Raw genomic sequence first — 72,089 nt, forward strand, 5'->3', positions numbered from 1 at the left:
GTTGTTTCTCCAAATTTTAATATTTAGAGAAAAGAGGGGTAAAAATTTATTAAGACAGAAAGGAATACAACAAGGAGCTCGATCCTGAGCAACAAGATCATCAAATTCTTGCACCATCTCAAAGGACAGTTGCCTCCTATCCCTAATATTCCAACCCGGATCATGACTAGAAGCCCATTTGGCTAAACAATCAGTAGCTCTGTTCCATTCACGAGGAGTATACGTGAACCTAATGAACTAAAAAGAGGTAGAGAAGAGAATAATCTGCTTATCAATAGTGGCCAGTTGCCAACTAACATCCTCAAGCTCCTGCGAGGAAAGCATGTTCACCACCACCTAAGAATCAGACTCACAGATAATCTTACTCCATCCTCGCAAGCAACACTGTTCCACAGCATATAAAATAGCTTGAGCTTCCATGAGATTGTTAGTGGAATCACCCTTATGAACTAAGAAGAAAAATTTAACATCCCCAGAACTACAACGAGCCACTCCCCCAATACCAGCAGGGCCAAGATTCCCATGGGAAGAACCATCAGTGTTAATTTTCTAAACTCCACAAGGAGGAGGAGTCCAATGCCCATCCCTGTTAACTCGACCCTTCCTCTAATGGTGAAGCTGCCTGGACACAGAAGGAAACTTTTGAGTTGCAGCCCCATCCTGAAGATGAAAATTAATGCGATTACAGATAGCAAGATCAACCAGATCCATACCCCCATCAAGCTCACACTTCACATGAATAGTTTCATGAAGAGAATATGATATCTTCCACCAAAGATGCAAAACACCAAGCCAAAAATCTTGGAATATGCGACGATTCCTCTCCAAACAGATATGCCAAAGCATGAAAGATGGGCCCAGCAATCCAAGCAACATGGAGAGAAGAAGACTTGGAGGGAGCACTACCCAAGCGGGCCCAGAACTCAGGCAAAGAGGAAACATGCCTACAAGAGCAACCCCAAGTGCTCCACCAAAGGTGCCATATCTGAGTAGAATAGGAGCAATGGAAGAACAGATGGGAGACAGACTCCTCTCCATTACCACACAAAACACAATAAGAGGGGCCCTAAAATCCCCGTTTATAAAGATTATCCCAGGTAAGACAACAGTTTGAGCCACTAGCCACATGAAAAAATTACACTTGGACCAAGAAACTTTATTTGAAACTTGCTTCCACCAAGGGACCTCAGCATCCCCAAATAATTGTCTAGTTATCTCCTGATACCCAATAGAGACATGATATTTACTAGACAAGGTACTGCCCCAAGCCAAAACATTTGGACCAGGCAAAGAGGAACACTCTCTAGAGGCCAAAATTTGAGAAAGCTCCTAATGATCCATGTTTGAACCTCCAGGAGGCCAATCAGAAGAATGCTTCTATCTGTAACCAACAACAGGTCCCAATTGATAAGGAGTCTAGTAATGAGCCACTTTATCCCATCCAGCAGCAAGAAAAGAGTCACAAAGAGACTGAAGATGAGGGTACATGGATAAAATGGAAGGGAATCCATCCTAAGCATCAGACCAAAACAAAGCTTGAGAACCTCCTTTACATATCCAGAACAAACCCCTCTTCACCAACATCACACCTATCTTCAAAGTATGCCAAACCATTGAGTCACGACCTTCAAGAGGAAGTGCAAAAACAGAGCAAGGATCAGCACCATGAAAATATTTATGAGTGATAATACGAGCCCAAAGTTAATGTTGTCCAGAGCACCATCGCCAATAAAGTTTAGCAGCCAAAGCTTGACTACTCAAGAGAGCAGATCGAAGACCAAGACCACCCTCCTTTTTAGGCCTACAAATAGTTGCCCAATTAACCAAGCTCCATTTAGTACTACGCAAATTACCACTCCAAAGAAATTTTTGGGAAAGAGCATCAAACTCCTTGAGAAAGTAAATAGGAGCAGCATGAACCATGCTTCTATAAGTAGGAAGAGCTTGGATAACAGCTTGAAGAAGAGTAACTCGGGCAATAGTAGAAAGCCATCTATGAGTCCAATGATTTACCTTATCCTGAAGCTTGGTAATCAAATTTTTCCAAAAGAGACATGGCTATCTCGAAATAGCAATAGGAATGCCAAGATAAGTCAAAGGAAGTGACCCAATCTAAAACCGAAGGATACCAACAATCCTGTGCTGAATAGAATCAGGAGTGTTAAAAAAATAAATGGAAGATTTGTGCTCATTAACTTTCTGGCCTGAAGCTGCCAAATAAATGTCCAAAGCATGTTGAAAGGCTTCAGCTTCCTTGATCCTAGCAAGACGCACAAGAGCAGAATCATCAACAAATTGAAGATGGGAAAGAGAAGGTAAGCCATTACCCCACCACCAGCCTTGAATAGAATTTTGGGACACCTGATACTTAATGAATCTGCCCAAGCCTTTAGCCATGATGATGAATAGATATGGGGAGAGAGGGTCACCCTGGTGGAGGCCTCTAGAAGCACCAAATAGTTGAGAAGGTTGACCATTAATAAGAACATAAAACGAGGTAGAAGAAACACAACTCATAGTCCAACTCACCCAATCAAAGCTAAATCCAAAAGAAAGAAGAATACTCCTTAAGAAGCTCCATTCAACTCTATCGTAGGCCTTAGACATATCTAGCTTAACAAACATTGCTCTCTCCCTTGAAGTAGCCATAGAGCGAATAGCCTCAGTAGCAATAACCACCCCATCCAAAATTTGTCTGCCAGCAACAAAACCACCTTATTCTTCTGAGATAATAATGGGAAGCCACCTTTTCATTCTCTCAGCAATCAACTTAGTAATAACTTTGTAAACCACATTACATAAGGCAATTGGTCTAAAAAACTCCAATTGGTTAGCACCCTCTCTCTTAGGAATAAGAGTCAAGAATGTAGAGTTCAAAGCTCGAAGCATCTACTTGCTAGCATAGGATTCCTTAACCACCTCCAACAAATCATGATTAATGATGTCCCAAATTTCCTGAAAGAGTTCAACTGGAAAGCCATCAGGACTAGGAGCCTTCCCCTTAGGCATGCCAAAGAGATTGGATGCATGAGATAATCATTCATATCCTAAGTGATAAGGGAAGGAATATAGGACAAAATAATATTTTCTTCATTATTAGTAGGAGGAGAGTCCTCAGAGAAGAGGGTAGAGAAGTACCAAGTAGCCTCCTAGAAAAAATTTGGCAAGGAATTTAGTTGGATACCTTGAGAATTAACCAAAGAAGAGATAGTGCTCTGGTTCCGGAAAGATTGCACTATTTTATGGAAAAAGGCAGTGTTTCGATCACCTTCCTAGAGCCAATCAACTCTAGCCTTTTGCTTCCAAAAAATTTCTTCTCAGAGTTCCCATTCTTCTAGAGCTCTAGAAGCAAGGGATTCAACCTTGCCAAGATTCTCTGAGAAACCTCGATCACTAATCTCCCTTGTGATAACATCAAGATCTTCTTGAGCAAGCCTCTTCATAAAGTGAAGGTTCCCAAAGCATTGCCTATTCCATATTCTGAGCTGCCTTTTAACATATTGAAGCCTTTTAGAAAATGAGAAAATTGTAGTACCATATGCAGGAGCACCATCTTTCCACCAACAGAAAACAAAATCATGAAGAGAGGAGTCATGAAGCCACATCAACTGGAACTTAAAAGGAGGATGCTTCAGAACACAAGCCCCTATAGCAGAAAATTTGATTGGCCAATGATCTGAACCCCTCCAATCAAGGATATCCGAAGAGATAGTAAGGGTGCCACTAACCCAGAAGCAATAAACAAGAAATCTATCTAGACGTTCTGAGATAGCAACAACACCAGTCCTGCGATTATTCCAAGTATAGAGACCATTAGAAGGCTTAACATCAGAGAGATGCAAAAGAGATATGTGTTGCTGAAGAAGAGCAGAAGAAGGCCCCAATCTAGCCAAACCACCATGCTTCTCCTCCAGACTTAAAACTGAATTGAAGTCCCCCGCTAACACCCAAGGATGATAAGGATGACAATTTCTAACATATTGAATATGTTCCCAAAGTTCCTCCTTTCCTGTAAGATCAACAGGTGCATACACATTAGTAACCATGATTACCTCTCCTGAGTCTAGAGCATAAGCTATCATAGAGAGAGCTGAGCGAGAAGACACCTAGCCAAGGGGAGAAATTTTTTGAGGATCCCAAAATATAGCTAAACCACCAACATTGTATGTTGCCCCAACACACTGGCATTGGCCATGAGACCAAATACTAGAGGCATGTTGGACCATAGACTCCACAGAGAGCTTAGTCTCTTGGATACAAAAAAATCAGGACTATGATCAACCACCAAGTTATGAATAGCCTTTTGTCTAGGGATGCTATTCAACCCCCTAACATTCCATGAGAGAATAATCATCATTGGGTAGAATTGGGAAAATGAGAATCCAAAGGTTTTACTGAACTAGACTCAATCAATATATCTCCTGTGAGTTTAATCTTCTCTTGGTCTATTTTGCACCCACTCCTTAGAGGGTGAGTAAAAGAAATCCGCTTAAAGGGTTGAGGCATCAATCCCAAGCGGAGAGGAGATCCCTTGCCCTTACCTGATGGTAGCACATCCTTAACCAAGTCAGCCAGAACAACATCATTATCCTCCAACACCACAGGAGACACCAGAGCCTTTGTCACAGGAGCTACAGGGACCTCACAATTCTGATATACTACAACTTGGGATGCCCCACAAGCATCATTAGGAACAGATCCCTTATCTGGGAAAACTGGATCAGAAGAGATAGGAGGAGGAATACCCTCCTCTAGAACCATACTATCCAGCACCTCAAATTGGTTAAAACCTAAATCAGATAATCTTTCTTTCAAAGGCCTCTTTTGACGACATCCTTTAGCTCGAGGGCGAACAGGGGTAAATCCATCCTTATCCTGCATTTGAGCCTTACCCTTACCTGTAGCATCTTGCAGATTCATCCTCTTGGTAGTATTAGCCATCTGAGATTGTCCTTTCCCTGTAGTATCTGCCAAACCACCAACATTGCCAGCTGTAGAAACATCCACTCCTTTGAAAGTTGAGTTATGGGGGCAGTGACGCTATAAATTACCATACTCGTGACAAATCCAGTAGCAGAAAGGGAGGGATTCATAATCTAACTGCTGCACCCAAGAAGAAGTGCCAAGACAAATTTCCAAAGAATCTGGTAGTGGGTTATTCAAATTAATTTCAACACAAATTCTAGCATAAGAAATAACCTTTTTATCGAGGGATTGATGTGCGATCATAGCTGGCTTTCCCAACAAAGCATCAATTTGTCGAAGGATGTCTTCACGCCAAAATTCCAAGGGAAGGCGAGGCAAACGAACCCAAACTGGCACTATTGAAGGGAGATCCTCAGCAAAATTAAATCCTGAATGCTAGGGTTTAACAAATAACTCCACATGGTTGTAGAAATGAGGGCCTCCTTCAAAAACACGATCACGATCAGACATGCAAGAGAATACAACAAAAAAATAACTATTCCTTGCTAACATAATCTCCATATCGCCTTCCACCTACCATGAGCGACAAATCTATGCCTCAAGAGCGGATAGGGAAATTCAGATTTCAAGAAATTTTCATATTAAAGCATGCTTGGTCCAATATTCAATGTCCTCCATTACAGCCATTGGAGGAATAACTAGAATCGGGCGATCATGGCTATGCGAAAAACAACCATTAACTTTTTTCAACTTGGAGCTCTTCCCTGAATAAAACGATTTAGATCACATTGCATGCATAGTTGGAGAAGAACCATCTGTTCTCACCAATGCAGAAGAAATCTCAGGGCCTACCATGCAAACAATAAAAACCCCCAAAACATACTCCAAATTTTAATATTACTTTGACTATGCTTTTATTATTATTTTTCCCTCATTAACCAATGTTATTTTTTATATACAGATGTTTTCTAATAAAATATTTTAAAATTTTCTTTCATTTGAAATAAAATAGTATTATTTAGTTGGTAGACTTTAGCATCAAACAAATGTAGTTATTGACAATTAAAATATACTTAAATAAATACTAAAATTTGGAAGGCTTCAACATTTAGAGGATGGAGGTTCATAGAAAAATCAATCATTTTTATAAAACTTTTGATAAGCTAATGTTGTTTGTAGAAATATTATTATAAATTATTGTTGGTAAACAGATTTGTCATTGTTAAAATGGCCCAACGGAGTGTATGTGGCAAACTATTCACAACAATTGGATAGGCCCTTGAGGCCTTCCTTTGCATTTAGAGGGGCAGCGCCCTTGTATGATATAGTTTTGAGGTTTTTCAAATAAAAGATGAAATCAAACTTTTAAAAGATGAGAAAGCTCATGATGATGAATGCACCACATGACCTCAGATCTTTCTTGGACTACTAACTTAAAACCGCTAATAACAACAATCAAGATCTACACTTGAAAACTATTACTAGCACAATGCTGATCCAAAGATTCATAAAAATCTACACCATATCGTAAGAATGCTCACTACAAAGAGAATCAACATTTCTAACCATCTAGATTCAGAAGAAGAGAACTCAAATTGCACATTCATTTATTTTCTTGCACCAAGAACCCAAGAGGAATTTCTGATTACATAGACAAAATTTGTACCTACTTTCCAAATATCATCTTCTAATCAAAATTTTAGCATAGTGTTCTCTTTTTCTAAAGTCCAAAGAGTCCCTTTACAAAGCCCAAAAGAGCCCTTACATAGACACAGAGGTTAATAACTACCCCTCTATGATTAATAACTACCTCCCAAATACATGATTTGGATGAGATTAATTAACCTCAACAAAATTAACTCAAAAATAATCAAATCCTTAACCTTTGACCAAAATGACATTTTAAATCATTAATCACAAAAAGATAATTTAAAAGCTTGAAACTTCAAAAGACTTGTGACTTTGGTGGTGTCTACACAAGCTTTTGACATCCTTGAAATTTATGCCCAACAATTCTTTTAAGCCCGTTTCTAGCACTTTATTGTTCAATACTTAAGAGTAGTCAAACAAAGCATGAACTTCTGAATTTTGTGTGCACAGACTCCGGCCTATGTGATTTGACAGCGTTACCAGCAAGTAGTTTGCTCATCTTGCCTCCAGATCCATTATTTCATGTCTGATGTCCTTTTTTGTTTCCACCTTGATATCTTCCGCTAATTTATTTTCCTCCGCATCCCTTGCCACTACTGATTCTGTTGAACTCCACTTTTCCTTTACTGCCCTGAATTTTTCTTGTGTTTGCAGAGCTCTTATTAAATTCCTCTCTTTAAATTCTTCTGCCCATTTCTTGTAGTACTCGGATAAAACTTCTGGCAGCATTAAAAGAGCAGATGTTATTATATCTCCCAAGCATATCATTGCTCTATCCACCAACTCCCTCTCGTCGCTGTAAAATTCCTTGTAAATGGACTTGCAAACACATTCCATGCTGAATTGTTTTAGAAGATCTGAACCTTCCCCATGGTCTACTAATGAATCAAATATATATTCTTCGCCACTCCAGTAACGACAAAACTTGCTATTGACCTCGACATTCTCCTCATCATGGCAAGCTTAGCAATGATGGATATTGCTGCGACTGCTAACATCTTCCAAACCAACCAAAATTCTTGCCGACAACCATGAACTATAGCCCACGTGTCTCTATTAGTGAGGCAATATCATCTACAGGCATAGCAATTTGTTAAACAGCTTATATGCTCTGTATTCATCACCAAGTGTCTCAAGTTAGAAGGAGAAGGCATAGCTACAGCTACAAATATGAGTACAGCTCACGTTTTTGGATGATGACATTTTTCATTCAAAACTTAAAACCTTTATCACATACTGCAATCTTGGCAGTGAGGTAATAGAAATGTTTTCAACGCATTTGATCAAACACTTGTCGTGTTTTGATCCATGAAGTTTCGCATCTCCACAAAACTTGAGCTATCTCGCATCTTATCGGGTTCCTTCATTATGTTTATACCCACATTCCAACTGACTTTCTTCTCTTCAAAAATCCGAGCTCCCACAACCGATAATCATTATTTCTTGTTTGTTTGTTGCCTTTATTCGCAGCATGTATTTCAATCTGGTTTTCCGGCAAAGAGCATTCGATGGTTTGGAAAGCGACTACCACCACACCTTTAGCACACTGATTGGAAGAAAAAGAAGTTGTGTATTCCAGAGTTTCTTAAGAAAGAGGAGTCAAAAAAAGTGTCCTAGATGAATATAACCTAACCAAGGCCTTCTTGAAAGACAAAGCATTACTTGACGATCCCTAACAATAGTGGAAAAGATTTTTGGAGCTCCCAAACCCAAGAATCATGTACGGGTGTCTGAAAGTTGCCCAGTGACCATGTCCTCTTCAGTTGTTAGGCAAATGATTATTCCTTTTTCCTATTGAATCATTAGCAATTTCTTTCAAAAAGGGGATATCTTCATTTGCCTTGGCCGCCCATTTGCAGCTTCCTTGCTGTTTCAGACCACCTGTTAGTCTCTCCACATCTTAGGAAATGTGTTACTGGAAACATGAATTCTTATGATCATTGATTTCAATCCATTCACATATCCAATCTTTCATCAAGAAATTCAAGAGGTTAATAACCATCTCAAAAATGTGTATTTGGGACTCAAACATTAACCTCTCTTTAAGAGGTTAATGGTGATGGTGAGAGAGAGAATACATAATTTTGTAGAGGTTAATTAAGCTCTTTCAAAATATTTAATTTGGAACTTACTCTTAACCTTTTGAGAGGTTAATGGTTAATGATAAAATTAAAAATACATATTTTTGGGTCTCTCCATTAACCTGAGATAACTTTGGGCTCAAAAGCTGGATTTTGAAAATTCAAAATGCTGGGCAGAGCTAGAAGCAAGCTGGAGATATTGAAGGGAAAAAATTCTCATAAAACTCAAAGATGAAATAACCATTACAACAGTTAAAATGAGGCATATTTCAAAAATAACCATAGGATTAACAAGATCAAAAATTGAGACAATTTTGATATCTGGATAACAATAATCTATATAGATTCTAAGGATTCTAATAGTAGAAATAATTATATTAAACTGGATGTTTTGATTATTTTTCTAAATGATTGAATAAATGTTGAGAAAAAATGAAATGCATCTTAAATCTACAAGAAAGACATACTTATTCACAAAAATCCAAACCTTTAAATTTCTAAATTAAGTTGTCAATTCAACTCTATCTCTCTATTTCTATGAATGACTAAATCTTACTAGAAGAGAATTTCTATTCTTTTGATTTAAAATAAAATAATCACCATAATGAGTTAATAAATCTTGATTAAAAAATGAGATACACTCTTAAATCTACAAGATAGGTTGTACAATTATTCAAACATTTGAATTTCCAAATTAAATTATCAATTGAACCCCCTCTCTATTGTTCTATCTCATATTACATTAAATAGAATTAGATCAAATGAATGACAAAATCTTGTAAAAGAGAAAAAAATTTGGTACTTTTTAAAAATCTATGTCATTTTTATAGTCTATTTGTGTTCTTTATTTACATTTTTCTTCATTCTTTCCCTTTTTTAATAATTTTATTAAGATATGTCAATATCTCATTTTGTAGTTGTTTCTATTATATCTCTCTTATTATTTCTTTTCTCTCTTTTTCTTAATATCTATTTATATTGAAAGATTGTCAAATAATATCTTAGTTGGTTGGTTTTTATATATTTTAAGTAGTGTTCTTAAATTTTTCATAATTATTAAAGTAGTTACAAAGAAAAACATGTGATGATGGGATTGTAAAATCAACAAGCATAATGAGAACTACATAATAAACCAAATAAAAATAATATAATGTAATTACTAATTGCAGTATACCTAATAAAAAAATTTACTTTAATTTTTATTTTAATTTCTATTAGTTTTACCCTATGTATGACTCATATTTATAGAAATAATAACTACATTAATATTTTCACTTATTTTTCTACAACATTCATAGATTTTGATCTCACGTTATATTTTGAGGTAAAATATTTTATCAACCTATGTTTTCTTTTTTCTTTTGGTTTGCACATTATTTTTAAAAAATAGTAAAACAATATTATAAGTCTTATATTGGTATTTTGTTGTACATTTTATACATTAATTTAAATTTATATTGAATAAAGGTTTTGAACCAATGTGAAGCTCCATAATATTAACTAGAATTTAAAAAGTAAATAAATGATTATTATATTAATGTTCATTGTCAAATGGTCTTGAATATTAACAAGCATTTTGTTTTTGAAATAAAAGCAGCTGAAACAAGGGGGCTAGCCCATTACAAACAAGTTGGACGACTTTTAGAAGATAACCATTAGAACATAACTAACCCCAAATTCTTTTTAAAACAAAAATAGAAGTTTATACTATAATTATAAAAGTAACTATAGGCTTTAAACAAAATGCCTATTAACAAGCTAAAGTCACTTAACAAAAACAAAGGTGTGATAGCCTCAAAATTGAGAAAGCATGTAAACCAACAGATTAACAAAATGCAAAAAAAAAAAAGGGGGGGGAGCCCTTATGATTTCTTGACCTCTTTCTTCCCCAGAAGAACATTCACCTAGTCTTCCACTAGGAAGTCAAAAAGCAGCTTGGAGTCCTCCTTGGGCAGGTCCCCTTCGATATCCTTCAATAGGCACAAAATGGTAGGCACCACATGAGCGACTTTAACCATAAACTTGGTTAGCAGTCCCATTCTTTCCTCTAGTGCCTGGATTCTCTCCCATAGCTCATTACCAGCTTTATTCAAATTGCCTAGATGCCTATCCCTGCCCGCCTGAGTATCTTACACAACCAGGGGCTTAGTGGCCTTTCTGGAACTTACCTTAATAGGGGAGGAGATCGTAATGGGGGAAGGCATCTTGTCTACCATTTTGAGGAATTGATCTTTTATTAGGTCCACACACCTAGGCACAACTATCACCGAGACATATGACACCTCCTTATTCTCCTTGCCATTACCCGAGTTTAGCCTAGAGGAATAAAAAATCTCCTCTTCATCCTCCTTTGTACCTTCCACTCCAAAGTTAACAGTTTTCTCCTTCATTCTTCTTTTGTGGCAACCTAAATTGTTAGAAGCTGATTCCTCCTCTTGCAAGGCTCCCTCCCTTAACTTCCTCTTAGCCTGAGACTTATCCAACCTCATTGACCTCCTCCTTCCCCCTCTCTCCTCATCCTCTAACTCTATTTGCATGTTTTCCTTACCTTTTCCTTTTCTCCCCCTGGGGGATGGATTCACTAGGGACCCACTAGGAGAGGGCTAAGGGGTAGGGGTTCTAGGACTTGTAATCCTAAGGGGTACCTTTTGGGGCCTGGGGTTCGGGTGAACAGGAATATCAATTTCCACTATCCTAAGGGGACCAAGGAAAGGTGAAATTGATTTGAAATTGATACAACCTAAAAATTAAACCTCGGTGTAAAATAGTAAAATTAACCCCCCTTCTCATTTTATCTTTCACATCAACAATAGTATCCTCAAGATCATGCAACAAGAAGAAAAGAAGTGAAAGAAAATCTTGGTGTTGGAAATGATTAAGAAGAGGAAAATGGTAATAGTAGCAAACTCCATACCTTTCTTCCAAGGTAAGATATTTCATCAGAATTAGACAAACTTCGTTCCATGGGTCAGGTAGTTTCTCCCTCATGAAACTTTCTCTGTGCCGAATCGGTTCCTCACCCTCCACAAAGAAATGTTGCAGACTTGTTTCATCAGTCACCCATGTCACCTTCTTCCATTTTTTTCCCTTCATCGCCAAGCCCATTGCCATAGAAATCACCTCCTCTGAAATGTGAAATGAGATACCACTAATTGTCACTCTGCGATTCTCCCATGAGTTAACAAACTGCATAGAAAAATTATTGTCATGACCATTGAGAACGAGACAAAACCGCCCTCCTTTAGTAAGTCTAGACCAAGGGCTTCCTCACACTATCATCCATCATAGCCGGTTCAATGCACATCAAGTGACCTCCCATCTTTGTAATTTTTTCTCTCCTCTCTCTCTCTATTCAAAGTCCAGTCCCTAAAAAGACTTCACTCTTAGAAACATAAACCGATAAACGAAGATGATAATTAAAATTAATAGTAATAATGAATCCTACCAAATTGGTGAGAAAGATCACATGTCAGCTGCCATGATCTATCCCCCAATTGTTTCCATCATTCCCAACATGCCACAAATATTTTTAAAAAATTCTTTTTTCTGCACAACATACGATGATCCATAAAGGTAAACGAATAAAAAATCCCCCATTTTAAACTTCCAATTTTTGAGCCATGAGTTATAATTATTGCCCGTACCCAAGCCTTTTCTCCTTATCACATAAGCATCAAGTACATTTTGTCCCTGCTAGCTCAACAACACTATACAAAGTAATCAATTAGGATTCATCATTTTTTATTTCTTTATTCACTAACTCCCTTACCAAATATGGCAGAGTGTTCAAATTCCTCCAACCTCTTAGCCCTTCCAGCTTTAAGCCAATCACCGCCATACCATCAGCCACACTATTTCCCTCCCAAAAAATGTGATTCAAATCAAACCTATTGAGGGTGGCTAATAGGTACTTGATATCATTAATAACACTCTTGATAACCCATCCCTCCTGCATATTGCCTTTAACAATCTCAATAATGACTTTAGAATCACCTTCAACTTGTACATCCCACCATCCCACAGTTATGACTAACTTTATACCCTAGTATAGAGCCATCACTTCCACTACATTATTTGAAACTTTCCCTAATGGACCAGCATAACCCAATAGCATCATTCCCTTACAGTCCCTGACAATCCATCCTTCCGCCGATCCCTCCTTTTTGGTAGCACCATCAAAATTAAGTTTGACCCAGTTAGTAGGCAAGGGTTTCCATCAAGTTCTCTTTCCAACTATAAGATTAGAGTTTTCAACCTCCATAATCTCATCCATCAATGACCAGCACATCACAGTTCTAACCTCCAAGGTAGAAGGGGGAATGCTGGTTTTCTCTGATTGTTGCATCTAATGTTTTCAACCATCAATTTGAAGACCATATCAACCATGACCTTCACCTCCCTCTCCTCATTTCTAAACACCATATTTTTTCACTCCTTCAAAATACCCCAACACACCTAGGGGGGAATAATCTTCCACAAATTGATAAGAAAGGAGTGGGTGAAGGCCCTGCCAGTTCACCAAATGCCCCATATCCTCATTGAACACCCAATTCACCTCCAACTTCTGAAGAATTTTCCTGCACACCTTAGACTCAAAGTTGCAATGTAGGAATAGGTGGTTGATGCTCTCTTCCTCCCTCTTACACACACAACATCTATTAGGTATTTGGAACCCCCTCTTCCTCAAGTTGTCAATAGTGAGAATTTTCCCATGGATAGTGGTCCACCAGAAGATGCTAATTTTTGGGATTAAATGGTTAAACCAAACATTTCCCCAGTCATTAGGTTCAAGAGATTTATCGAACATTATCTTGTAGGAAAATTTACCTAAGAATTCCATAGCCAAGGTGGCCCTCCAAATGAACTCATCAATCCTATCTCTTACTTGAATCCTGTTTTCTTCTCGCAAAGAATTCAGCTCATCAGTTAGGTCCCTTCCTATCAAATCATTTTGTTGCAACCTCATCTTCTTCCATTTTCTTCTTGGGCCAATATAATTTGCAACCATACTACCCCCCATATCTTGGAGGTTATATCAAAGAGACCCAAACTTATTTTTTGACAAAGGTTTATCTATGAGCCATGGATCCTCCTAGAAATTGATCTGGTTGCCATTCCCCACAAGCCACCTTACTCCCTCCTTCAGAAGGGCTCTATTTCTCATGAACCCCTGATTTTAGAGCCCATAGGAAGATCATTTCTCTAGGTACAGTGAGAGAAATTAAGATTACCAAGGTACTTAGCTCTCATAATATTACACCAATTAGAATCTCATTTCATCAGATTCCACCCCATCTTTGTGAGAAGCACATTGTTCAAATCAGTCATCTTCCTAACTCCCAATCCTCCCCTATACTTAGGTTTACAAACTGTATCCCAACTGACCAAGTTTATTCTTATCTTCTTGCTTCCCCTAGACCAAAGGAAGTTACATTAAATTTTCTTCAATTTATTAGCCACACATCAAATAATTTTAAATAAGGATAGGAAGTACACAAGTAATCCTTAGAGAAAGGAGATCATAAGTTATAGTTTACCTGCACTACTTAGAGTTTTGCTTTTCCATCCAATTATCTTTTTCTCCATTCTTTCCAAAATGCTATTCCAGAAGTTATTACTAACCTCTTTCACAGTTAAAGGAAGATCCAAATAAGTATCTGATAACTCAACAACATTAAAAGCTAGAATATTAACAATTCTTTGTTGTAGGTCTAGAGGGGTATTAAAGAAGAACACTTTACTTTTGTCAAAATTGATCTTCTGTCCCGCATTCATAACATATATCTCCAACACTAACCTCCGAGCTCTTGCTTCACCCACCGAGGACTCCCCACTAAGGAAGGTGTCATCCACAAATTGCTGGATCACTTCAGAAGGTAAAGTGGATGCAGGTTTAATCCCTTTGATTATCCCCTCCTCCCACTTTCTCATGAACGCTCTCCCTAGAACTTCAACCACCATGATAAATAGGTAGGGAGAGATAGGGTCGACCTGCCTAAGATCTCTCCCCCCCAAAGTTTCCCCAAGATGACCCATTAACCATCACATAATAGTTAACAATTTGCACCATTGATTTTACCATTCTAATAACCTTTTGGCTTAGGCCAATCCTTTCCATAACTTTATACATGAAGGTCCAATTGATCCTATCATAAGCTCTAGAGATGTCCAATTTCAAGGCCATACCAAGGTTGCCACTTTTCTCCATGGAGTGCAAAACTTCATGCATTGTTATTGCTGCATCTAGGATTTTTCATCCTAGGACAAACCCATTCTAGATTTTCCCAATGAACTTATGTAGTAGCAGCTTCAACCTATTCACCAAAATTTTAGGTGGTGTTATGAAGGCTGATAGGTTTAAAGTCAGAAAGAACTTCTAGATCTTTTACCTTGGGAATTAAAGAAATGAAAGTTTTATTGAGCTATTTGAGAAGCTTCCTAGTCCTTAAGAAGTCATAGGCTACTCGAAGGAGATCTAACTTGATAATCTCCCAAAAGTGCTAAAAGAACACCGACGGGAAACCATCAGGACACGAGGATTTATAAGCTTTCATGGAAAACATAGCTCTATGGACTTCCTCCTTAGTCACCATTTGCAGAAGTTCTTCATTCTCTTCAACTGAGATCACCAAGGGCATAGTCTCAATCAACCACTTTCGGTCCTCCTCTCGAAAGTCCCTCTGTTCTTCCTTGAAAGAATTACTAAAGTAAGCCATCATCCAGTTCCCTATCTCTTTAGGTTTGTTCAGCTTCACATTATTTTCATCTTTAATGCTATCAATAGTGTTTCTCTATTTGTGGATTGAAGCATATCTATGAAAAAATGCAGTGTTCCTATCCCCCATTTTAAGCCATAACTCCCTTGATCTTTGTTTCTAGTAAATCTCCTCTCAACTCAAAGTTTTCTTCCAAACTTTCCTATACTTCCCCTCTTCTTGGATAATGGTATCTGTTGGTATGCCTTCCCCCATAGCTTTTTGGAGTTCAACTAACTTCCCTTCCACCTCCACCTTGGTCTTAAAAATGTCCCCAAAATACCTTTTTTTTCAGGGCACCACATTTCTCCTTACATTGTCTAGTTTAATAGAGAGTCTAGACATTGCTCTCCCTTCTATCCTTATCCCCCACCACTCAGCCACTCTAGAGCTAAAATTAGGATGGGATTGCCACATAATTTCATATCTAAAAGGTCTTGGCTAAAAGGTCTTGGCTCCCCCAAGGAATCTTCTTTACAATTGAAAAGGATTGGGGTGTGATCCAAAATTGCCCTGGGTAGTCCCATAAGAGAGGAGGAAGTTAATCCTTCCCACCTTGCCAGGACCAAAAGTCTATCCAATCTGACTTGGATCAGGTCAACACCTTTCTATTATTTGAACATGTAAACTTCACACCACACATCTCCATGTCAATTAAAAATATTTTGTTGTATGCCTTTCTCAATGCAAATAATATTTAATTATTTGAACTCTCATATCAATTAAAAATATTTTTTAGTAGATTACATGTCTAATTCTCTGAAAGCTCAATATTAGATCATGTATACTTAAACAAACAAATATATATTTTAGTTATATAAAAAATTATTAAATTTTATTTATTTATATTCAATAAAATCAATACAAATATAAAGATAAATACCACTATGTCACACTTGTTATCAAATTATTACAACTCTGGAGACACAGTAGCACCACCACTCCAAAACATTCCCAACACTACTTTACAATTACATCGCTAAAATCAATTTTAAGCAGCACTTGAGGCCAGAAGGCATCATGAGTTCAACACTAAGATTATTTCTTCTGACAAGGAGCAAAAGCACAGTATGTCTGTGCTGCGGTGAGGCCAATTACAAGAATCGCAGTCAGCAGCGCCACTGCCTTCCACGGTCTGGAAAGATGTTCCCCATGAAACTCAGCCCACATATTTCTGAGCTTACTCTTATAATAATTCTTGATTAGGGTTTCCCTAATTCCAGCTTTCACCTCCTGCGCATGCTCCAGAAACCCTGCGAAAAACATGGGCTTGGCCATGCCGTCCCACATCTTCGCGACGTACTCATCCGTGATCATCATGCTGTGCCTGTCGATGACATGGCTTTTTCGAAGCAGGGCAACGTCCTCTGGCGTGTCGATCAGGCAGTCCATCAGTTCAATGTACTGTGTCACATGTTTCGCCCGATTGGTGTCGTTGAATTCGAGCGCCAGCAGATTCCTCAGCATTACCTCTGTGTATGTGTGTGATATCACAATCTTTGGAAGAAAAAGAGTGTCTGAAAGCTTGTCAAACCTAATTTTTTCAGAGCCTGGTTTGAACTTGATTCCGGCTTTGGCGAGCTCTTTTGCATTGTATTTGTCCAGGAAATCTTCGTCGCCTCGTTTTGCTGGGTGACGAATGAAGAGAGCGAAGACGAAGGCAACCATGTCGTCTATAGTTGTCATGAAGCGCTCGTAGAAACTCGGATTCCTATCTTCTGTCTTGTGAATCTGCAAGAACGATAAGTATTTGTGCATGCAACCCAGTAGATGACTTTCTTCTTCGTAGGCACCACTCTCCACATCACGAGGTACTAGAAAGCAAGAGAGTTGAGATATTTGAGTCTTGAGAAACTCTCCAACTGTCGTGAAATTGAGATCACTATCTATTTCTCTGAGAAGAGAAAGAGGGATCTGATTTTCAAGCTTCATAATATCACATCTGATGCTTGTGAGCGTGGGGGTAAGAATTTCACCATACCTGCTGGTGTGTCTTAGAGTCGCTTCCCGTTGAAGAAGATGCAACCCATTTTTGAGAAACTGGTAGAGGAAGAGGGCGTCCACAGTCATCATCCACCCAAACTTTTCCCTGTCGTTGATCTTCCAGTCGTAGAACTGTTCAAATTCTGCCGATTTATTTTTTATTTTGGTGAAGAAGTCCACCACGGACTTGTTTTTTGTAGCATCTACTGTAGAGTTGAGCTTGTAAATATCCATCTGAGAAAGATGGTTGAGGGATGTGTGGTATGGCCCCATGGGTTCCTCTTGCAGAGAGCGGTGGTGGTAAGGGCCGAGAGAGAGCATCTGAGGAATGTATGCCTCTGTCTTTGCATTGATCAGAGCTCTGGACACCCTCATACTCGTTCTACTAACTCTACCGTCTTTCCTTTTGTCTTCGAGAAATTTTTGGACCTCCATTGTCCATTCCTCAGAAATCAGTTGTTTCTCTTCGTTTGCAGCTGCTGCCATTGAAAGCCACCAAAGCAAGAGATAGCTCTAGATAAGAAAACCACTGGAAGAAGGAAGAAGTTCAATCATTAATAAGATCAAAATTAGTATACAAGTTTTCTAATGCTTTTCGGGTGACCCAAGTAAAATCATGCCATTCTAGTAATTTACATTCTCTGAATTAGATTCTGACACCAATGCTAGGCGGGCTTTGGGCTTTCTTCCTGTCTGATAGAAATTTAATTGCGAGAGAATAAAGCTGTTTTTAAAAGTGTTTCATTCTTCTTCCACAAACATGCGAATAATTTTGTAAGCTAATGAGAAGAATTTTGTAACTTGATAAAACCAAATATTTGATTTGAGAGGAATGCTTTAAAGTGAGATGTTTTCATTTAGATTTATTCAAAAAAATGGCAAAGGATGCCGTTCGAAGACTGAGTATCAAGAAAAGAACACCATCATATAGTCATGATTAAATTATATTCTTTTCCTTTAAAGCCTTTCACCAACAACGGTTTTACACTATTCATATTATCTTTCATCTTTCCTCTAATCAAATATTGTGGATGATTGAAAACAAATGAAAAGTATTTTAGTAATACTTTAAAATACAAAGTAATAAATTATAAATAAATGCTCTTTTTACAATGATAAAAATAGCTGAGGGTTATTTGATATTTTTATATTTTTAGATCATATTTTTGTTTCCATCAAATCATTTTATGATATATAATTGAAAAGAAACTATAAATAATACTTTTAAAATTGAGAATAATGAATGATAAATCTGAAATATATAATTATATTTTTTAAATTGATATACATTCTAATCTATTCATAATCATAATAGGGCTATCATTAAGGTATAAAAAGCTATTTTTGGTCTTAGAACTCATTCAAAAGTTCATTTTTTCGCATTAATCTTACATCACCACTTTCTTTTGGGATGTTGAGACTCCTGTCTCACTTGATAAGAGTACTATTATCCTTAAAATGTACTATTCATGTATCTTCACTATCATGAGATAAGGATGCCTCTCCATCACTATTCTTAATAGGAGATTGGACAAAGTATTCTTGACTTTCCAAGCAATAAGGAAATTGATGCTTGTAATGATAGGAGGGTATGCCAACCTAGACCCACAAATAATCCTTGGAAGCTTCTTTGGAGGAGAAAAATATAAGGGAACTTCTATAGAGTTTTTAGTAATGCAAGCTTATGTTTAGGGTCAATTAGCTTGAGAAGTGGAGGCTTGAAAATAACCATGCTGAAATTGAACCATGTAGTTTCATTGCAAGATGTGTGTCAACATGTGAGCCTATAACCTAGAAAAAATTAAAATCTCACTTTTATTCATGTACAAAAAACCACAACCTACAAAAATATGAAATGTTTCTATTTAACCGATACCAAGAACTACAAGTTTTGAACTAGCAAACAATTCCAAAATGTTTATATTTCACCAATACCTTTTAACTATCATAAGAAGCTAAAAGGTCTATTAGGGTCCAAGAATATTTTAAAATATTTTTTATGGTTGAGTTTAAGGAGGGAGGTAGATCATAGGATTAAAATATAAGGATTCTCTCTAAACCTCTCTAGTTGCCCTACTATAATAGGGTTGAGTTCAAGTAAATGGAGATGTAAATACTCCATTGATGTTTTGGTTAAGTAAAGAAGTGATAAGAATTTTCATAGTTTGTTTATATCATATTTCGATGGAGATGAGAAGTTTTTCTTCCAGTCTTACTTCTATGTGAGGAAAATGGATTACATGTATTCTTTTAAAGATTTAAATTTTGTAATAGAATTCCTTAACATTGGTTGATGCCATTTGGGAACTTGGTTGTGCTTGGAAATAGAAGATTGAATTAATGATTTAAAATTAATTATGTCTCTAAGATATTGAATTCATTATGAAACAAAGATTGGATCATCAAGATCTTATGAGCTTGTATGGGTTTTTTGTTTCCCTTGCATCATGTCTACCTATAAAATTTTATCCAAAATGAAAAATTAAGTCAAAATTTATGATTATCAAAAGTCCATGCATCATTTTTTGGGACAAGTCTATTGTAAATAACTTCTTGAATATATCTTGGACCAGATTTGAGCATTAATTTCAGTGGTTTACCAAGTTTTCAATAATATGTCTAAATTTGGTATTATTGTCTATGTTATAAAAGTTAATTTTTAAACTCTTCCTAAGTCCACTACTAGCAAGGAAAAAACTCCTCTAAAATAATTTAACTTTTCAAGTTAATTGTGAGATATTCATAAGGTAGAATGTTGCATTTAGGTGCACATGAACAACTCATTTGAGATTTATTAATATATATCCTTTCTATTTCATTATCTTTTCTCACAATCTCTTTTTCAAAAAAAGGTATATTTCTTATGACGTGGGCCACAAAGATATTTTGGTTTGTAAGAATCATATTTGATTATAAACATAACTTTTATATGTGATTTGACACTTGTATTTTTAAATAATATTTACAAATGTTTCATTTATTTCTCCTTTCCATTGATCACATAAAAGCCACATCTTAATTGTTGGATATTATAAGATTTATTTTCTACAAATTTATCTCTTATGGAAAATGTTGTTTTCGATTAAGGGCTAAAACATGTTTTTCTATAGGGAACCCAAAACCTCAAAAGTTTTACAAGCATATTAAAGCTTTAAGGTTCCAACAAACAATAGTGCCTCAAAGACTTGCATGCCCATAGACAAAATAAGAAAGAACAAAACTACAACCAACGACTAGAGCATAAATAGAACAAAGAAAAAAACTAGAGGAATAAGGGAACCTAAACTAGAGCCTAAATAAGAGACATAACATTCTTCTTCAGCTCTTTTTGAATCTCTTTAATTCTATTTTCCACTTATTTGTTCTCATTCTCATGAGTGAGAAGGCTTTCCTTTTTCTTCTTGTACATACTAGTATGCATACATTTTCCTGGCCCAATAGATTTTCCTATTGAACATGTATCCTCAAGATCCAACACAAACATCAAACCATCAAAATTCCCTATTAGTCTATTCACAGTTTCTATGGTAGCTTATATGAAGATTTAGCAACTAGCAAGGACACATTTAATAACATTTTCCATTCTTTCAATTTCCCCCTACAACAACTCATTAAGATTGTCATTACTCTTCACTTCATCCTTTTCCTTCAAAAATCTATTAGCATCGCTTGTCTATAGCTCTTCAAGTTTAGCCTCAAGGGATTTGTATTTCTTGAATTGGGGATCTTGAAATAATTGAAGGATCCTTTTTCAAGCCTAAAATTGTACAAGGAGATAACTTTTGTAGTTTGAAGCACCACAAATGATGGATCAACACTAACATCCCTAAGGTCCTCATCTAAAATTTTGGAATTGATTTCCCCAAGATTAATAGCTTAAGCATATGAATGCATATTTTTTTAATTCTATTTGTCCTTAACCCCTTTCTCATTATACTTTTCAAACTAACTAATACTCTCCATCAATTTTTCAACCAAGGTAGTGGGAGACATCTAGATATCATAGTTAAGTGATTCATCATAATCCATAGCCACATTCTCTTCTCCAACAATGTCCTCTTGGATACTAGGTTTCTCTACTTCAATGTTAACAATAGACATATGAACATTATTCTATACAAAGAAAGATGAAGTAGGAGAGGATGGATTTTCCATGGAAAAAGTCTAAATATTATTTCTTGTTAGCTTTAAGATATATCTCTTCTTCTCTAGAGAAAGTGATATAAAATATAGGGTTTTTATTTCCTAGGAACCACTAGGAACATCAAGGTCTTTCTTTATATGTATTGAGAAATTGATAAAAATATTTGATCTCCTTTGTTTGAAAATAAATAATACAATTATTGTAATACTTGATAAAGTTAGGGTAAAATGAAACCCAATGGAAATCCGATATGAAATTGTGTCCTAGTTTCTAATAATATGTATCTATAATATTATAAAGGTGGAAATTTTGACTACGATATATTTTCAAAAATGGAACTTTTTTGTATTTATAAAAAATATGTATCTATCTATATCTATTGTATAAATAAATAAAATTCCCTACTTGGTGGTTATTTATTATTATGTTAGAAATGATTTTGGAAGGATCCTAAACCTTGTTATAGTGAAAAAGAAACAAAAAAAAACACTAGAAAAGACAAGAAGACAAAGTCACCAAATCCAAGCATAAAGAGTTTTTGAAAGGAACCTAGAAATTTTAGGGATTTTGAAAGGACCCTAAACCTTTTGCAAAAATACCTATACTCATAACTTCTTAAATAACCAACTACAATGAGATGATAATTTTCAAGGTTTGCAAAATCATCTAAATATGTTTCAAACTAGAATCAATGCCCTCTCTTCTACACTTGAAGTGAAACACCCACTAGTCATATACTTCCTCACTATCAAGACTCCACTCAACCTCAAAAGGAGAGAAATCCTCCTTGACTAGAACTATAGAGGAAAAGGAAAAAAAATTGGGGTAAATAAAGAATTCTTCCTACCATACCTTGAGGAACTAAATAAAGGAACACCAAGATTCTAGAAAGAGGTTCAATCTAATCTAAAACAAAATAAATCAAGATTGGGCCCACGAAAACTAACAACACAAAAACATTAACTTAACAAAAAAGAACTCTAAAATTTAGAGGATAAACACCCTAGTAAGCTAGCAAGTCTAGAATAGGGGTAAAAACCTTAAACTAGCCACCACAGAGTAAGTCAACAAAAACCTTTCTCAAAATATCCTAAAAAGTGGGCCATTTTTTTCCCCATATAGTTCTACAATTCCTTTAAAAATAAAGGGGGAAGAGAACTCCCTAAATATTCCTTAGAAGACCCAGAAGAAAAAAGAATCCCCATCACAATAGTATTAACCTTAGTGACAATGACTATCCAAGACAACAACCATAAGACTACATAATTATCTTGACTTGATCGACTTCCTCTAAGATTTGAATGACAATCATTCATATCTAAAGGCACCAGATCAGGAAAGGAAACAAAGATTCAATTATATCCACCACCATTAACAATAGAAATGAGAATCGCTTGGCCAATAAGGAGCCAAATTTTTCTATCCTAAAAATAACTATTTTAAGACTAGCATTCACCCCTTCAACAATAGTCACTAACCAAATATTGAAATTGGTGAGAGGAGTGTATGAAGTAGTGTGTCACCCTCCTATATCAAAGATGCAAGATAACTAGATGCTTCTAAACCCTTTTCAAGGATAAGAAGAGGAGCCAACCAACTATCACTATTCACTAAGACTGTATATCCATACAAATGATATAATTGAGGAACCTCTAGGGCCCTAGAGTCTCTATTCACACCACACATCCTCTTTATAAATCTTATCCAACTTAGTATCCTAAAAAAAATTGTGCTCCTTAAAAAAGTGATAGTGATCCTAGAAGAAATTAGTGAGGCTAAAGAAAAGGACATTAGAAAATATTTAACAATACCAAAGGAGGAGACGATGCATAACCACCCTCATCCCAGTCACTACAACACCATTGAATAGTACCCATAAACCCCAAAGGTTGGGAAGAAGAAAAAATCTCATTAAGATCTCTAAGAACATTTTTTAGACTGAAGCCATTAGACAAGAGCAACAATGACACCCAAACTATGAAGCAAAAATTTGTGTTGTTATAATTCCACTGTTGTTGTTGTTGGGGCCTTGTTTTGAGTTTTTATAGTCTATCAGGTATGGATTGGTATGCTACAACTATGACATCACAATATCAATAATAGAAGAGATCCTAGAGGATGTGACTATCTTAGTAATATAAACTATAATATGATGAATCCATTAAATATATAGACTCCACATGCTACAAAAACAAGTACAAGAACCTTCAATATTGGCATCTACATTTCTCCTTGCATCTCTTGATACCAAGGCTGGCACACCCTGATTAGATAATAATTTTCTACCCCTTGTTGATGGTCATCTATATTACTATGTGAGATGAAAAAAAAAGTTTAGTTTTTTTCTCCATTTTATCACATTTCTATATAGTTTTTGTATTCTAATTCTCTAGCTCTTTCTAAAGAATCTTCAACATCTTAAATTTTTCGTAGTTGTATAAGCTGTATACTTTATGATACTCTATAATTTATTGAAGATTTGGGCATGGGTTTCTTTATCTTATCACATGTTTGCTTTTAGAGTGGTTGGGATGTTCCTTCATATAACATTTTGATCATCATTTTAATTATAACTAGAATAAGCAATTTTGACCATCAGTTTAATTATGACTAGAATAATTAATACAGTAACCCTAATTATATGTGAAGAAGATAGGTATTGGTCCTATTTCGATTATTATCAACAAATTCCTCGCAACAACATTAAATTATACTCAACGACATCTACATACTATCTCATCTTTTGACTAAAAGAAAAGAAGGAAGCATTATAAACTCAATCAAAGTAATGTTCCTTTTTTCTAGTACATTGATCATTCATCAATAGGTATAAAAAAATTCCATTTGACTATACGTACACTAGTGTAGAATAATAATACAACTCCAATCTGCCCCGTTCTTCAATCCTAACTTAAAATCTGAACGGTTTACAGACATGCATGTCCCACCAATTTCTGATCTTCCTTTTGTAATAATTCTTGATCAACGTTTCACTGATTGCAGCTTTAACGACATTAGGCTCTTCCACAAACTCACAAAATAACAAAGTCTTGGCAATCCCCTCCCACATTTTCACCACATACTCATCCGTTGTGCTCAAGCTGTGCCGATCAATGATGTTGCATTTTCGGAGCAGAATAACATCCTCTGCTGTGTTAATGAGGCAGCTCATCAATTCCACGTACTGTGTCACATTCTTGGGCCGATTGGGGTCGTTGAATTCCAGTGCAAGCAAATTCCTCATCAATACTTCTGTATAGGTTTCTGCTATTACAATCTTGGGAAGAAAAAGAGTATTTGAAAGCTTATCAAATTTTAATTTACAAGACACCTTGGCCAATGATTTGAACTTTATTCCTACCTTGACGAGCTCTTTTACATTATATCTATCAACGAAATCTCCACGGCCTTCTTTAGCTGGGTGAGGAAAAATAAAACCAAAGGCGCCTGCAACCTTGTTGTCAAGAGCTCTTCCAAATCCAGTACAATCCCTTAGCTTATCTTCTTCTTCTTCTTTTGGATTATTGTTCTGCAAGAAGGATGAGACATATTTGTGCAGGCAAGCTAACAGATGGGGCTCATCTACATAATCAATGTTCAAGTCATTATACAATTGAAAGCATGAGAGATGAGGAATATCAGAGTTGAGACAAGACCCAAGTGTCTTGTTGTGTAGAGTACTATCTATTTCAAAGAGAAGGAAAAGGGGGATTTGATTTTCCAACTTCACAATATCACATTTGATACTTGAAACTTCTATAGGCTGAGTTTCATTGTTTCTTTCACTCACCTTGCTTTGATGAGGATCATGGTGCCCATTAATGATAACTTGGTAGAGAAAGAATCCATCCATCATCATGGTCCTAGCGAATTTTGTTTGGTCATCGATTTCAATCTTGTAGAACTGCTCAAAATCCGAGGCCATCTCCTTTACATGATCGAGGAAGTAGTCGAAGAGAGTGGGCTTGTCTTTCGTTGCATCTTTCGCAGAGTTGAGCTTGTAAGAATCCATGACATCTTCTTTTAGAGAGCTCTGGTGGTATGGTCCAAGAGAAACCATTTGAGGAACATATGCCTCTGACTTGGCTTTAAGCAGAGCCTTGTGCACTTTCAGGCTTGTTATAGTTACCGTTTCCTCTCTCTTTTCTACATGCTTATCATCTTCCACAGCCAACCCAGCTCCATAATCTATCTCGTCCTCGTCAGAGTCAGATGAATTTGTTGACGACATCGAGAAATGAATACTCAATTCTTAAATTATGGGTTTCGCATAAGATTGGCGTTGGTATACAAGTTATACGTGGGTGTATGCTTTTCTTGTGAGCCAAGTAAGTGCCACTTCCTTACTTTACTCGTTTATCCTACTCATGGGTATAACCTCATCTGTCCGGCAATCTCTTTTGAAGAAAGTAAATTTGATTTCTGATGAGATGTGAAATAGCAGGGATGGCTAGAAAATTAGGAATACATTTTCTATTTGGTTTGATTTCTAGACTAAAAGTGTTAAATAGTCAAAATTACCTCATATTTCCAATATTTTCCAATATTTTCCTTGATGTATGATACTTAAGAATGGCCTCCAACATCACCATCCAACCGAACTTTTGGTTGTTATTGATCTTCCAGTTGTAGAAAGATAGTTTTGGGATCTGTATCGACACCATTTGAGAAAGTTTTTGCCCCTGGCTTTGCATTAATGAGGAACCCACATACTTGCTCTACCAACGGTCACACACTAATCAGAGCGTATAGTATTTCTTGTTTGCTTCGACCAATTTATCGTCCTCCATTGTCCATTCTTCAGAAATTAGTTGTTTCTCTTCTTGCAGGTTCTGCCATCAAAAACGACGAAATGGGGGAATGCCTGTAAAGAAATAAACCACCTTAAGATTTAAATGGGTGTGTGCTTTCCGTGCCACCCAAGGAATGCCATTCTTGTGAAATTTCTTGTTATTGGATGAGATCCTACCACCAGAGCAATCATATCTTTCACGTATTTGGTAGTTATGCTTTACTTGCTGTATCGGCAAGAATTTAACTAGAAGGGAATAAAGCTCACTTCGAAAGTATTTCATTGGGCTAATAGAAAACAATTTGAGAGAATGTTCTAAAGTGCATTGATTTGTAATCGATCTATTTTATATACGATACATTGATGTTCTAATTAAGTGCCATTCCAAGACTAGATATCAAAAAGAGCACAATCATATCATTGCAAGCCTAAAAGGGCACATCATAGCATATGATGAAAAGACTAAAAGAGACAACCATATAATGGCAATGACTCATTGCGAATTTTTTTTCTCTAATAAAGCCTCTAGACCTAACCAATTTAAACTTTCATAACTATCATTTTTATCCCTCTTTTATTAAAGTTTCTTATGCTAAGTGAATAAAAAGAAAAGAAATTTATATAAGTTTAATTTAATTATTTGATATAAATAGATGTAGATATTTAAATATGAATTTTACATTGATAAAAAAATAATTCATATTTATCTAGATATCTTTTACATCTTACTTTAATTTTATAAAAGGATTTTTATATTATATATTTGAAAATAAACTAAAAATAACAAATTTAAATATTAAAATTTTATTATTATTTTTAAATGATAAAGATAAATTAAAACTATTAATGATCATAAAGAAATCATTTTATATTATCTTAGAAAAGAATGCTAACTTTAATATATGCTTTTTATATTATATATTTGAAAATAAACTAAAAAATAACAAATTTAAATATTAGAATTTTATTATTATTTTTAAATGATAAAGATAAATTAAAACTATTTATGATCATAAAGAAATCATTTTATATTATCTTAGAAAAGAATGCTAACTTTAATATATGCTTGCTAAATAACCTTGATCATATTATATTTTAACTAACCCACTAATAAAGCTAACCAAATCACTTGTCAATAAATATTGAAAACAATGAACAATCTTGCAATATGCCTATATATTACTACACATGAAACTTTGCAAATTCACCTCTTCTTTTTACAGTATCATGATACTTCCAATCATGGCATCTTGCTTTCACAGTTGTTCTTCATTATTATTTTTCTTTTCCCAATGACACTAGTGGAGAAATATATGCATATAAAATTGAAAAGGTGTTGAAGATGAGTAAAGTAGTCCAAAGAATTTGGGTCTTGAATAAGGTTAATATTAATGTACAAGTTTTATAAAACGAAGGAATGCTTTTCACACAAAGGCAATCAAGTATTTCCCATCATTGCTAGCTAGAGAATAAAATTAGCTTAAAAGATAATAGTTTTTGGTAAAGAGTACAACCATTGATATTCCTTTGTATTAGTCCACAAATTAAGGATGAATAAGTGAATATATTGATTTTCATGAGTTATTTTAAGTAAGATACATTTACATTTTTTAGAGAGTACATTTAAAAGTTTTATTTTATTGTTGATTTTTCATTGTGGTTTTATGTCAAAAAGAAGCAAAATTTAGTCTCGTATTTTTAATAGTATCATAAAGTTTGACTTCATTAAAAAAAATCAAGAAAATGAGGAATTAATTCATAATGATAAGTAGGAGACAATTTCCATAGCAAGTCAAATTGTGTTATTGCTATCAAGATTTAAATATGTGATTTTGAGTCAAACTTATTGACCCATGTTTCATGAGTAGAGATTCAACATGAATCCATCTCTCATGAGAATAAATGGAACACTTAATTCATAAATGGAACTTTAATGTGAACCCTAATTATGTCGAGAGGCATTCTATACAATGGCAACACAAATGCCCAGCATGGGAATATGCCAAAAAGGATTCTTCATCAATAAAATAGATCTGGGTGCGGTTACAAAATTTTAAATCATAAAATAAAAAGACATTCCCAAAATAATAGCTGGCTAAAATAATAGGAAGCCAAATGGAGGCCAAAATAATAGGCCCAAATAAATAGGACCTTGAAAATGTAGGACCGGAAAAAATAGGGCCCAAAAAATATGCCCCTAAAAAATAGGGCCTGAAAAAAAAGGGCCGAAATAATTTCAATATGATTTACTTTTTTGTTAAATATAATTTTTCACGCACATTCATGCTTATATTTTGTGGGGAGTGAGGGAATTTGAAACAAATTCATGGAATGTTAAGAGACATCCATTGGGGGATATGCGGAGCCTCTCACAAGTTATAAAACAAAGGCTCCTCATTTTATTTTCATTTTATGTTTTTGCAGGAAGGAAGAGGTGGAGATTATTGGAGGACTAGATTGGAGTTTTTGAACAAGAGTAGATTGAAGTTTTGGAGTGATTTTTTTGTAAGTGAGATTTCTATTTGTAATTTAGATTTTCATTTGGATTTAGATGTAGATGTAGATGTACATTCAAAATTAGTTATAATATTCTACTTTGATTTAGATTTAAATTTTAATTAGTTTCATTTAGATTTAGAATTCTATTCAAATTTGTTTAGGCTTGCATTTAATAGTTTAGTTTTGCATGTTTGATTGAGATTTAGATTTGCATTCAAAATCTATTTGATTTATATATTTTATAAAAAAATTCATTTCATATTTTAAAAGTGCATGTTTTAAATTAGTTTTAGATTTGCATGCTTCATATTAGTTTTAGATTTGCATATTTCAAAATAGTTTTGGTTTGCATGTTTTAAATTTGAATGTTTCATAATAGTTTTACATTTGCATGTTTCAAAGTATTTATATTTTCATGTTTCAAAGTATAATTTTATCATTAATGTGGATGACAATGCCACCATATCAATACAATTTGTATTTTATTAAAGCTAATGATTTATTTAGAGTAGATGAATAATATATTTAGTATATATTTTATCAATTATTAAATTGTAAAATAGAAAAATATTCTCAAAATAATAGCTAGCCAAAATAATATGAAGCCAAATGGATGCCGAAATAATAGGGCCTGAAAAAGGGGCCAAAAAATAGGACTTGAAAAAATAAAGCCGAAACAATAGAACCCAAAAAAATAGGACTAAAATAATTTCATTAAATTTTTAAATACAAAACATTTTCTTTTTGTTAAAAATATTTTTGCATGCACATTCATGCTTTTTTTTTTGTGGGGAGTGGGGGAATTTGAAACAAATTCATGGAATGACAAAAGACATCTATTGGGGGATATGAGGAGTCTCTCATAGGTTATAAAATAAATGCTTCTCATTTCATTTTCATTTTGTGATTTTACAGGGAGGAAGAGGTGGACATTATTGGACCAAACTAGAGTTTTTGAAGAAGAGTAGATCAAAGTTTTGAAGTAATTTTTTGCATGTGAGATTTCCATTTTAATTTTAATTTTTTAATTTAGTTTTGCATTTAGATTTAGATTTAGATATGTATTTAGATTTAAATGTAGATTTAGTTTCAAAATTAGTTATAATATTCTCCTTTGATTTAGATTTCAATTTCAATAAGTTTCATATAGTTTAGCCTTGCATGTTTGATTTAGATTTAGAATTCAAATTGATTCAAAATCTATTTGATTTAGATATTTGGTAATACATTTCATTTGCACATTTTTAGTGTCCATGTTTCAATTTAGTTTTACATTTGCATGTTTCATATTAGTTTTATATTTGCATATTTCAAAATATTTATATTATTCATGTTTATAATTAAAATTTATCATTAATGTAGATGGCAAGGTCACCTTATCGATAAAATTTGTATTTTTTTTAAGTTCATGATTAATTTAAAATAAACTAATCATATATTTAGTTTATATTTTGCCATTATTTAATTAGATTATGTATGTGTTTTATTTAAATATTTTTATAGTATATATAGATTTATATTAATATTTATGTTTGTAATATTTGAAAAGTGGAAGGCAATGCCACCATATTTCAAACATTACAATCTAACTATTTCATTTGAAATTGTTTTGATTTTGATTTATGTTATTTTGAACATTATTCATTTCAAATCATTTATGTTAATTATTAATACTTTTTAATTTTAATAATTTCTATATGTTGATGTTTGTTTATAAGTTTGCAGGTTACTATTTGAGTTATGGATGCCTCAAATAGAGAATCAAACATTACTTGATACTAGCCTGACTACTTCAATGACCTTAAATGATTTCTTTGAGACTAAGTTTGACAAATGCCTACAAATAATTAAAGAGATGTGTAAAACTATAATTAAAGTTGTGGAGAACGCAATATTTCCAATTGACTATGTTGAGGAAATGGAAGGAATGCATATGAAAGATGCATAAAAATTCCTACGTGATACATTTACAAAAGTGGATGGGTTTCCCTCAATGATGAAAGAATTCTTTCACAATAATTTTTCAAATAAAGGTCGCAAAATAATCCTAATAATTGAAGGATGTGACATGTATTTACACCATTACAAAGATTTTTTTTTGTATATACTTCATTCTTGTCTCCGGTTTCAAAATTTCACTTCTAATTAGTTGTATTGGCAGTTTTGTTTCCCCATTGTTCTATGTAACTTTCATGAAGAAGAGAACAAGAAAAAATAAATTTATTGTTGTACAAAAAATTTCTTCAATGGATGTGACTACTAAATATGTTAATTAAGAAAGAAAATCATAAGTCTAAATAGATGTCCTTAATGATAGGCATATTTATTATTTACAATTTTTAATCATTGCAATAAAAATTGCATTAGCATTATTAAAAATTCAACAAAATATATTGTTCTCACATCATCATGGAGAAATAATTTCCATAAAATTGACTCTTTTATATTCTTTCACACTTTTTACATCATCTAAAAAAGTTGTGTTGGGACTTATAATTTCCCTTTCATTAATTAAAATTTCTCCACTATTAGAGTCATTTGTATAACATATATCCCAAATTTGACCATAGTTGTACTTCAAATACTCCAACACTAACCTAAATCTCATATTTCCCTTAACCGTCTCCCTTATTTTAGTGCAACATTTAACCACTTATTAACCCTAACCATAACATTGAGTGTCATATAAATGAAATTGTAAACCTTGGATCCTAACTCTTACTCTTACTCTATATATGATTATACTAAGCATTTAGTAAATTATACACCTTAACCTAACCCTATATGTACTAGTAACTAGAAATAATTTTATATTTTTAATAAGTGGGAATGAATATATATATATATATATATATATATATATATATATATATATATATATATATATATATATATATATATATATAGAGAGAGAGAGAGAGAGAGAGAGAGAGAGAGAGATTACATTATTAAAAAGGTTAATAACTTGTATCACAATAACACTAATCATGGGCACTATAATAGAACTAACCCACATAAAAATTTAACCTGACAGTTATCCTAACACTAAGGTAAAAGTGTAATAATAACACTAACATCAACTATAATATGATTACTAACCCAAAACTAACCTTAACCACAAGAATAACACAAACCTAACTCTAACTCTAACTCTATGTCTAACTCTAACTCTAACTCTAACTCTAACTCTAACTCTAACCCTAATCTTAATTCTAATTCTAACCCTAACCCTAACCCTAACTCTGACTCTAATTCTACCCCTACCCCTAACCTTAACCCTTTATAACCCTAACTTTAATCCTAATTCTAACCCTAACCCTAATTCTAGCCCTAACCCTAAGCCTTACTATAACTCTAATCCTAACTCTAATTATAACTCTAACGCTAATTCTAATCCTAACACACCCTAATTTTAACCCATATTCTAACTCTAATGCTAACAACTCCAACTCTATCTCTATCCCTAACCTAACCCTAACCCTAATTCTAACCCTAACTCTAACTCTAGCTCTAACCATAACTATAACTATAACTCTAACTCTAATTGTAACCCTAACCCTAACTCTAACCCCAACCCTACCATTAATCCTAACCCTAGCACTATATAAATCTAACTCTAACCCTAACCCTAACCCTAATTCTAATCCTAAGCCAAACCCTAATTCTATCCCTAACTCTAACTCTAACCCTAAATCTAACCCTAACTCTAACCCTAAATCTAACCCTAACTCGAACACTAACCCTAAATCTAACCCTAACCCCAATTGTACCTCCAACTTTAACTATAACTCTAACATGGTCCCTAACTCTAACTCTAGTTCTAATCCTAACCCTACCCCTAACCCTAGCCTCAATTCTAGCTCCAATTCTAACCGTAGCTATAACCCTAACTATAACTCTAACACTAACACTAATGCTAATGCTAACACTAACACTCACACCAATCTAATTGTAAAGCTAACCCTAATACTAACCCTAAATCTAACTGTAACCCTTGTGCTAACCCTAACCCTAACCCTAATTCTAACCCTAACTCTAACTCTAACCCTTGTTCTCACTCTAATTCTAACTCTAACTCTTACTCTATCTCTATCTCTAACTCTAACTCTAACTCTAGCACAAACCCTAACTCTAAATCTAGCCCTAACCCTAACCCTAATTCTAATGCTAACTATATTTGTAACCTTGATTCTAGCCCTAGCCCTAATTCTTACCCTTACCCTAACTCTAACCCTAAATCAATCTCTAACCCTAATTATATTTGTAACCCTAATTCTAACCCTAACCCTAATCCTAACTCTAACTCTAACTCTAACTCTAACTCTAATTCTACCCCTAACCATAACCCTAACCTATATAACCCAAACTCTAATCCTAACCCTAACCCTAACCCTAACACTAACACTAATTATAATCCTAACTCTAACTCTAATGCTAATTCTAATCCTAACCCTAATTATAACCCTTACCCTAAATCTAACTCTAACTCTAACCCTAACTATAACTCTAGCTCTAACTTTATCTCTAATTCTAACCCTACCCCTAATTCTAACCCTAACACTAACTCTAACTCTAATTGTAACCTTAACCCTAACATTAATGCTAACCCTAACTCAAACTCTAAACCTACCCCTAATCCTAACCCTAATACAATATATAACTCTAACCCTATCCCTAACCCTAATTCTAATCCTAATCACAACCCTAACTCTAACCCTAACCTTAAATCTAACTCTAACCCTAATTCTATCTCTAACTTTAATTCTAACTCTAACTTGAACCCTAACTCTAACTCTAATTCTAACCCTAACCCTAACCCTAACCCTAACCCTCACCCTAACCCTAACCCCATCCCCAATTCTAATCCTAACCCTAACTCCAACTCTAACTCTAACTCTTATATTGACACTAACACTAACATTGCCTCTAATTTTAACTCTAACTCTAATTGTAACCCTAACCTATAATGGCCCCATCTTTTAGCCTCCACGTTCTCCAAAGTCTAAGTGGAGCATAAGAGGAAACTAAATTAATTTCTTATGAAGTCATTAAATAAATTAAATTGAAAGGTGACTTTATATTTAATTAATTAAATTAATTATTGTATTACAAGGGAGAAGCTTCTAGAGTGTGTATTAATTATTGGAAAGGCAAAAGCCTCTAGTAATTTAGTTTTCTAGAAGCACAATTAATTATTGTATTGCAAGGGAGGAGTTTCTAGAGAGTGCATTAATTATTGGAAGGGGGAAGCTTCTAGCACTCACAATTAATTAATGTTTTAGTTCCTTCTAGAAGGGTGAAGGAAAATAATAAATAGGGGTGAGAGTCTCATTGTTGAGGATCATATTTTTGTGAATGACATTTGATAAGAGCTTGAATGTGTGAATCACATATCTTTCTTGGCAATAGGGGATGTTCATCCTCTCTTGTAACATTCTAGACATCATTCGCTTGGTGTTTGGCCTTTGGAATATATTGCTTTGTACTTGATTTCATCATTTTGAGAATTAATATAATTTCAGTATTAGTTCAATTTCTAGTTTGCATAAAAAATCTATTTCAGCAATTGGTTCAATTTTTCAGCATTTCTAGGGTGCCCATTATAGTGGTATCAGAACCCAATACACTACATTGGTATCAGAGCTATAATTCCTACCATCCTATGGAGGCCTTATTGAGAATTTGGAATAGTTGGATAGAGAGAAAAATCTTTGACAAAATGAATATCAGTCCAAATCAGGAAAATGTAATGTTCGAGTTACTGGATACATTAGAGGAGAAAAATAAGCGAATGGATATGATGCAACAGGAGTAGAATAGGTGAATGGAAATGATGTTGTAGCTTATGGCTAGATAGATGGGCATCAATATTGAAGATTTATATGTTGCTCTAGTGTAGGAGGTAGTTGATTCTTCAGACGGGATCGAGACACCACCAGACTATGTTGTTGGTGTTAGTTAGGAGTCCACATATGAAGCTTTGTTAGAGGATGGTGATGCAAAAATAGTGGGATTAGGAGAATGCGAGGATACTGTCATATCAACAGCCACTTTTGTGTTAGTTGAACCATCCAACAAGGAGTTTAGCAGTATACATGTAGTTGTAGATGTGTGCTCTGATGATAGTACACTTGTTATTGCTAATGAGGTGAGTGATATAGTGATAGAGTCATATTATACTACTGATCAACAAAGTGTTGATGCTCACTTCTGGGATAGTACTATGTTCAACATGGATGCAACATTGTCTTATGACAATTTGATGTTTGAGGTTGATGTTGATCACTCACCTGAGTGGAGTTGGGCTCTATTTTCACCATCTACAAAAATTCAGTTTTGTTTTGTAGCAATTAGGAAGAAGAGATTTCATAGATCTTCTATAGAGTTTCCTTTTGGTGACATTTTGACTTCTACACCATCAACACAAGTATTGGGTGCTAGGTTGTACGACATGTGGTTGGTCCTGATGATGCTGATTTGCAGTTGGTTTAATGTCCACAGGGATGTTAGGTACTACTTCAATTGGGATCTAGGTGGGGGTTGGTGTTCATTGTGTTGCTGAATTGCTTGAGGACAAGCAATTTCAAGGAGGGCAGACTGTAATGACCCCATCTTTTAGCCTTTACGTTCTCCAAAGTCTAAGTGGAGCATAAGAGGAAATTAAATTAATTTCTTATAAATTCATTAAATAAATTAAGTTAAAAGGTGACTTTATATTTAATTAATTTAATTAATTATTGTATTACAAGGGATATTGGAAAGACAAAAGCCTCTAGTAATTTAATTTTCTAGAAGCACAATTAATTATTGTATTGCAAGGGAGGAGTTTCTAGAGAGTGCATTCATTATTGGAAGGAGGAATCTTCTAGCACTTGCAATTAATTAATGTTTTAGTTCCTTCTAGAAGGGTGAAGGAAAAGGATAAATAGCCCGATGAGAGTCTCATTATTGAGGATCAAATTTTTGTGAATGACATTTGATAATAGCTTGGATGTGTGAATCACATATCTTTCTTGGAAACAAGGGACATTCAACCTCTCTTGTAACATTCTAGATGTCATTCCCTTGGGGTTTGGCCTTTGGAATATATTGCTTTGTACTTGATTTCATCATTTTGAGAATTAATATAATTTTAGCATCGATTTCATGTTTAGTTTGCATTAAAAAATCTATTTCAGCAATTGGTTTAGTTTTTGGGCATTTCTAGGGTGCCCATTATAGTGGTATCAGAGCCTAATACACTACATAACCCTAATGCTAACCCTAACCCTAATTGTAACCCTAATACTAACCCTAACCCTAACTCTAACTCTAATTCTAACCCTAAATATAACCCTAACTCTAACTCTAACTCTAACCCTTATTCTAAATCTAACTCTAACTCTAACTCTAACTCTAACTCTAACTCTAACTCTAACTCAAACCCTAACTCTTATTCTAACCCTAACCCTAACCCTAATTGTATTTGTAACCCTAATTCTAACCCTCACCCTAATTCTTACCCTTACCCTAACCCTAACCCTAACTCTAATCCTAACTATATTTGTAACCCTAATTCTAACCCTAATCCTAATTCTAACTCCAACTCCAATTTTAACCCTAACCCTAACCCTAACTCTAATTCAAACCCTATCCCTCACCCTAATTTTAATCCTAATGCTAACCCTAACCCTAACCTTAACACTAAGGCTAACCCTAATTCTAACCTTAACCCTAACCTTAACTCTAACTCTAACCCTAACCCTAACCTTAACACTAACCTTAACCATAAACATAACTCTACCCCTAACTCTAACCCTAAATCTAACTCTACCATAATTAGACTCTAACTATAACCCTAACCCTAACTTTGATCCTGAATCAAACCCTAATCCTAACCATAACTCTAACCTTAACCCTAACTCAAACCCTAACCCTAACCCTAATCCTAGCCCTATTATAACCCTAACCCAAACCATAACCATAACTCTAACCCTAAATCTAACTCTACCATAATTGGACTCTAACCCTAACCCTAACCCTAATCCTAACTCTAACCTTAACCCCTACTCAAGCCCTAACCCGAGCCCTACAATAACCTTAACCCTAACCATAACTATAACCATAACTCTAACCCTAACCTTAACCATGAGCATAACTCTAACCCTAACCTTAACAATAAACATAACTCTACCCCTAACTCTAGCCCTAAATCTAACTCTACCATAATTGGACTCTAACCCTAACCCTAACCCTAACTTTAATCTTGACTCAAAACCTAACCCTAACTCTAACCTTAACCTTGACTCAAACCCTAACCCTAACCCTAACCCTAACCTTAACCATAAACATAACTCTAATTTGAACCTTAACAATAACTCTAACAATAACCATAACCATAACTCTAATTCTAACCTTAACCATAACTCAAACCCTAGCCCTAACTACAACCCTAACCCTAATGCTAACCCTAACCCTAATTCTATCCCTAAGGTTAACATTAATGGTAATGGTAACTTTGTCCCTAACCATATATCTATGCTTGACTATAACATTTTACATTAGAAATTCCCAAAAATAAAATATTTTTTTAAAATCTAAATTAAACTCCATATATTAAATTTAAAAAAAATGTTTTGAAGCATAATTTTATAGTAATTTTATACAACTATAATTAAAAATTAATTAACAATTTTATAATAACCTTATCAAAATATAAATAAAAAGTAAATGTTTTTCTTATTGCACCACGACTATGAATAGCTTATATATACCTATATATATTATATCGAGAGTAATCGTTCTCGAGGCGCCTATTTTCATAAATCCCAACTGCGATTAAAATAACCTTGGGATTAAATTAAAATAGGCGCCTTGACAACGATTACTCTCGGCGTAATATATATATATATATATATATATATATATATATATATATATATATATATATATATATATTAGTAAGACTTTGTAAAAAGTAAAAGACGAAATAGAAAAGATGATATGGATAATTAAAATTCGTGGGCCTAAATTTTTTATAGGAAGTAATTACAAGATTATGCTCTCTTCATAGATATGACTCTTCGAATGCTTTGCCATCCTATACCAAATCTAGATCAAATCAAATCAAAGAATAATCACAGATTACTACACTTTAGAGGACTAATCGAATGAAATACTTCAAAATTCAACTTTATTCCTACATGCAGTGATTAAAGCCTGGCTATTAGTGATGTGAAGAGTTTTATTTCATCGCTATTAAAATTTTACCCAGAAAAGGTAAATTACCAGCCTGACACTTCCTTAGGTCGCAGGTAATGGATACAACCTCTTATTACATAAGTTGTATGGGAATTTGTACCAAATTCAAGAGTTAAGCTCTTGAATAGCTTTATTGAACTCAAGAATCTTTTCATTTTGGTCATTCTTGATCGAAGGAGCTGCAAGTGAAGTGCAAGAGTTTATTCCCAATGAATGGATTGTGAAGGTCGAAGGTTTTCTGGTGAAGATAGAGAAACCTCTGAAAATTGACAACAAAAACATGTCGATGTTGTGGCCCATGATTAATGTAAGTATTAAGAAGCACATTCCTCAAATGCTGTCACTTGGCTAGGCATTTAAACATCATATACTAATGTTTATACTAATGTTTGATTCTTAGAAAAAAAGTGTTAAATAGTAAAAGTTGACTTATCTTTTCTAAGCTTAATATTTTTCTTAATTTGTGATTGAAGATTGGCCTCACTTGTGCCGCTACTATGACACTTTGCATGACTAAGCTTCATGCTCTGTTACCAATGCCTCAACCATTATTTCTAGATGGATTTTTAGAATCTAAAATCAAGCAGGAAAATTTCTAGACCTACTCTCATTGCTGCACACATCTATTTTGCTTTTGTCAAATGTCAAAAGAAATCTTAAGGGAAGATTTCTAGTAGTGACCTAAATTGAGGTCTAATAATGCTTCACTCATAGTGCTAGATCATTATATACTATAGTTGATCTTTTCTTGACTTTTTGTCTTATTTTGATTCATGATTGACTCATTGTGCACCCTTACTTGTGATTTATGAATTACTATTGAAAATTTATAAAGTACTACTAGATATTATGTAAGCTACTATTAATAATTGAATGAAGAATTATTGATACATCTTTATTAGAATGCTGAATACTTAACCTAAACAATTAAGTTCCATAAAAAAAATCTCAAAATTTTAACATCTTTTAATACATTAATTGACGCACCAAGTTACTATAGCCACTATTGAATGTCTTTCGTTAACCATACACAACCCCAAATATGTATACTATTAATTTCTGTATGCTTGTAGACGTACAATTTTCATAGTTAACAATATTATTGTTGTGATGTGAATATCAGGATTTAACTGTGTGATTTTGAGTCAAACTCGATGAATCATGTTTCATGAGTAGTGATTCAACATGAATCCATCTCTCATGAGAATAAATGGAACACTTAGCACTCATTGGATCTAGGTGATGCTCACAAGGGTGAAGCACCGGGACTTCCCGGGAGGTCACCCATCCCAGTACTACTCTAGCCTGAGCACGCTTAACTACGGAGTTTCCTCCACAGTTAAACCCAAAGCTTGCAACCCATTTGCAAAACCTTCACCAAGTGTTGTGCCTTATGAACCATTCATTAGAAAGCCCCTTAAGCTCATCAATTGATAAGTAGGAGATGATTTCCACAGCTAGTCAAATTGTGATGTGAATATCAGAATTTAACTGTGTGATTTTGAGTCAAACTCGATGACTCATGTTTCATTAGTAGTGATTCAACATGAATCCATCTCTCATGAGAATAAATGGAACACTTAGCACTCATTGGATCTAGGTGATGCTTACAAGGGTGAAGCACCGGGACTTCCCGGGAGGTCACCCATCCCAGTACTACTCCAGCCTGAGCACGCTTAACTACGGAGTTTCCTCCACAGTTAAACCCAAAGCTTGCAACCCCATTTGCAAAACCTTCACCAAGTGTTGTGCCTTATGAACCATTCATTAGAAAGCCCCTTAAGCTCATCAATTGATAAGTAGGAGATGATTTCCACAGCTAGTCAAATTGTGATGTGAATATTAGGATTTAACTGTGTGATTTTGAGTCAAACTCGATGACTCATGTTTCATGAGTAGTGATTCAACATGAATCCATCTCTCATGAGAATAAATGGAACACTTAGCACTCATTGGATCTAGGTGATGCTCACAAGGGTGAAGCACCGGGACTTCCTGGGAGGTCACCCATCCTAGTACTACTCCAGCCTGAGCGCGCTTAACTACGGAGTTTCCTCCACAGTTAAACCCAAAGCACAATTATTGTTGATTTTGATAGCACAATTATATTCCATGAACGTGTGTTTCTGTTTCATCAGTAGAAAATGGACGATTGTAATTTCACAAATTATTGATTGAAATTGTGGAGATGGGGTTTGAATCAGATTCGATGTTTGAGTTACTTTGATGAGAGACATTCTTATATACGATTGTTTTGTTAAGAGCAATTTTTTAATTTCAATGTACGATTGTTCAAATTATTTATACACAAATATATTAGCATCTATGCAATTCGACCCTTTTCATTAAAGGGACATTGAAATTAATGTTTATATTAAAAAACTATGTTTATTATAATATTTGATATTGTAAACATAATTTATATTATGTTAACTGATGTGCATTATAGTATGAAATTCTATTAGTCTTTTGAGTTGTTGAATTAAATAATAGATTTTTCAAATTGATTATGTTTATAGAATTTTCATATATATTTTTTCATTTTTTAGTACTATTGTTATAAATTAATTTATTAATTCAATGAATGATTCTTAAATTTATTGTTCTTTTCTACAATCAATTGGGTCAGATAGTCCAACAAATTAAATACAATTAATGTTCCTTCACAACCTTAAAATAACTAATCAGTTTCTTCATATGGTGTGTGCATTAAATAATACTTATTTTATCGTAAAATCAAGGTTCAAATCCTTGTTAGATCATAGCTAATTTGATTATAAATGTTCATATTCATGTGAAACTAGAAATCATTTTCCACATTAAAGATTGTATAATCAACCTCTTCTCATGACAATCAAAGTGTTTGGTTTCATTATTCAATATAATATTTAAATGTCAAATTTGGAAATTCAATTAAAAAAGGCTTATAGAAATAAATTGACATATATAAAACTTAAATGTTGTCAAATTTAATAACATCATACAAGAAAAGAGAGTCCACCATTTGATTGTTTTGCATTTGAAGCATACTTTATACATATAATTATTTCATTCAATTAAAACTTGATGTCCATATTGTTTTTTACATCTAATAGAAACCTCATGTCACATTAATATTTTCTTTTGGAGTCCCTTTGTAAAAATATTTATAGAGGTGACATTCTTGGATGTATTCTAGGTCTCATCATGCTTGTTGTTTGTGCATATATCATTTGTGAGCATATGATAGAACCATTTCTTTTCCCATGGTTTTTTTGCTTTGGCTTATCACTTCTATGCAATATTTGATAGGTTCTTCTTGTAGTAAGAGTCCTTTCTTTTATTCTTTCCATTATATTATGTCAATTTTGATATATTATTATTCACTTTCATTAAGATTGAGTTTTTTTAACATTAAAGATTTTTCTTACCTTCTATTTTGTTGGTTTTGGAGTAATTTTAAGAACATTTGTATTTTAATGTTTGTAAGTTTCTTTGGTGTACTGATGTATTGAGTGCCACATTTCTATTTTGCAATTTTTACTTTTAATTTTGGTACCCTCACATTTTCTATGAAACTTATACATTCCCTAGATATCCACGTCCTTTATATTCATTTGTGGAAGTTTTTCTAACTTTTTCTTATTCGCTTGTATTCATTTTTAATTTTTTTTTTTAAAGAATAAACTTCAAGTTTATAGGATTTTAAGATAATTATACGTAAATAATAATCTAAATTAATCTCCCACATTTATTGTAACACTTGTGGATCCTTTTATCTTTGCATATCTTATGTTACATGTACCTTTGTTAACTTGATTTTATTTATTCTTCTTTTATTTTATTTTTATTAAATATTGAGAAGATTTCTACAAATTTGTATCAGATGTTCAAAAAGATCCTAAGAAACTAAAACGCATTTCTATTGTTGAAAATCAACAGTTAGAGTTTAGATTAGTTGTCTTTCATGGGTTTTACATATGCAACTTCACATTACAAAATATGTTTCAAAAATATCCAAAAGGAAGCATGCAAGAGAAATTATTTAGATCTAAAATAATTACAAGCTCCAATAATACTATTATTGCATTCAAATTCATCAACATTGACTAGTTGATCAAATAGGGTTATCTCAACAATTACTCCCCAAAGGTGCATCAGGGGCTCGGTTCATTTAAATCTCCTTGTTCTTTTCACCCACATTAATGTTCTCCTTAGTGATGAAGTGTCTCAACATCATGCATTTTCTATCATCAAGTAGATAGGTGAGTTTAATAGAAATGCTAGTAAGCTCCCTCTTCAATTCCTCAAAAATATCTTCATTTTACTTCTTCCAGATGAACCATAAGGCTTCATTAGAAAAGACATACCAAAATTTATTAAGTTTGAGAACAAAGGAATTGATAAAAGAAGAAATAATATGAATCCATGAAAATTTTAAAGGTTTTTTTCCATTAGAAAAAAGAGGACCAAATCATTATTGCATACTTGGATTCAAATAAAATTTGCTCAAAGGTTTTAGGCACACAACACAAAGAATAAAACATGGGAGTAAGACCATATTGATAGAGTTTGTTAGCAACAAGTTTTTTTAATAATAAGATCCACCTAAACAATTTTTTAAAGATTTTGTGGCATGATGCCACACAAAGCATTTCCTTTTATCTTTTAAGGATAGAAGAACCCACTTTTACAGTTTTGTAAATCATTTTAGTGCTAGTCTTTGTAAATGTAAATCTTGACACATGTTTCCTTAGGGTCAACCTTAACATGAAAATCTTCATTGGCCATCATTACTTTAGCGCCACCACATGCTTCCTACCTACCTAATCCTATTAATTATTAAATATTACTTAATAGTACTTAATATATATAATAAAAATATATTAAATAATTAATATTAAATATTAGTATTTAATAATTTACTATATAATTACTATATTATATATTATAATACAATGTATACTATAATTTAAATCATATTATAATGATTAATCATACATTATAAAATATATTATAGTATATAATATATTAATAATTTAATATATATTATAATAGTGATACAATATGTATTATATAACTAACACACCTTTTCAAAATAGTTCATGTGAACAAGTTTTTTTGGGTAACTGATGTTTTTGTTATGTGATGCATTAGGTATGAAACCTAATATGATGTTGAATATATTGGGTATCTAATTAGCTATAATTAGGTATAACTACCAAGCCTAAATGGTTAACTATAAAAATGTGATTTGGCACCTTTTAGGTTACTTGAAACTTGGAGGAGGTATTTGATGAATTTTAACCTCTCTGAATTCGTTGAAATGAAAATGGTTCCTTGAGGATGTTCTAAACTTTGTAATGATATAATTGTTGTCAAAATAGTAGTTCAATAAGTATTTATTACATATTTTTAAATGAAGATACCTATAAGGTGTGTATTTACACACTAATTGCAAAATAATTATAAGTTTCAAATAAAAAAATACTTTGAAATATGAAGGATGTAGAATGTCACATTCAATGTTTTGCCTACTGCAATAAATAATAAAAAATAAATTAAATTTTGTAATATTTTTAAACAAATAAGGTAGTTAGACATGAGCCTTTGTTTTGAAAATATTATACTATAAAATTCATAATTTATCATTTTCTTGGAATAAAAGCAATAAAAAATATGTGTCACATCTAGGAATGAGTCTACTTCTTATAGTCTAGAATCCCATAAAAAATATTATTATTTGATTGTAATTAAGGTGGTCAAACACACATCTACTTCTTATTTTTGTTTTAGAATATTTGTACTACCAAATTAAATACAAATTTTTGACTAATTAGATTAAATTAATTTTAGATAAAATCTATTAGTTTGGAAATTACACTTAAATTCCTACATATTATATTCTTACCACTTTTTAATGTAAACTACATAACTAGTTTGAAAATTGCATTTCAGTTTGACATAAACTAGATTTGCTAATTTTATACTACCACTTAAGGGTATAGTTTGGCACACCATGATCCAACCCATATCTATTATACACGATAAGATTAACCCTTAATTATCTAATGAACATATATAGAATCCATCATAATACCTTTTGCAACCTTAGATAAAGGTCCACACCTTATCATAGTACCAAAGATGATATTAAAATACTTAGAATAATGATCTATGATAAGTCCACAATATAAAGCCAATCTCGCATAATCTAGAAAGGAAAAACAAGTGTTTTTTGAATCAAAATGTCAGATAGATAATAGGAAAACAAAAGACAATATAATATCTTTTGGAGGATGCGAGATTGCCATTAGCCCAAGGATGCTTCTACATTAGAAAGAAAGCATTTTGGTTTCTTAGTAAGTTAACCTTCCATTAAAAGATGGATTCATATGATTTTAGAGATACCTCTTAGGAAAATCTACTTTGTGATAGAGTGATTTTAGATTCCTCTACTTCAACACCAAATCTAGTTTCTTTAGCATCTAAGGAAAAAAGGGCCAAATATCAAGTTGGAGATTAATTATTTCTAACTTGAGGTGAGGATCTTGCCATCACCTATTCAAATTTTCCATCATTTGACCTAGGGAAGGCCCTAAAATTGTTTCCCCTATATTCTAGAACAAGCACTTTTTCTTGCATGGTATGGTTTTTAAGGAAAATAACATTAAATCTTCTTTAAATAATTCTACAAAAACTAATATAAATACATAACTTGGATCAACATACAATATTTATGCATTCATCAAAAAATCTTCTTGAATGTTAAAATTTTAAATCAATAGCAATAAAAAAAAGAGAAACATTTCTTAACCTTGTCCTCTCATTTCTAATAGTAGTCTCCATATCTTTGTTTGGAGAGAGATGAAGGGTTTTACAAATATCTAGAGGGGCCTTACCATCTCCTTCTTCAATTTTTTTAGGGTTGACTCTTCCACATCCTCTAGTACCATTGGAGGTTTCCCTCAAAATTCTTCTACTTTGCATTGGTTTCATTAACTTTCCATTGAACTTAATAGAAATGAGACAAATAGTCTTAGAATCCTCTGTAAGAACAATTTTGTATGAATTGTTTCTGCTATGACCATTTTATTTCAATCATGTTTACTAATTTCATCTCTACTATCATCATTTTTACTTTTATCTTTAATATTGCTTTCTACAATATTTTCCCATCACTCATACAATTAGGGACATCTAAGGCCATCATAACTTATCTATATTAAATAAAGCCAAATCCAACAACCAACTCCAATGAAAAGGCACAATAATGGCACAAGGGAAGGGAAACATGTAGAAGAAGGAAGGGGCATAGATGCACAGTGTGAAACAAACACACAAGTGAGAAAAAAAAAAGGAAGAAAACTAAAACTCACATAAAAAATAAAGGAAAAAAAAACTCTTCTTTTATTTTTTTTTATTAGAGTATTTTTTTTTCTGTTCTTCATTTAATAATATTTGCATTATAATTTATTTATCAAAGCATGTTGCAAATAAAGCTAAAGACGCCTTTATAATTTTATAGTATTTTATTTCTACTCTTTCATATGGCCTTTAGTGCATTGATTGTATTATTTTTATTTTAGTTTAACTAATTTTATAAATAAATATTAAAAACATTGGAATTACTATGAATGAGAGACAAGTATTGGCCTATATGTATAGCTTGTTTTTTTTTGACACATATTGTGCAAATTGAGGTAGAATGGTTTCACCTAAAACTAGTGAGACTAAATTTATTAATTTGGGAAATAACTAGTGATCTAATATGAATGGATATTACTTTCTCCTAATGTGGATTGTGTTTGTGTTAAATTTAATCAAAGATAGAGGGCTTTATACCCCTCATAATGAGAATGTGAATAAGCTACTTCTCATGAACTAAAAATTGTCAAAGGGGGTTGAGAATCTTTAAAATGATCATGAATAGATAAATGAGGCCTTAAAGAACGAAATTCTAATAATTAATGATAGATTGATAGTTGTAGTTATAGTTCATCTATTGAAACAAGTTGGGAAAGTCCAAAGAGGTTGAATGATAAGAAAAATATTTTACATTGATTGGACAAAGATTTAGTTTTATTATTAGTTGGGAGCTATAAGTCAAATTAACAAAGAACTAAATAAGATGCTGGTTCAAATTTATTTTCTATCTTTCCAAAACTAATAAGAAAGGAAAGAGTTACACAAATAGATCCTATGATTAACAAGGTGTCCAATATTAATGAGGATTTTTAAAAAATATTTTCTACTAACTAGACCATGCTTTCCCTATTTTTGGATTGATGCTTGTAATACTATCCCCTTTTTTAACTTTTTAATTGTTTAGGGTTTTTATCCTTTGATAACATAGTTTTTGTTAATAAAAAATATGAATAGTCACATGTAATCATAAATTGTATATATTTGTTGATGGAATACAATCGGAATAGTCATTGAATATTAGAATATGATTTTTATTGTGCATGGAATTGGAATGGGGAATAAGAATACATTTTTTCCATTTTAGCCTCAAAATGAACTTTTATCCATTTGTAAAAATACTTGTTATTAGAATAGACTACTCCTATTCCAAATTTTATAATGTTTTCAGACCCACATAAGATACATATATATAATTTTTCTTTTAATTTCTTTTGTACTTTTCGCCTCTCCGGTGAGAGCTCAACATGAACACCCAATGTGGTGTTTCAACAGAGATTCCAATCCCTTGCAGTAGCAACAGTGCATCTATGCACTTCATTCTATTGCATAGACCACTGCAGAGCTGTCGAAAGTGAGATTTCCCACAATTCCATTACAATAGTGTACAATGATGATACAATTCCATCCTGACCTGCTCTTCAATCGTCTAAAATCTTAGTCCCGAGAAATGCCTATCCAACCAATTTCTGATCTTGCTTTTGTAATAATTTCTGAAAATGGAGAAAGAGAATCTCGATAATAGTTAGTATGATGTGCAAGGAAAAGAAAATAATCAGGATAAAGGGCTTAAAAAATCTCAATGGAAATTAAGCCTTCTTCAGATTTGCATTTGCACCTTATCTAGAAAAACCAATAAGACTCAAGAAGAAGAATATTCATAAATGGGATAGATGCAATTTGGAACTAAATCTAAGAAAAAGGAGGTGGATGGGAAAGCGGATGTTACACAAGGGAAACCTCTCAAAGGAAATTTAGAAATAGGGATGTAACTAAGGGAGTGACAATTGTGAGATAGTAGACTATTGATGGTCCCTTTCATACTAAAAAGAAAAAGAAATGAAACAATAGGGAATGCCATGAGTGGAAAGTGCAATAATGATAATGTCTTCGAATTAGTTCAAGTTAAACACTTTAATAGAATGGGATGTTAATATTCTACCACTTAAAAGAATCTAAAATGAAAGAAGAAGTTTTAAAAATATTGTAAAAAAATATAGTCATATACTGACATTGTTTGTTAGTGACAGTAAATTTTAAAAAAACTAACATTACAGATTAAAATTTACATTATATACTTTATTTTCAGCTGGAATCGTCCCTTATAACTTTTTGACATTTATTCCTCAAAACTTATTTATTCCTTGCCTTTTTCACAAAACAAATCAAGCTCACCCCGAGCTCAAAAGATTAATCGCCTACGATGCATTCTAGCAAATATCTCATTAACTATTTTAGATTTTCTAATAAATATATAGAGAATCTATGACCCCCGCAATGCAATCAGTGAGTGAGAAGCGTTGGCTGAAGAAAAGATGGGATTTAGAAGAAGATAGTGTCGGTTCTTGGTATCGATGTGGCAGAAGATGTAACGATACAAGGATTAGATTCTGAAACGTAACCATCAACGTCTAATGACTCTTCTTCTCTCTCTTCTTATCTTGTCAGTTGGTCTTGGAATTCCCTTCAATTTCGTGCTAAAAACCAGTCTAATGGGAAGGAGTATTTCTGTTCACAGATTTCTTCCTTTATAAAAACCTATTCACATCACCATCAGAGGAATGCAATTCTCTTCGAATCGACATTACTTTCCTCAAGTTCAATCTGCCTTGCACAGGAGGTAATGCCCACTAGGATAATATTGCCTTGTTTCTCTATTCTCTGCAGAATCTGTTAACCTAGTGAAGTAAGGCAGTGTCACTTTCTTGCGACACAAGAAAAGCACAAACCCACTTATAACTTGCATACCAACCCTAATATTATTAAAAACCCATTTTCTTAAAATTCTTTATACAATTCTCTATGTTGGAACCAAATTTATCTGACCCTGAAGAGGAACAGCAAGCTTCTGCAAGTGTGGTTGTGGAGGTCCATGAGCATGAGGAAAGTGCTACTATAAGGAGCCTGAAAGTGCCCAAAGCTCTGGTTAAAGCCAATAGAGAGGCATATGTTCCTCAAATGGTGTCTCTTGGACCATACCACCACAGCTCTCTAAATGAAGAAGTCATGGATTTTTACAAGCTCAACTCTGCAAAAGATGCAACAAAAGATAGGCCCACTCTCCTCCAATACTTCTTCGACCATGTAAAAGAGATGGCCTCAGAATTTCAGGAGTTCTACAAGATTCAGAAGATCGACGACAGAGAAAAATTTGGTGCGAGCATGATGATGGATGGCTTTTTTCTCTACCAAGTTCTCAAAAATGGGCTCCATGATCTTCAAGGGGAGGTAAGTCAAAGAAACAATGAAATTCCTCAGCCTACACTTACAAGCATCAGATGTGATATTATGAAGTTGGAAAATCAGATGCCCCTTTCTCTTCTCTTTGAAATAGACAGTACTCTACACAACAAGACACTTGAGTCTTGTCTCAATTCTCATATTCCTCATCTCTCATGTTTTCAATTCTCTCATAGTCTGAAGTTAGGTTATGAAGATGAACCTCATCTGTTAGCCTGCGTGCACAAATATGTCTCATCCTTCTTGCATACCCATAAACCACAACAACAAGAGGGGGAATATAACCCTAAGAATCATACATGGTATGAGCGCACTTGGAAATCTTTTGATAACATGGTTGCTGCTGCCTTTGGTTTCATCTTTCCTCACCCGGCAAAACAAGGCCGTGGAGACTTCCTTGATAGATACAACACAAAAGAGCTTGTCAAGGTAGGGATAAAGTTCAAACCCTTGGCCAATGTGCCTGGTATAATAAGATTTGAAAAGGATTCTTACACTATTTTTCTTCCCAAGATTGTAATATCAGACCCCTACACTGATGTGGTGATGAGGAATTTGCTCGCTCTTGAATTCAATGATCCCACTCGCCCTAAAAATGTGACACACTACGTGGAGTTGATGAACATGCTGATCGAGACACCAGATGACGTATGTCTGCTGAGAGAATGCAACGTTATTGATCGGCAGAGCATGATGATAACGGATGAATATGTGGTTAAGATGTGGGACGGGCTTGCCAAGACACTCTTTTTTTCAGGGTTTGTGGAGAAGCCACAGGGTATTAAAGCTGCAGTCAGGGAAACGTTGATCAAGAATTATTACAAAAGGAAGATCAGAAATTGGTTGGAGAGGCATCTCTGGAGACCGTTCAGATTGTAGATTTCGATTGAAGAACGGACCGTTGTATTCTTATTGTACATTACTTATGTGAAAACAATGGATTGTTGTCATTCTTATTTATGTGGGGAAGTGTTATCTATTAGACAGAGAATTATTTGAATTGAGAACTGAACGGTAAAGGTCAATATTAGTATTTAGCTTTTTAATATCAATAGATTATGGTTAATCGAAATAGTTCTTTACATTATATGAATATTTCGTTTTTTATTGGAAATGAATTTTTGGTTTTTTATTGTATATTCCATCATGTGATATATTATGAAGATGAAAGAAAATGTCAAAAATAAATATAGAATTAGAAATGCATGAGCAGGCTTCTATGAATTGTTCAAATAGGATTAGTTTGATCATTTTTAGTTAGAATATTTGCTAGTTGATCTCATATCTTTAAAAAAAATTTAAAAAACTATTGAATTCTATCATTGTATTGATTTTATTTCACATTCATGTGTAGTAACATATAACTCAATTACTTCAAGAATAAAATTTCTTTAAGATAAAAAAATTAAATCAATTTATATAATAGAAAGTAAATTTTCACAATTTATAGATAATCTATGTATGTTTCTAAAAGTGATTGTTTATTTATTTTTTACATAGGTTTATATAACTATTTTTTAAAGATTAATATAAGAAAATATTTTAACATAGTTAATCTTTAAAGATTGATATTGATATTTTTCATTTAATATAAAGAGACTATGGTTAAACAAAATGATTCTTTCAAAGATTGACTAATCTCTGAAACAAAATAAAACTCACTTGATTTTTGACAATTTCTATAATTTCTTTCCTCATTGCTTAGAACAATGACCTATTTTGGGTTAATTCAAACTCTATTACTTGTCTATATTTATCTAACTTTAAGTGAATGAAGATATTTAGAGGTAAACTAGTATTAGTCAACATTGGCATAGATTCAAGCATAAGCCAACCTAGATCTTAGAGTAGTCATAGAATCAATAGATAGCTAACTCTCTAAATGAACTAGTTGTGCCTTTGAAAACATCCACATTCTAGTATTCTAGAGGAAGACTTTCAAAAGTATAACCCACACCTGGGATAATGAGAAAAATGATTCATTAAAATACATATCAAGGGACCACTTTTGTAAAGCCAAAGAGGTTTTTTCCAGCATCCATCACCCTCCACAGGGAGCATCAAATAGATCTTATTTATTAGAGACATCAAAAGAAAAGAAAGCTTTAGGCAATATCATTATTCCAAGTTGACCTTTGATCTATTTTCTTCTAATAAAGAATCTCACAACATCAATGTTAGGTCTAGGGTTACTAGAGATAGATCCATAGTTGATACCAAATGATCTATTAACATGTTAGGCACTAGACATAAATTGTTATCTTGAGATGTCTTAGACTTTTAATTAGATTTATCCTTTCACTTGACATGCCTCATATTCTCAATTAGATTTAAGTTGTTGAGTTGACATGTAACAATACTTTTATGAATTGAAACTTTGTCTTAATAAGTGTCCAAAACTTGCTTGACATGTTTGTTTTTATGTTGTGTGAACTTGTTTATAATTTTGTGGTGTTGAACTATTTTCTCTATTTTCACTAATAGCTATGTCAAAGTATTTGTGTTCTCAACTTGCTAGTTCCATTAGACTTTTTTTTATTGAATTTTTTTTTTTCTTATTTTATAAATAATTTGGTTGATGTATTATTCTACTTGTTTTATTAGTATAATTTTCATCATGGAAAATTGTATATATAATATTTCATTACATATTACTCTTTTAGTTCTATCTTCTTTTAAATTAATTAAGGTAAAAGGTGTTCTTATAGGATATTTAAGCACATCTATGAAAATAAAAAGGTAAATGTAGATAGAAGCACATGTAGCATATTAAATTATGATTGTTAAACTATTAAAATATTCATTATGTAACTAGTGATGATGCAACCATTCCAATATAACTAATAGTGGTGGAGTAGTTCAAACACAAGTAATTAATACAAGTCATTCTAATGTCTTGTATGATTATATAGATTGTTTGGATCTATTCCATTTCATTTTCAAGGGAATCTATTTTAATTACAACACATTCTCCTCTTTTTTACTTCACTAATTTATTTTCTAAATTGATTAATATTATGTCTTGATACATGTTCAAATTGATAAGAAGCAACTTGTTGTGCAAGATTATATTGAGTCTATAAAGCGGATTTAATTCCAAAAGTTAAAAATTTGTTTGAATCCTGCTTTCATTTTTAATCTTGAAAGTAAAAATTTCTTTAAATCTTATTTTCTTTTTTTATTGAAATCAAGAGATGTGTTTATTTATATGTTTAAATGTATTCTATGATCCCTTTCCACTTTTATTTAACCCTTATAAGATATCAAGTACAATATTTTTGTGCAAGTTTAGATAGAAAAATAGACAAGTTTAGATAGAAAAATAGACGAGTGGTTAAATTTTTCAAATTACTTTAATATGGTAAAAATATTTCATTTTATTCTTCTATAGATATCCATTTCCTCTTCTTGCCAACAATATCCACTTTAAGTATCTAAAATATTTAGATAGTTGATATTTTGAAGATCACGTCACATTAAGTTTGTTAATAAATTGAAGCTCAAACTATTTGTTTCAAAAATAATCTATTATCATTTCATGAAAATGATCATTTGTATATAAAATATTCTCAAAAATCATTAATTATGATTTTAATTATAATATTAACAAGTGTTATACAATGGCTTAGTACTTGTCTTTAGTTGATAAGTAGCTTGCAAATGGGGTTGCAAGCTTTGGGTTTAACCATGGAGGAAGCTCTATAGTTAAGTGAAATCAGGTTGGAGTAGTACTGGGATGGGTGACCTCTCGAGAAGTCCCAATGCTTCACCCTTGTGAGAAACACCTAGATCCAATGAGTGCTAAGTGTTCCATTTAATCTCATGAGAGATGGATTCATGTTGAATCACTACTCATGAAACATGGGTCAATGAGTTTGACTCAAAATCACACAATTAAATCCTAATAGCAATATCACAACTTGTCATTAGTGTTTATATAAATCTAATTTTAATTTAATAAATTTATTATAGTATGTTAAAAAAATTATTAATAAATATAATTATTGATATATAAAATAATACTTGTTAAAAAATTATATAATATAAATAATATTATCTTTTAAATATTTTTGAATGACAAAAATTATATTATAAGAAAATACAATATTAAAATAGAAAAATCTAAATCGACATACTTACATTCAATAAATTATTAAACAAATACAAAATACCAGTCTTAAAAAATATTAGTTTTAAAATCCATTTGGCCAATATAAGAGTTAAATGAGTTCACCCAATCAAATTGTACAAAAATATTTTCTAAAAATTGTGAAGTTAAAAATATTCCATCTATAATATGCAATGTAATAGCTTGGTAAAGAAATTTAAACAATAGTAACCAAAAATTTTAATCACTATAAAGTTCAAAAAGTATTAAAATAGTACTTAGCCTATTGACAAGTACTAATAAAATGATTCTCTTACACTTAAAAGTGGATCTAGTTTTTATACACATTGAACTACTATAAATCGTTGTGTCTCTATCCAAATTCAATTTTTTCTATTGAATTATTTATTTATCCATTACTTACATTTCATTTTGAATTCTCTTTGATTGGTAATATAGCTCAGGGGAAGCTAATTGGGAATAGTGGATAGTTTCAAAACAATAAAGGTTGTGATGGGAGAACAATTAGTAATGCATAATTTTATTTTTTGGAAAGTGCATATGGAATCATTGTTGATTAAAAAAAGATCCTTCTCTTCTATTGAAGGAAAAAATAAGACATCTCTAACGAAGGGTGAAGATTGAGAAATTTTGGACCAGAAGGAAATGGTGTTGTATGCACTTCATTATCCAATAATATCATTTTCCATTTAAGGTATGAGACAGAAAAAGGTAGTATTAAAAAAACTTACACCCATGTACATCCAATGACATCATCTACAAATGAATTTTTAATAATGAATAGATTATATAAACTCAAATAAAGTAAGGTGTGATTATGTCAAAATACCTCAACAAGATAAACACTCTTTCTAGCCAAGAAAATTCAATGAGCATGAAACAAGGGGATGAGAACAAAGTCATTCTCTTGTTATGTTCATTACAAAGAAGCTAGGATAGAGTTGTAATAGAGATCAATGCTTTATTTTTGAGAAAAATAAATTGATTTTTAATGATGTTTTAGCCACTCTTCTAAGTGAATATGTGAGAAGGAAAATTTAGGAGACTTTGTGTAGTAATTCTCTAACCAAGATTAATACAAAAAATAGGGAAAATAGTCACGATAGAAGAAACAACATAACTAGAGAATATCTAAGACTTCTAAGAGAACAAAGTCAAGAGTGAATAATGGAAAATGTACTTTTTTGTTAATCCTAAAAAAGAAAAGATAAATTATGAGTCTTACAGAAAGGAAAAAGAAAACATATAGAGGATCTAAGCCAATATCAATTATGATAAGGATGAGAGTCTCTTAACACTTTCACATTTGACACCAACTGAGATTCTTGGGTGTTAGATTTTCAAGTCTCTTTTCATGATGCTTCTTCTATGAAATATTTTAGAGAATAAAAAAAGGGAAAAAGCTGAAAAATATTTTTAGGAGACAATAAAACATGAAAGATATTTGGAAAAGGTGACATTTTCTTAAAACTAGGATGAAGTAAGTGGTTTAAAAAAATTATTCACCATTTTCCCTAATTGAAGTGAAATTTTATTTTTGTGAGTTATCTTTACACACAAGGCTATGATGCATTATTCTTTGTGGATTGTGGGAAGAAAAACAAGGTGTCATAATTATATCAAAGAGAAATAAAGATGGTAGTGAATATGTTTTAGAGAGCCTATTGAAGTGAGAGCTTATGTGAATTATATTGGATAAAGTTTGGCATATTGGCATCAAAGGATAACGCACATGAGTAAGAAAGGAATTTAAGTTATTCTCAAATGAGAAAAACTATCATGTCCACAATTTAAAAAAGTGGAGCTTTGTAACCATTGTATTATGTCAAACAAGGGTAAGTCTTCTTGTCAAAGGATGGACATGACAAGAAGACAAAACAACAAGAATTAGTACACTCAGATATATTTGGGCCTATGATAGTAACCTTTTAAGGAGAAAAAACTATTTTATTACTTTCATTGATGATTAGTGAGAAAGAATTTAGATTTATATTATTTCCTAAAAATATGAAGTGCTTTGGATGTATAATTATTTTGAAGAACTTCTTGATACCTATAGTAGATGCAATATCAAATACCACAGAATGGATAATGGAGCTGAATTATTTTCCCTGGAGTTTGATATTTTTAGTTAAGATAGTGGAATTCAAAGGGTTAGTTTTTTTACCTTCAATTGTAAAGAAAATTGTGTAGTAAAAAGGAATAATAGAATAATTCTTGAGAAATATAGATGTATTCTTTGTAATGCTAGTCTAGGAAAAATATTGTTTAGAAGGTGAAAATTGGATAGAAGAAATGAATAAAGAGATTGAGAAAATAGAAAAGAATAAAACCTAGTCTCTTGTTCCTAGACCAAAGGATTAAAATATAATGTATACAAAATGGATATTCAAAAATAAAATGATTGAAAAACATGAAGTAACAAGAAAAAAGGAAAGACTTGTGTGCAAAGGTTATGCTCAATAAGAAGGTATTTATTATGGGGAAATATTTTCCCCTATTGCAAGACTTGAAGAAGTAAGAACACTTCTAGCATATGCAACAAAAAATGGATTCAAATTATATCAGATGGATGTCAAATCAGCTTTCTTGAATGGGGTCTATGAGGAAGAAGTCTACTTTGATCATCCTGAAGGTTTCATAGATCCAAGCCAAAGAGACATGGTATGTAAACTTCATAAAGCCCAATATGGTTTAAAGAAAGCTCCTAGAGCATGGTATAAAAGACTTCATGGATACTTAGTAAAAATATGTTTTGAAAAGGCATATGATAATAGCAATTTGTATATCAAGGAAGGACCTCAGGACATGATATTGCTTGCAAAAATATTTTTATATGACATCTTATTCATAGGACATAATAATTTATGCAAATCATTCTCTAAAGAAATGAGGAAAGAATTTGAAATGTCTATGTTTGGTGAAATAAAATTCTTTATGGGTCTATACATTAATCAAATGAAGTATGAGATGTTTATCACTCAATCAAAGTACATCGAGGAAACATTGAAAGTATTTGGAATGGAAGATTCGAAACTAGTTGGTATACCTATGTCTACTAGACATAAGCTCTCAAAGGATGATGATTCAAAGGAGGTAAAAAAAACTTCTTATAGATCAATGATTGGGAAACTTGAGTATGTAGATCACACAAGACCTAATATTGCATTAGTAGTTGGTATAGTTGTAATATTATCTACTAATGCTAAATAAAATCACACAACGACAGTCAAAATAATCTTGAGATGTCTAAAAGGAACTGAGGACTATGGGTTATGGTACAAGAAATGACTAAATCCTTAATAAGAGCCTTCACTAATGCAGATTGGGTAGGAAGAATTGATGATAGAAAAAGTACTAGTGGAGGAACATTCTTTCTTAGGAAGAGGCTAGTGTCTTGGACAAGTAAGAAGTAGAATTGTATTTCTCAATCCACAATAGAAGCAGACTATGTTGCTATAGCAGTCAATTGTTTTAACATAATGTGAATCAAGAATTTGACGTTAGGAATGAAGGAATAAATTAAGGAATCAATAGTTATCTATTGTGATAACACAAGTGCAATGAATATATCTAAAAATCTAGTGAACACTCTTAGAAAAAACACATTGCAATCAAATATCATTTCCTAAGGTAATTAGTTGAAGACAAAGAGGTGAGACTCAAATATGTCAACACCAAGGAGCAGATAACTAACATATTTACCAAGATATTACCTAAGGATTGTAGTGCCTACCCTCATTTACATTTTTCTAGATACATTTTTGCTATTATTTCCGAACTCTGTTAGACTAGTTTTATGTTGATGGTTAGTAGCATTGTTTTGAGACTATTAGATGTTGTGCTATAGATTCAGTAGATATACGATGAGATTACTTAGACTCTACATTTCATGTATGCATGATGATTATTACATTGTTTTTAGTTATTGATGATGATTAGTTAGATGGCTTATTATCACATGTGTTTTCTTATGGTTACTTACCCCATACTTGCATGTGTATCGTGTGCATGTTTGTTTTCTTTATGTATGGCATTTCTATTGTGGTTAAGGAAGGGAGTCGTAGTCACCTGCTAGTTAGGATCTACATGATGCACCAATTCCTTCCATTGCCTAGTTAGCTTAGCATATATACATATTGTATGTACATGCATGGATTTTATGCAGGTTGCAAGTACCGGGTATCGACTTCTCTGAATCGCCAGGATGAGTGTACCCTATCGCACTAACTCAATGGTAAGAGAGGGGAGATAAATTCTCAAGTCCAAATCCTAAACCCCTAAACCATTTTTCCTAGAAAGGTAGGACATGTATCTGAGATGTTTTACCTTTCGAATGCATCGGATGATGTAATTCATGATTTTAACTCCTTAGACTAATTTTGTATGGATTGTTCTATGATGGGTTTTCATATTTTATTTTGAAGGTCTTTGGTGAATTTTCTATTAATTAAATCTAAAATTAAAAAGATTTAATTGATAATTTAATTATTTTGGGAAGATTAATATAATATCATGATATATTGATATTTTGATTTTAATTAATTAAGAGGGAAATTAATTGAGTAAAAGGATTAAATAAAAGAAATTAGAAATAATAATAATAAAAGTAATAATAAAATAATCAATTAATAATAATAATAATAATAAAATAATTAAAATAAAAGTCATAAGTCTACCTAGGAGTAAGCGCACTCTTGATTGCACATATGTCTACAACACGAGTTAGCACACAAATTTAAGCACATGGTGTCTACAACCTTGTGACTCATCTAGAAGGTTGGAAAAGACTCGTGCTTAGTTGTCAACACTTGTCTCTTCTTCTAGTTGTTTCTAGAGACATTCTAGGTGCTTCCTGAGAGTTCTTTATATTCAGGCACTCCTAGTAGCTCGGGGAGTATTTTTGGGTGGTTCGCAAGCGTTGGAGAAGGAAGGAGCTTGCTCTGCAAATTTTGAGAAGAAGTGATTTAGCATCAGTGTCCAAGTAGACACTCATGATTTTTGCATATGATATTTTGCTTCTTGCACTTCCTATCTTCTTCATGTCTTCTGAATGCTTTCTGAGGATTTCATGTGTTGAATATCTTAGTTGTATGCATTCTTGTCATGGATATCTAAATTTCTGTATGAGCAAACCCCACATGCATAGATCTGAGGAATATATGGGATTAGGGTTTAAATGATTATAGACAAACCTATTAGAATGATTAAATAGGTAAATCTGAAGAACGATCATTGGAAAAGCCTTTTTTGTTTAAAAATTATGTATATATTAATAATTGAAAAAAAAAGTTTTTAGAAAAAAAATATAAATATAAATATATATAGATAGATAGATAGATAGATAGATATAAACAAATCTGAAAATGTTTATATATAAAAAAATAATTTAAAAAAAATTTATATATATTAAAACATTGCATATAAAAACTTTAATTTGGAGCGCAATTGGGAAAATATTATTAAAAAATGTTTTTAGAAAAATTTAAAAAAATATATATAATATTAATGAGGGGCAGTACCCCACCCTTGGCAGCGATGTGCTGCAGATCTACAACATCGTAGAGTACCTGCGATCCACAGGCCGCACACACGTTAGTGCCGGTAGTGGTTATTATAATATTGCCGTTGGTTTATTAATAAAGTGTAATTTTATAAAACGCTCGTATTTAGATATATATATATATATGTTATTAAATATTATTTAAAATATTCATTAATTAATATTAATATTTGTTATTTCAAATGTTAATTAATATATTAACAATGTTAGATATGAATTTGTCAATTTAGTAATAATTTGTCAACTATTATTAAATTGAATAGAGATATTAAATTCGATAAAATAATGGAGAATTTTCTATCGTAGTTTTATAACTTGTTATTAGATATAAAATTATTATTAATTCAAATGTTGATGAATTAGAATATAGATGATTGTTAATTAATTAAATTAATTAATCAAATTTATAAGCAATGGGGTTTAATTGAATGATTATCGATTATACCGATGTTAGGGAAATTGCAAATTAATTATTTGAAGGTTGTTAAGTAATATTATAATGTTTTGAATAATGTGAATGATTCTATCTAAAAGTCAATGGGGACTAGTTCAATGATTTAAATAAGTAAATTATTATCTTCTGTTTATTTTAGATAATTGTTTAAAATAATGGAGGGATAATTCTATGTTTTATTTGGAAAGATAAATGGGTTGACTTTGAGATTAAATGGAGAATCTTATACACTTGATATCTAAAACTGAAACCCCACACTTAATTCAGCTATGTGACTTTAACGAACCAATCACGTGCTTGCATTTTGTGTTTTCTCTATGCTATCTATTTTGGATTTTTTTTGGGTCAACTAGTTTGTTGACTAGCTATAGGACATCTACTAGAGGCTCAGGGGTTATGATTTGTGATGTCATGATGATGTCTTTTGATTCTTTTAAACCCAACCATGGTTATGAAATGGCATGCTCTATGGTGTATGTGGTTTACTAATTGATGTTGCTTCCAGTATTCTTGTGTAAGCTATGATTTATGTAACCATTTATGAGTTATCGATCAGTTGTATTTGGGATTACTTTCCAGTCACCTTGATGGGACTGAAGTGTTTATCTGATCTTGATGATGTCATGATGTGACATGTTTTGACTCGACCATTTTGGATTCTTCGATCAGTATTATTTTCTTGATATGCCTTTTTGGTTGCTTGTTGAGAACCAATGGATATTGTGATTATCATTGATTTGCTAATAGAGAATTGGTGTGGTCATGATTATCAATGGATGCTTTTCAGTTGCTCATGGAGATTTGATGCTCTTATTGTGGATTATCTTTTGGTATTTTTCCAGTCGCTTGTATAGAACTGTGGTGATTTTGTGGTTTATGATTCCATGAGCCTAGGGTAGGTTATCTACTTGTAGTGTCAAGATGGGGCTGAGGCCTTAAGAGGCTACCAGGGTAACTCATTGTAAGTTGTTTAATAAGTGAAAACATTACACCTATTATTGATTTAAATAAACCTAATAAGATAATTGTTTATTCTTGCCCATGCCTCAAGTGCTAGTACAGACTAGGATGGGAGTAGAAAGAACGCTTGGTTGTGTCCTTGCATTCCATAGTATGCCTTGTCAGTATGAGAGGATACTAGTAGCTGCATAGGGATCACTAGGGGGCCAAGGTATATTGAGAGACTACCAAGGTAACTCTAACATGATTCATGTGATGACACTTTCCCGCTTACATAGTAGGTTTCCTACATGTCTTTGTGTGCCTCTAGGATTAGATGTCAATTTATGTTAGAACCTTTGAGTTAGCATACTTTTAGGATTTCTGGACTTAGAGAGTATTTGTGTTGTGATTTGATAGCCTATTTGGGACTTGAGATTATCTCCTTAGAGCAATGGGAGTGGGCCATTTAGGTTCCACGTGGTCGAGTGGTAGTGCTTTTTCACTCTTACCTTTGGAGATCTGTCTGAGACACTGTGGCTAAAGCATTCTTTGTTGGCATCTATCTTCATTCTATTCTTGGTTTATGATGGAGGACACGTATCCTTATATTGATGATTAGCATATGAGAGATGATGTAATTTTCTTATCTTATGCTTTATTTTGCATGATTAGATTTCTTATGCATATGTTGTAGCATGTTAGATTTCTTTCTACATATGATGTAGTATGTTTAAGAGTGACATTCCTACTATGATAATACTGATGATCTCTTCGGTGATTTGGGATGTTACGCACGGAGGGATGGCTAGGGCCCACAATGGTCTAATGATTCTATTTACGGTTGGGAGGAACCGTGCACTTAGATAATTATGTGTTGTGATTTTTGGTTATTTGTTATGATGGATGTTTATATCTTCTATGATGATGTATCATGTATGACATGTGGTTTCATTTACTTTACTGCACTTGCATCATGGATTAGAATAGGATGATGTACTTTATTTTCCTACATGTATATTCTTTTATGTCTTTCATACCCTGTGGCATGTACAGTGGATGATTGAGCATTCTAAAATGTAATTTACCAAGGGACATTTGGAACCAAAGTATATTGTTTAAGAACATTAGACTTTTCATTATTATTTCATGTGGATGTGGTATTAGATGGAATTATTATTAGTTGATATAATTGTGATTCAATGTTAAGGGATCCTTAAGGAATGTAACTTGTTATGTATGTTTATGTATACTTTCAGTGGAATGTTGTGATTGCTTCTACTACTATGAGTATGTTGTGAATAGTTTAACTTTCATGTTTCAAAAAAATAAAAAATAAAAATAAAAATAAAATGCTACCAAACTTAGTGAAATTTTAGGTTAATTCTTCTAGATTCCTTGGTGGGGCATTACAAGATACATTTTTGTATCTCAACAGTAAGCTTGGGAAGTTATAGATTAGTGATGCATCAATCAACATGTATTCAAGAATTATCAATTTGATGTAAGATTTTTAGAGCACATTGCATATGAAATAGTAAATCAAGCACATTACAGATTCATTGAATAAAGTCTTTGTCATTTTATGTCAAAGAGGGAAAGATTGATGACATGTCATGTCTTGTCAAAGAAAAAAAACCAAAGAAAGAGATTTGTATAAGATGTTAGAGGGAGAATATTAGAGGGAGTTCTCATGGATGATGAATTAGAATGAATCTAAGGATATTATAAAATCTTGCAAATCATTTTGAGTACTCTAAGTTTTCTTTGCATAATGACATGTTGTGTTGTCAACAATGCCAAAGAGGGAGAAAGTTGAAAATAATTATTCAATTGTATATTTTTATTGATGTTACACAAATGTCACACTCTAACAGAGCACAACTAGTGTTAACTAAGCTCAGTCGGCAACTATGTTTGGAAGTTTCTAGTATCAACTAGGATGATTACATTGTAAATTGTATTAGATCGGTCAGTGTAGAAAGTTAGTGTAAACCAAGTCATGTTAGTCAATGAAGGAAGCTAGTATTAACCGAGTTTGGTTAGTTATCAAAGAAATTTTTATATAAAAAATTGTTCAGTCTAGTATTAGCCAACTAACAACATATTACTTTTGTTAATTATTTGGTTAATACAAGTTTACTAAATGGATGTTTATTGATGTATTGAAAGGGTTTACAAACCAAATTTTCCTAGCTTGTGATATATAAGAAATTTCAAGCTCTGGGGATTAAATAGAGTATGAAGTTGAATAGAAGAGATGGATATGTGAGAGAAGACAAGGTAGAGTAGAAAGTGTGAAGGTTAAGCTAGAAGGAAATATCTAATCAAGAAGGATCCATAGGTTAAGATAGAATAGTGATCTAAATTTGCAAATTCTATTGCTTCATCAATTAGATCAAACTACTATTTCTTTCTAACCATTATAGGAGTAAAGAAATCCCTTAATAGAGTTGACTTAATAGTCATTTTGTAAATCCTCTAACAAGGTCACATCTAATAATGTGATTGAAATCGTCTAATAGGGTTACACTTAACCATGTGTTTTTTAACCTTTAATAGGGTCAACTCCTAATAGGGCTCATTTCAGAAGAGTGAAAAATATTAATTAGTTTCATTAGTGGTTTTTCCCAAATTAGGTTTCCATGTTAAATCCTAGTGTCTCATATGTCCATGTTATTTTCTTAATGCTTTATGTTTATGAAACTAAGTTACTAAAAGATAATACACATTCATATCTTAAGATTGCTTTGTTAACCAAGATATAGTGAATATCCAACTCTAACCGAGTAGAGAAAGTATTTTTTTTAAGAAGTGAGAGTTTGTGTTGACATATAAGGGACTTGGATTTATTTTTGTGGTAACTAATTTATCCCTCCCCTCTTAGTATCCCCTATTACATTTCTAATTTTTGTCCATACCACTCTATTGGATGAAGAAGATCCATGATCCAGAAAATACTAGATAATTTAGTGTAGATCACTATTGCAACACCTTGTTTCCTCTTCTCTTGAAAATAAGAGAAGTCATTGGATTGGTTCCAAATAAATTTCTTCACTATGAATAAGTGATAGTCAAACATATTTTTTTAACATGTTGTAACTTATTTTACCAATCCCTAACTACATTTTTATGTCCATGCATTTCTAATCCCCTAAAGTTCCAACTTTCAAACTTGATCATCAAGATCAATTTAAGGGTCTCTACAAGCACAACAATTTCCTAATTATTTTATGGGCTGGTTTGTTTACCAAAATTATCTAGTTCTTTCATTGTATCATCTCCTTTCTTCGTGCTCAAACTTATGGTTACATTATATTTTGTAGATGCAATAGATGGTTTATTATTATCCTTATCAAATTTTTGTGCTTTGATATTTACAGAATCAAGGGATAAATACTGAGAATTTTTTATATCATGAGGCTCATTATTATGTTTAGCATTAGAGTCCTAATAATGAAGAGCCAATTTATGTGGTCTTTTAGATGTTTCATTGTTGGGAATGGCAGTGTGTTCTTCTTCAAACAAGGGGTTACAAAGGGACACACAAGAATTAATAGTAGTAATATCATATTCAATAGGATGATTATGAGTGCTATGAGATTGATCCATACTCACACTATTTGAGTGCAAGATGTCCCAATGGGTGAACTCAATGGGCTATTCTAGGATCTGTCTTTTTCATGTTATAGGGTTCTTTCTATTAGAGGAATCAAGTATTAGAAATAGGGAATACTGAGAGGGGGGTGAATTAGTATTCTACAAATTTTTTTGACAACTAGATATTATTTATTACTTTTAACCATGCATAAGAAAGTAAAGAAGTAAGGTTGAACAATAATAATAACCATGCATAAGGAGAACTTATAACACCATATTTTGTTAACTAGGGAAACCATGGCCAAGGGAAAACCTCAGTGCAATGATACCCACTAGATGATGTACTAATATAAATGTTCCTTGTTAGAGGATAGACCCTAGTAAGAGTCTATAAAAGCATTCAGTACATATGAGTCCCTATAAGGAGACTTTGAATCCCTTTTAAGAGATTCCAACCCTGTTAGGAGTTGTAGTACAATGGATGCAAGAAGAGAGCACTATCCAAACATGCACTTCCAATTACAAGAAGAGCTCATTGCCCAACAAGTAATTAATCCTCAAGTATATAGATGCTGTCCCTTCTTTCCAGCTAATCTCTAACCTCAACTCAATCTTGGATCACAAGATCACTTGAACTACATATGATACAAAACTTTGCATTCAAATATAACATTACTTTGCATTCAATCACATATTTTTTGTATATCTTTTCCAAATAACTTCACAAGAAGTCTTTGCATAAATATTGTGCCTTTTCACAAATTGCTACTGGGTCATCTAGGATCACAATATGCTTTTTCAACTTAGAGTAAAATCTAGGATATTAGACCTAATTGGTCAAGTAATTATTTTGTATACAAAATAATTCCTTTACCTTTAATGCTATTGTTCTATTCACTGATAAATTGTGAATATCTCTTTTCTGTACTATCTGCACTGATGTCCAAGGTTATACACATTATCATCAATATGTATACTATTTCCATCTGACCTCTCTCTCACAGATAATTTCATATAAACAAGTTATACATCAAAACAATACACTGATGTAAATCGTTTTCATACTTAGACAATTTCTAAGTACCAAAAGCTAAGTATCTTTATTTCTGACGTTTTCTACAACATGTACATCATGTGTTGCCATTAATGAAAATAATTACATCACTACATATAGCCAATTGTCAACATCAGCAATCAAGTTGATAGGCTTGGCAAGAGGGATTTCTATAATATAACTCTTTGAACATCAGGTCTTGATCTATTGATAGTCAGATTGATACTAGGGAAGTTTTATTTGCTATGGCCATTTAGCTTGCAATGCAAGCAATCATTTTGGTTTCCTAATAAGTTAATCTCCCATTCAAAGAGTGATACATCCTTGTTCTCTCATTTCTTAATACTAGTCTTCGTATCATTGTTGGGAGAGAGATGAAGGGTCTTACATAAATATTGAAGGTCCTTACAATCTCCTCCTTCTTTGGTGTTTGCATGATTGACTCTACCACATCCTCTAGTTCCATTGGAGGTTTCCTCCAAACCTCTTATGGTTTTCATTACTACCACCATGAACTATCCATTGAACTTAGTAGAAAGGGGAAAAACAATCTTATAATCCTCTATAAAAACTACATTGTATGAAGGATTTTTTGTTGTGATAATTTATTTGGATCATGTTTACCAATTTGAACTCTATATTATAATCATTTTTATTTCTAGCTTCATTACTACCATCCTCTAATGTCATCCCAACACTCATACAAGTAGGAAATAAAGCTAGACCCAACAACCAACTCTAAGTGTAAGGCGCATGAATGACATGGGAGAGAGGAAACAAATAGGGGAAGAAAGGGGTATAGATAGATAGTGGAAAAAAAACATTTGAGTGAGGGAAAGGAGGAAAACCAAAAATCACATCAAAACTAAAGAAAAAATAGAAAAAGGTGTATTATTCTTTATTTAGATACCTTGTTTTATTGATTTTTTTTAAAATAACAATATTGGCATTATAATTTAGTTATCAAAGTATATTAAAAATAAAGCTAAAGATGTCTTCATAATTTTACAGTATTATTTTCCATTCTTTTATATGGCCTTTAGTGCATTGATTGTGTTTCTTATATTTTAGTTTAACTAGTTTTATAAATAAATCTTAAAAGTATTAGAAGTATTATCAATGAGAGACTAGTATTGGCCTATATGAATAGTTTATTTATATTTTGGCACATATTCTAGAAATTTAGATAGAGTGGTTGCACTTATAACTAAAGATTTTAACTCGAGCAATTTGGAAAATAGCTATTCATCTAATATGAATGGTTATCACTCTCTCGTAATGCATATTGTGTCTATGTTAAATTTAACCAAAGATAGAGGGGTTTCTACCCCTCATAATGAGAATATGAATAAGCTATCTTTCATGACCCAAAATTTGTCAAAGGAGATTGGGGATCTTTAAAATGGTCATGAATAGAGAAGTTGAGGCCTAAAAAGTTGACATTTGATAATTTATTATAGATTGATAGGTGTTGTTATAGTTCATCTATTGAAACAAATTTGTACAGTCCAAAGAGGTTGGATGATCACATGCATATTTTATATTGATTGGCCAAAGATTTTGTTTTATTGTTAGTTGAGAGATATAAGTCAAATAAACAAGGAACTAATTAAGGCGTTGGCTCAAATTTGTTTCCCATACTAAAAAACTCATAAGAAAGGAAAAGGGAGCTATGTCAATGGATACTATAGTTAACAAGGTGCATAATATTAATGAAGAAATGATAATGAAAAATGAAAATTTGATAAGAAGAATGAAAATGGTGAAAGATTCTTTGAAATTATTTCCATACTTTTGCATTTATATTATGTAAGTGCACTCTCTAATTTTTTAATATTTTCTATTAACAAGGGTGTTTCCCTTTTTTATAGATGTTTGTCATTTTATTTTATTTTAAAAATATTTTATAATTTAGAATTTTAGGTCCTTTTAGAACTTATTTTCTGTAAATAAAAAATATGACTAATATTATCTAATTATAAACTATATACATTTGTCTAGAATGGATCTTCTACGTAAGAAATTTAGACACTAATAGTTAACTAAGGTATTGACAAAATAGGAAGAATAAATCCAACAATGATTTGAACATATTACGCCCACACTGCAATCAGTGAGTGAGAAGCGTTGGTTGAAGAATAGATAGGATTAAGAAGAAGATAGTATCGGTTCAGTGTGTGAGAAGCGTTGGTTGAAGAATAGATAGGATTAAGAAGAAGATATTATCGGTTCATGGTATAGATGTGTAAGAAAACGTAACGATAAAAGGATTAGATTCTGAAACGTAGCCATCAATGTCATCTTTCCACTCTTCTTTTCTTGTCAGTTGGTCTTGGAATTCCCTTCGATTTCAGATTAAAAACCAATCTAATGGGAATCAGTATTTCTATTTTACAGATTTCTTCTTTGGGTAAAACCTATTCACATCTCCATCAGAGGAATAGAATTCTCTACTAATCGACTTAACATTCCTGAAGTTCAATCTGCCTTCCAGAGGAAGTAATACCCAGTAGGATCATATTGCCTTGTTGCTCTATTCTCTGCAGAATCTATTAACCTAGTGAAGTAAGACAGTAACATTTTCTTGGGCCACAAGAAAAGAACACACCCGCCTATAACTTGCATGCCTACCCCAATCTTATCCAAAACCCATAATTGTGGAATCCTCTATACATTTCTCTATGTCGGCACCAAATTTATCTGCAAGTGTGGTTGTCGAGATCAATAAACATCTGGAAGCGAGAGAGGAAAGTGATACTATAACGAGCCTGAGGGTCCCCAAGGCCCTGATTAAAGCCAAGCGAGAGGCGTATGTTCCTCAAGTGGTGTCTCTCGGACCATACCATCACAACTCTCGAAGTACAGAAGTCATGGATTCTTACAGGAACAATTCTGCAAATGTTGCGACAAAAGATAAGCCCACTCTCCTCGGCTACAATATGCTCTTGGAATTGAAGAAGTTCTACAAGATTCATAATATCGAGGATCCAGAAAAATTCGGTGCGAGCATGCTGATGGATGGCGTTTTTCTCTACCAAGTTCTCAGAAATGGGCTCCATGATCTTCAAGGGGAGGTAAGTCAAAGAAACAACGAAATTCTTCTGCCCACCCTTACAAGCATCAGATGTGATATTATCAAGTTGGAAAATCAGATACCTCTTTATCTTCTCTTTGAAATAGACAGTACTCTACACAATAAGACCCTTGAGGCTTGTCTCAATTATCATATTCCTCCTCTCTCATGCTTTCAATTGTCTCATAGTCCGAAGTTAGGTTATGAAGATGAACCTCATCTGTTAGCCTGCGTGCACAAACATATCTCATCCTTCTCGCATACCCATAACCCACAACAACAAGAAGGGGAATATAACCCTAAGAATCATACATGGTGTGAACGAGTTAGAACATCTTTTGATAACATGGTTGCTGCTGCCTTTGGTTTCATCTTTCCTCACCCGGCAAAACAAGGCCGTGGAGACTTCCTTGATAGATACAACACAAAGGAGCTTGTCAAGGTAGGGATAAAGTTCAAACCCATGGCCAATGTGCCTGGTGAAATAAGATTTGAAAAGGATTCTTACACTATTTTTCTTCCCAAGATTGTAATTTCAGACCCCTACACTGATGTGGTGATGAGGAATTTGCTCGCTCTTGAATTCAATGATCCCACTCGCCCTAAAAATGTGACACACTACGTGGAGTTGATGAACATGCTGATCGAGACACCAGAGGACGTACGTCTGCTGAGAGAATGTAACGTTATTGATCGGCAGAGCATGGTGATAATGGATGAATATGTGGTTAAGATGTGGGACGGGCTTGCCAAGACATTGTTTTTCTCAGGGTGTGTGGAGAAGCCACAAGGTATTAAAGCTGCAGTCAGAGAAACTTTGATCAAGAATCATTACAAAAGCAAGATCAGAAATTGGTTGGAGAGGCATCTCTGGAGTCCGTTCAGATTCTAGATTTGGATTGAAGAAGGGGCCACCATGAAATTGTATTATTATTGATGTACATTACTGTATGTTAATACAATGGAAAGCTGTCATTCTTATTTATGTGGCGGAGTGTCTTTGAATAAAATAGCAGCAAGATCTATCAATAAAGTAAACGGTTCACATAGGCTAACATTTGTATTTACTTTTTAATGTCATTAGGTTAATAAAAATACTTGTTCCAATTATAGAAAAACATTTTTCTGTTTTATTTCAAAACTTTTGGTTTTGATTGTGTATCTATTTTTATTATCAATATGTCTATTATATTATGTGATTTATCATCAAGAGATAAGAAAATGCTAAAAATACATACAAAAATTAGAATGCATTGCACAGTATTCACGGTATTCTATAGTTTGTAGAAATTTGATTAATTCAATCTCTCTACCTACCATTTTGTATTGATACGATCAATAAACATATTCTATTTATATGATTCGATTAAATTTGTTTGTCTATAAATATCTTAAATTATTCACCAAACTTAAGTTGTGGAGTTAACATGTTTCAATTTTTGTATGCATTGCACATTTGGCTTAATAGGCCTCAAATCTTTACTTAGTATGTTTGGTTTTATGTCATTGAATTTATTTGTACATTTTGTGTTGTTGAACTATATTTCTCTCTTTTCATGAGTAATTACGTCAAACTATTTTTGTGGCCTTTTGCTAATTTCATTAGACAAGAAAAGGCCGTTGAATTTATTTTTCTTATTTTGTAAATACTTTGGCTGAACTACTAGTCTGCTTTTCTTATAAATAGAAGGTCTATCATGGATAATTGTATACACAACCTTTCCTCAAATATGAATATTCTAATTCTATCATCTTTTAATATAATTAAGCTGATAGGTGTTCCTATACAATACCAACAGACCTATGTAAATAAAAAAGAAAATGTAGTTAGAATCACATCTAGAATATTAAATTATGATTGATACATTATTGAAATGATCATAATGTAACTAGTAATGGTACATCCATTCTTTTTTTGAATGTATTAAAAAGTAGCCAAAAGGGTAGCTGACCCCAAAGTACAACGGGCTGGAGGGTAGTTGCCGATCAAACCACAATGATTCAACCTATTCCTTTTCTAGATATCAAAAACATCTTATTGACCCAAAAAAGAGCCAATTCCTTCGTACTAATAGTATTATTAGAAACAAACATACTCTCATTAAATCTAAACCAAAATTCATTGTAGTAGCATAATCTACAGGTGCTGCTATAAAACCACCAGTGTTTTAGCTTAATCAAAATTTCCTTGTAGGACACGAAGTTCAAAAAATATCAAAACTTAATATTTTTAAAGAAAAACAACATAGGGGCTAGCTCCCCTCTTTATTACCTTGGTTCTCTTTAACAAGTTTCTCGTTCTCCTCCTTGACAGATTTGTCCAGTAGGATCTTGAACTAGTTGTCCATTAGAAAGTTATAGAGGGAGTGAGTAGTTTTGCTTTCTTTTCCTACATCCTTGTCCTCATTGTTAACCTATAGAATGATGACCCCACATCTTTTCGCCACCCCTTTTAGCCTCCTTCATGGGGTAGGTGATATCTTCACCCAAGCTCTTGTTCAGGGATGTGTTACTTTGCATGGTATTAGAAACATGGGATGGGCTAGGGATATCTTTATTCCCGGAGCCAGTGGCAATAAAATTTATCTTCCTCTTCCTAGTAGGTTCAATTTAAGTCTCTTTGGATTCTAAGCTCACATCCTTTTGGGGAGAGCGGGTTGGGGGGGGGGGGGGGGGGGGTGTTCTCTGAGCCTCTTGCTAGATCTCTTAGTGACTTTATTGCTACACCTGGTATTAGTATAAAAATATATAATGCTAACATCCTTGCCAATTTGAGGGGAGTTTTTGAGAGCTTTTTTCAAGGCTGACCTAGGGCTTGGTTCAATGGAGAGTTGGGGAGTCATAGTGGCTAGGAGATTAACCAAATGGCATGGGTTGATGGCCAACATCCATTCATTTTTATCAAATTCTAGTGGAGTTGTTTTAATGTAAGAGATGAATACAAGTAATTTTAATGCATCGTGTATTTTAATGAATCCCAATACATCTTATTGTAATGATACATTCTCCTATCTCTTTATCCACTAATTTATTTTCTAACTTGATGATAGTATATCTTGACACCTCTTTAAATTGATAAGAAGAAGTTTTGCAAAAATATTTTGAGCCTCTAAAGTGAATTTAATCCTTTCAAAGGAATTTTGTTTAAATCTAGTTTTCTTTTATGTATTGAAATCAAAAAATGTGTTTATTTATGGGTTGGAGTCTATTCTAAGATCCTTTGTGATATTAATTTGATCCTCATAAGCTATCAATTGTAGGTATTTAATATGGAAGTGTTGGAAACTACAATTGGAACAATTGCTATGTTGTCAATGATGTCAAACCTACTAGTAAGACATTGTCAAACTGCTAGAAAGATATTTACTAATAGTGTAGAGTGACATATTGCTTGATTGATGAATAGGTTTAAAAAAAATAAAAATTAATTGATCTAGTGATGTTGATGAGTGATGAGAAGTAAGTATCATGGAATTACAATAGGTACTTGACAAGTTAGTCCTTGATAAGATAATGTGTTGTTTAATCAATACATGAAGAGAAGAAGAAAATTGAACTTGTTGTATGCAAGAAAAGGATAAGAGTTGAGTTAAACTCTAAGCTTGACTGAGTATTAGTATTCATTGGTCAATGAAGAAAGTGAAGCAAAAAATTAAGGAACATAAGAAGAATCCAAATAAATAGTTCAAGTGGAGTGATCATTATTATTGAGCAAGTAGATGAAGAGACGTTAGTAATGATCAAGTGTAGTAATAACCAAGTAGACCAGTGAATGCCAAGAAAAATAGAATAGTGTATGGAGAGATACACAATGATGACCAAGATAAAAAAAGTATAGTAATTTCCAAGGGACATCAAAAGTTACTATTTTTGAAAGAATTAAATTTGAGGCCGAGACAGTTGGAATTTCACATTTTTCAAAGTCCATGAATGATAAGGATTAATGAGCTAGAGTATTTAATGCATGAAGAGAGTTTGTTATGTGATTAAATGAGAGTATTTGATTAGAAGTTTTAAGAAGGAGAAGGAGAACAAAATGATGGAAGGATTTGATGAATCTGGCCTAACACTTTAAGATATGCAATGATATTTAATTGAAAAAATATTGAAATTAACTATTTAATGAGGCATAAGAGATTATTTCTAAGGTTCATTCATTGTTGATTGGTGATCTTAAGGAGAAGTTATGAAGAGAAGATAAATAGAGGTGAAGTGTGAAGAGATTAGTGAAGTATGATTGCTTGAAGGGATTCCCAGCAGATTAGTGATGGATATGTGAATGGAGGCTAGTCAATAAACTAGTAGATGAGTGAATGATGATCTGAATTTCTAAAGTGAGTTGTACTTAATAGATCAAATCTACATTTACATTCTAACCATTGTGGTAGTCAAAATCCTTTCATCAAGGTTGAACTAATAGTCATTTTGTAAATCCTTTAATCAAGGTGACATTCTAATGTCATGATCTAAAGTCCTCTAACAAGGCCACTCCTAACATGGTCACATTTAATAATGTTTTATATAACCTTTAATGGGGTTGGCTCTTAACTGAGATCACTTCAG

The 72,089-nt window shown here is 32.9% G+C and overlaps 4 protein-coding genes across 5 annotated transcripts; 2 read left to right on the plus strand and 2 right to left on the minus strand.

Annotated features, from left to right (window-relative positions):
* Positions 1 to 16,219: 16,219 nt before the first annotated feature.
* On the minus strand, positions 16,220 to 17,990 carry LOC149561005 (putative UPF0481 protein At3g02645). Its single transcript, XM_089823716.1, has 2 exons — positions 17,394 to 17,990; positions 16,220 to 17,306 (listed from the first exon to the last, which is right to left on the minus strand). Exons 1-2 carry the CDS (start codon positions 17,879 to 17,881, stop codon positions 16,451 to 16,453), a joined length of 1,344 nt encoding a protein of 447 aa, XP_089679842.1. The 5' UTR covers positions 17,882 to 17,990; the 3' UTR covers positions 16,220 to 16,450.
* Positions 17,991 to 24,365: 6,375 nt separating this feature from the next.
* On the minus strand, positions 24,366 to 26,533 carry LOC149561006 (uncharacterized). Of its 2 annotated transcripts, none has more exons than XM_089823717.1 (2): positions 25,330 to 26,528; positions 24,366 to 25,068 (listed from the first exon to the last, which is right to left on the minus strand). In XM_089823717.1, the coding sequence occupies exons 1-2, from the start codon at positions 25,768 to 25,770 to the stop codon at positions 24,451 to 24,453; spliced, it is 1,059 nt and encodes a 352-aa protein (XP_089679843.1). In that variant the 5' UTR covers positions 25,771 to 26,528; the 3' UTR covers positions 24,366 to 24,450. The 2 variants fall into 2 exon arrangements, with proteins under 2 accessions (XP_089679843.1, XP_089679844.1); XM_089823718.1 differs by having other exon boundaries at positions 24,679 to 24,791; positions 24,901 to 26,533.
* Positions 26,534 to 48,252: 21,719 nt separating this feature from the next.
* Positions 48,253 to 49,674, plus strand: LOC149561007 (putative UPF0481 protein At3g02645). Its single transcript, XM_089823720.1, has one exon. It carries the CDS (start codon positions 48,277 to 48,279, stop codon positions 49,591 to 49,593), a length of 1,317 nt encoding a protein of 438 aa, XP_089679846.1. The 5' UTR covers positions 48,253 to 48,276; the 3' UTR covers positions 49,594 to 49,674.
* Positions 49,675 to 67,134: 17,460 nt separating this feature from the next.
* Positions 67,135 to 68,418, plus strand: LOC149561008 (putative UPF0481 protein At3g02645). Its single transcript, XM_089827730.1, has one exon. It carries the CDS (start codon positions 67,135 to 67,137, stop codon positions 68,416 to 68,418), a length of 1,284 nt encoding a protein of 427 aa, XP_089683856.1.
* Positions 68,419 to 72,089: the final 3,671 nt, after the last annotated feature.

This window comes from Cupressus sempervirens, chromosome 4 (assembly GCF_028749045.1).
Source record: "Cupressus sempervirens isolate cs-2001-9-10 chromosome 4, ASM2874904v1, whole genome shotgun sequence".
NCBI lineage: Eukaryota > Viridiplantae > Streptophyta > Pinopsida > Cupressales > Cupressaceae > Cupressus > Cupressus sempervirens.

What these genes read in the sequence shown, in the direction of transcription:
- LOC149561006 (XM_089823717.1), bottom strand. Translation starts at nt 25,770, where the DNA reads ATGTCGTCAACAAATTCATCTGACTCTGACGAGGACGAGATAGATTAT. An exon ending in ATGATCCTCATCAAAGCAAG is followed by an intron (nt 25,069 to 25,329) that starts GTGAGTGAAAGA and finishes TCCTTCTTGCAG; the next exon opens with AACAATAATCCAAAAGAAGA.
- LOC149561005 (XM_089823716.1), bottom strand. Translation starts at nt 17,881, where the DNA reads ATGGCAGCAGCTGCAAACGAAGAGAAACAACTGATTTCTGAGGAATGG. An exon ending in ACTCTAAGACACACCAGCAG is followed by an intron (nt 17,307 to 17,393) that starts GTATGGTGAAAT and finishes TTCTCTTCTCAG; the next exon opens with AGAAATAGATAGTGATCTCA.
- LOC149561007 (XM_089823720.1), top strand. Translation starts at nt 48,277, where the DNA reads ATGTTGGAACCAAATTTATCTGACCCTGAAGAGGAACAGCAAGCTTCT.
- LOC149561008 (XM_089827730.1), top strand. Translation starts at nt 67,135, where the DNA reads ATGTCGGCACCAAATTTATCTGCAAGTGTGGTTGTCGAGATCAATAAA.